Genomic DNA, 72,089 nt, shown 5'->3' on the forward strand with positions numbered 1-72,089 from the left:
AAGAATTTCAAGCTACATCAGACAGCACGGCAGTTAAGTCTTCTCTAATCACGTTCAAGTCTATATGTAGAAAAGAGTGAGAGAGGGAGGAGGAACTGAGAAGTCAAACAGTTAATGGGGGAGGGCAGATCGTTGAGGGACTCGCAGGCCATTTAAGGACCCAGTCTTCTTGGGAGATGAGAAGCCATTTCAGGGTTATTTTAATCCTTTTTATTTTGAAAAGTAATACATACATAGGAAATTGCATAGCATGTAAATGGACAGCTCATTAAATCATCACAAGGTGATCACCCACATAACCCTAACTAGGTCAGGAAACAGCATGACCGGTCCCGGGACAGGCCCACTTTTGCCCTCTCCCAATTATTATCCCCTTCCGCATTGTTAGTGGTACTTAGTCTTCTGAAATTTATGGTATTGCTTTCTTGCTTTTTCTTTTAATGGTTGTGCTATCAAACTTTGTGTCTCTAGAAACTAAAGATTAGGTTAGCTAGTTTTTACTTTTTTTTTTATTGTCTCATAAATGGAATCAAACAATATATACCTCTTATGTCTGATATTTTTGCCTCCTACTGTGTTTCTGAGATTCACTCATGCTGCTGCGTTTGTAAATTCAGCCAACCACAGGATCAGGCCTGGGTTTGGTTTTCGGAAATTTTAGGCCTGCGGCTATAGAAGATAGTTTTATGGAGTTTTGTTTTTATTTTAAGCAACATAGAAATTTTCTGAATATATACCCAGATTTGGAAACTATACTTTATTTATTTATTTTTTTTAAGATTTCATTTATTTATGGGGGTGGGGGGGAGAGCCTGAGCAGGGGTAGGGTTAGAGGAGAGGGAGAAGCCGACTCCTCCACTGAGCAGGGCACCTGATGCAGGGCTTGATCCTAGGACCCTGGGATCATGACCTGAGCCCAAGGCAGATGCCTGTGACTCCCTGTGAGATTAGAATTTAAAGTCCAGAGCTTAACTCTTCCTCTCTCCATACCCTCAGGGACACTTAGAAGCAATCAACTCAAGGCAAAGTCTTTATTCTTCATTCCCAGGACAGTGTTTTATGGCAGCAACTACTTGATCACTTAAAATGTTGTCTTCTCTAAACAACTAGCTAACTATTTAGTTCTGCAGGCCGAGGGCTACTCCTGTTTTATTGACTATGACAATGGGGTCAATGCTATCTTTAAATCTAGTCAGAAGAACACCACCAGATTCTTAACCGTAAAATCCTATTGCTTCTATTCAAATTCAATTCCATTCAAGGTTCAATCGGAAAATAGAATCATTAAAAGTATTATGAGCATCGGAAGTTTACTATAGAAATTAAAAGATACACAAATGTGGAGGACTCTGGAAAAGGGAAGAAAGGGAGAAGAGAGTTGAGAAATAATAGCAGGTCGCTAACAGGACAGTGGTGGGGGACAGGTAGGAGCATGCAGGAAAACTCCAGTTGTGTACGTCCAGCACAGAAGTGGAACCACAACGGGGGTATCTGGGGGTTTGTGGGGAGCTACCACTTCTGAGGAAACCGCAGGAAAGCACTTGGTGGTCAGCAGGGCCAGGAGCTGGACAGAGCTAGGAGCTGGGACCCACCTCTATGTCAACCATGTCTGAGCCCAGGGGTAACTCGAATCTACCTCTCCTTCACTTCCCCTCATCTAGTCTTGCAAAAATGTCCCCTTGATCACTTCTAATCCAGAACCTTGCAGGAGGGAGATCCTGGAAAATGTATTTCCTAGACTTAAATAGGAGTGATAGTACTAAGTTGGCAAGTTCGGAATAATCTGTTTATGTGATGAGCAATATTGATTGATTTTCACATATAAAACCAACTTCACATTCACGGGAAGGAACCCGGCTTGGTAGTGTTGTGTCCTTTTCTTTTTATTTGCTGAATTCATGTTGCCAATATACTTTGTGAGGAGTAGTAGTATTTTTATATCTATACTTATAAATGAGATTCACTTACAATTTTCCCTTTTTTGTAATGTCCTTGTGAGATTTTGGCATTGATTCTATGTCGGTCCCATAAAAGCAGAAATTCTCACATTGTTCCTTCTATTTTCTGGTAAAATCTGTGTAAGATTGCATATTTTTTTCCTATAATATTTAATAGGATTCACTAGTAAGGCTATCAGAGCCCAGAGTATTTTGTGTAGAAAGATTTTTTTCCATACTGATATTACTTAATAACCAAAGGATTATTCTTAATATTTTTTGTGTTCATTTTTAAAAGTTTATTTTTCTAGAAAAGTATCTATTTCATAGATACTTAAATATACCTAAGTATATTAGTATAAAGTTATTCACAATATCCTTTTGTTTATCTAATATTAGTATTATGGTTATTTTAACTACGTAAATATAATGTTCAAGGAGACTTCTTCATAATAACATAATATATTTCAAAAAGCAGAATCATGAGGACCAAGGGCTAGTGAAAGACTGTACATTTTACTAAATTACCTTTCATAAAGCTTAATACTATTGGTATATAGAACAATGCATAATTAATTGTAGCCTCAGCCACACTTAGAAACCGTGTTTCTTTTTATCTACTTTTTGCCAGTTTGATATACTATAAATAGGAATCTACTTAATTTTATTTGGATTTTTTTAAGTTTATTTAATGGCTGAGTATTTTCTTTCCAAATTTTTATTTTTGTATATATTTCTTTGTGAATTGACTGACCACATCCTATAAATTATACTTTGATTTAAAAGACTTGGGACGCCTGGGTGGCTCAGCGGTTGAGCGCCTGGAGTCCTGCATCAGGTTCCCTGCGAGGAGCCTGCTTCTCCCTCTGCCTGTGTCTCTGCCTCTTTCTCTCTGTCTCTCATGAATAAAAAAATAAATCTTTAAAAATAAGTAAGTAAATAAATAAATAAATAAAATCTACGAATAAGAAAAAATGTGTCAAACTCTCATCAATATAAGCACTGACCAAAGAATGTTACTAATAAGATATTTTCTTATTTAAAATATTGAAAGTTGTGTATTTTTTATGTGTATGATAAAATTTTGCAGTTAGCTATTTTATGTAACTTTTCTCTACCAACTTTATAGAGATTGATTTCTATGCATAATTTTTAAGGTAAACCAAAAAACTACATATAAACGTCTGTCAAATTATCATGTAAATTAAAATCATCATTATGATACCAAATTGCCTCTAATCACAAAATTGCTTCTATAGTAAACAAATAAAATGAAAGTGCAAGGGATGCACTGAATTCAACAGATCTTAGGAGTCTAAGTTGTTGCTAAAAATATTCAAAATAAATTCCTAAAACTGACATAATACAGCAACAGGTCTCATCAGTTTTTGATTGACATTTACAGTCAGATCTTAGTAAACTGAAAAACGTATACCAATTTTAAAAATAATCTATATTTCTACTAATTACATCAATTTTTAAAACAACTGATTTACAACTAATTTAAAAAGCAATTTACATTTCCAACTAATTACTTTAATAGGTACAGGAATGTTATGAAGTTTCAGCCCACCGTGTATACATGAATGAAATTCTTGGAAATATCGTACTTAATTATAAAAATGCTATAATATTCTTGTTATGGAATCTTGAGAGGAGTAAAATTATAAGTGGGTGAACAGAAAATTGTATCATTGAATCAATCCCGAGTTATTTTTGTTCAACTTTGTGTGCATAGGTGTGTGCATCTGTCTGACCTTATATCAAGGGTATATATATATATACTGATAATTTTCTAGCAGAATTTCTCAGCACTAATGTCCCCTTAAACATAAATTTAATAGTCTTATCTTCTTGGTTTTGTTGTAACCATTCTTTTTTCTGTTCCTCTAATTTTAACTTTTGAAAATCTTGCAGTTTATCATTACCTTATGAGGCAGCCTTGAATGGTGGTTACAAGCTCAGATCCCAGCATCAGACAGTGTGTTCAATATGGTTTCATTATTTCTACCTGTAAGAAACTGGATAAAGTCCTTGCTTTCTACAAGGCCTCCTTTTCCTTCTTTACAAAATTATAATAGTATTTCCTATCTCACAAAAAGATTAATAGATATAAACCATGCAAAATATATCCCTTTTCTCAAAGACTGACCATAGTCACTCCAACCGGAGCCTGAGAGTTGTTACAGAGGACTTCCCTTCTCAACCCCATTCCAAGTCCTATCGATTCACATTACTGATATTTCTATCATCCAAAATCACATCCCTATTTCAACCACTAGCAAGTCTTCATCATCACTCTCCCACACTGCTTTCATCAATAATTTCCCGATCTGCCTCCTTCCATTTTATCCCTGCAACTTGTTCTCCCAGTTAGTGGTATTTCCAAGTTATGGGGGAACAAAAAAAAAGTGTTACTAACCCAGGGTGAAACTATGGGGTGAGGGCTCTCCCTTACGGGTTAAGGCCCCCAAAGCTCTCAGTCATCTGGCCTTTAGTTCTTTCCCAGCTTCTGGGATTCGTTTCCTCCATTCCAGCCATTCCTCTGCATCCATCATACCTATCTGCCTGCCTGGATGCTAAACATGTTGACCTGTTTCACAGTTCCATAGTTTTTCTCAGGTTTATCCCTTATATTGTAAGAATCAGCTCCAGAATCATGTCCTCTGTAAATTGTTTCCTATTTTCTCCCTTTCCCCTTCCTACCCAAGGTGCAATTGACCTCTCTCACCTCTATGTTCCCACCATACTCTGTACAAACATATACTTGTGTGATAGCACCTGGCACCCTTCTTTGTGTATTTCCTACAATTGCACTCTAAGGGTTGTGACCCAGCATCAAATGGACGATCAATAGTAAGCACCAAACAAATGTCTATTAAATAAATGAGCAGTTGAAAGCTCAAAAGCTCTGTAACCCCAATTTCACTTGGGTGGTTAACCCAAAGAAATATTAACGGCAAATTATATGTACTTCCCTATCAGTTGTTACAAGAGAGTCACAGATTTCTTTCATATTTACAAATGAACCTAGTGCATGATCTCAAGTGGCTTTCTCATCCTGAAGCCATTTTACAAAGTAAACTTGGAAGGGAAAGCAAATCACTGCCAGAATACTAGCCTTCTCAATCTTTATTTTTAAATTCTCTGGAAACTTTATTATATATGCATACGCATATCATTCATTATTCTTTCCTATCTATAAGGTTAGCTCTCTGAAAGGTATCTTCCTGGATAGAGCAGCATGTGTATACAACCTTCTTGGATGACCAAAATAGAGATCAGCCCAAAAACCCTACAGTAAACTTATCATTTTTTAAAAAATTGTATTTATTTATTCATGAGACACACACACACACACAGAGACAGAGGCAGAGGGAGAAGCAGGCTCCAGGCAGGGAGCCTGACATGGGACCTAATCCCAGGTCTCCAGGATCACGCCCTGGGCTGCAGGCGGCGCTAAACCACTGAGCCACCGGGGCTGCCCAAACTTATCATTCTTAATAAAGAATTTGAGCCATATTTTGATATCATCTAAAGAATGAATTTTAAGCATTAGTATCTCGAGAAAAAAGATCATTAATTTTGCTTGTCAAAATGCTCCAATTTCCATATTAGTGTTGATAGGGTATTATAAGAACCAGTTCCGAAAACAAGTAAATCCATTTTCTACTGACCTTTCTGAGCCATTTTTGAGGCCCATCCGATGTGAAAATCTTTGCCAAAATAGATTTTCGATATCCTAAGAAATACTTTCAAGTTATTAAATGAAAAGAATCATCACTAATGCTGTGGCATTCAACTGGAATGAACACACATAAACCACTGTATTCTAGAAACACAAAGAAGAATCCCACAGGTTATGAATCAACAAGAAGCATCTGGCAACAAGGCTGCAATTCCTGTCTCTTGAATACCTTTTGCGTGTTCAGAGTACAGACGGATGTGATCACATCGCGCTGGTCCTCAAGGAAATTACCCTCCATATGGGAGATCAGTACAATCAGTTATAATAAAAGGTCATGCATATTATGACGATGTAAACACTCTATGAGAAATAAGCCTATATTTCATGTTGCGTTCACAAAAATGAAACTTTTTAGATGAACATTTTGAAAGGGATAATGCTGCTTGACCACAATGGGAACCGTCTCTAAATGCCCACTTAGGTCAGAGAGTTATATGTAAAAGTATCTCGATGTACTATTTTGACTAAAAATTTACGAAAACTAAAAAAGTCTATCAACTAGCATGACCGAACTTGCATTTCAATGAGCAATCTATACATTTTCCTTTTCTGTAACAAACATAATTTTTTTTTTTTTTTTTTTTACAAACATAAATGATACAACTATAAGAGATAGTTCATCTTCCACATCCTCTGTCCGGAGGAAATGGAGAGATGTCGAAATTGATTATGCCTGGATGGCCTCATCTTGGCTTAGTCTCCATTTCTCTCTCCAGAAATTTTTCTGGACCATTTTTTGTGTTCCATTTGGGTCCTTCCCTTTTCAGTCGTTCTTATGTATGGACATTTACAGTATTTGTAGAAGTGTCCTTAGACTTTGTCAATTTGGTCAAATTTCACCTCTGATCACAATATGGCTAGAACGAGCCCTGTAAAATGGAGACACTACTAAATTCGTCCAACTGAAGATACTACCCCCTTCTAGTAGTGTCAGAGTGGTTTCCTGTCTAGTCTAAATTATAAAGAAATCCCCCCATTGCGCAGAGACATAGAAGCTAGACATTTTCCAGACATCTAAGACTGTTAAATGTTTCCTCTATTTCTGGCTATGATCATTTCGAAGTTTTTCCTATACAGCCATTTGAAACCCAACATCACCTAAGAGAATTAAGTTGAGATCCACAGACATATTCTTGCAGGTATAAAAATTCTATAAGAAACTGAAAGGAGATTTGCATAGCATGAGATTTAGTTTCATAACTCAATGTTTCCTAAACTGTGGTCCTTGGATATGTTCTTGGGGATCCACAACACTCATTAATTAAATGACACGTGTGTGTCATCGAATCTGAGAAACATTTATGCTGCTCCAAAAGGAGAAAACCTTTTGAAAGACTCTCCATTCTCTTTCTCTTCAGATACTACTTTAAAAACAAGATGAAAGTCAAGGATCCTCTCTCCTAGAAAAACGTACATCTCACAGGTTTTTAGTGGATTCTAGAAGACCGGGGGACAAACTCCAGGTTAAGAACCATGAAGTCTATACTAAAGAACAGTATTTTCCTAATCTAATATAAAATATTTTAACAGTTCTTCTGGGCCCCATGACCTTCTCATAGATTGTCTTCTTAGCAAGACCAGAGCTATCTCTGAGAAATGTGCACCACCTTGATTTCTGCCAGTTGTCATCCATGACAAGTATTTCCCAAAATGTGTTCTGGAAAGTAAAGACATAGAGAAATGTTCTATGAAGAAAAATAAATATGAGAAATTATATATTTTATAGTCCATATATGACATTGAACCATTTGAAATGTCTACTATGTAGGGAATTTCATATGGTTCAAACTAACTGTATTTGAATGTGTTAATAAAGTTAAAGCCTCGTTTCTCTTCTGCCCTTAAATATCTTTCTACTCATAATCTTGCCAAACAATTCATTTGAGCGTATGTTGTTGCCAACAAATATACTAGCAATTATACTTGGTCAGAAACCAAACTAACACCAAAGAAAATTAATTATTTGCTTTGAATGAATCAGCTACTAACACAGCTTACATAAACGAGCCTGACAGTCTCAAATCCTGCTTAAGATGAAACACTGCATGACGCCTAGACAAACAGACATTTGCAAGAGTGATGAGATGGGGGAGAGAGCAAATGTTTTCCCAGCACTCCTGTATGTCATGGGAGCACACAATAAATAGTTTAAAAAGCTGCAATAGGGATCCCTGGGTGGCGCAGCGGTTTAGCGCCTGCCTTTGGCCCAGGGCGCGATCCTGGAGACCCAGGATCGAATCCCACGTCAGGCTCCCGGTGCATGAAGCCTGCTTCTCCCTCTGCCTATGTCTCTGCTTGTCTCTCTCACTGTGTGCCTATCATAAATAAATAAAATTAAAAAATAAATAAATAAATAAAAAGCTGCAATAACAGGTTCTGCAGTGTAGTAGCTACTGATACTGAGAACATTTGGGAAGTCCATCTTTATCATCCAAACACCACAGACCACCATCATCTATTTATCACATTTTAACAGGGATTCTATCCTAATAGATTCCATTCATTTGTATTTGCTGTATTTCATCACTATTTGGGTCATATCTCTTATTGGAAACAATGTTTAGCCCATATATCCTCAATATAAATAAAAAGCTTTTACCATGTAAGGTTAGTTTGTTCTGTTTGGGGATGGTGTAATGCAACTACCAAAAAAACCCAACGGAATATTTATTCCCATTTTATCAACCTTATAAGTAGAAACAAAAGGTATTAAAATATGCATAATAATCAGGCTTTTTGTGCTAGCCTTCAAATGTGTGTGTGTATACACACGTGTATATGTACATATATACATGTAAGTACATATATGTTTTTATTGAATGTGCAGAAGAATTTCTTCACTGGTTATTTTCATTATTTTAGTTTGATGTACAAATCCGTCCCTTGTTTCCAGGGCACTAAGTAACTGTACATGTCTAATACACCAAAAATAACAACTTAGGTACAAAGCCCACACAGTCAAAAATGAGATGCAGTTTCATTGCTGCAAGCAGCTCAAAACAAGTACTTTGGTCTGATAGAAGATATTAAGAAGATATTTCTCAAGTTTAATTTCAGGCACACTACAGTAATTGTTTCCTTGGTTTTCTGGAACATAATTGCCACATAAATCTAGGATCAGACTGGGTCTCAGAGTGAGAAGTAGAGAAAGGCTTTTGGAATTCTGGCAATTTATCTGCAGAGAAAGATACAAATGTGCAGGTTTTTTTTTTTTTACTCTAAATGCATTAAATTATAAATAGTATAAAAGGTATTAAATCATAAATAGTGTGGCTGCAACATTACCTGGCAATGAATTCTCATAATTTTTTTCCAGCTTGCATTCTATTAAAAATATCTTCTTTTTAGTTATACTGGTACCAAATTATCATTGGTTCCAAATATGCAACGCCAGAACAAAGATTTTATGAATATACAATGTGAACATACATTCTATAAAAATAATTTAAATTTGTAAATTTTTCTTAAAAGGATCTACTACTTAACAATAGACTGATTTATTTTCCCTAACACTTAATTATAGGAGTACATGACTATTTTCAAAAATTCTGAATACCCTGAACATGTGAAGGTAGCAGCCTAAGCAAAAAATTTTCTCAAGCCACTTCAGGTACCCTAGCGAAAGAGACGGGGAATGGGTGAGAACTATACAAATAAGGAATTATTGCTCTTCCAGTGGTTGACCTCCCTGACTTGTGTCACCCAGAGGGGAGGCAGGATTGCCTTTTTCTGCAACAACAAAAAATCTCAGTGATGGGACACCGTATAAGGTACTAGTAGAAAGCTCTGGAACTAGTTAAGATTTGAGATGTAAATTTTATACACTTGAAGGCAAACACTAACATTATTGTCCAAAAAGAACATATAAAAATGATGCATTATATAGGCGCGCCTGCATGGTTCAGCTGGTTAAACAACAGAGTCTTGGTATTGGCTCAGGTCATGGTCTGAGAGTCGCCAGATCCAGCCCTGCCTTGAGCTCCGCACTCAGTGGAGTCTGCTTGAGATTTTCTCTCCATCTCCATCTGCCCACCCCCACCATGCTTGCTTTGCTCTCTAAAATATTTTATTTAAAAAAATAAATAAATAAAATAAAATATTTTATTTTAATTTTTTTTTAAGATTTTATTTATTTACTCATTAGAGACACAGAGAGAGGCAGAGACCCAGGCAGAGGGAGAAGCAGGCTCCATGCAGGGAGCCCGACGTGGGACTCGATCCCGGGGTCTCCAGGATCAGGCCCTGGGCCAAAGGTGGCGCTGAACTGCTGAGCCACCTGGGCTGCCCTCTCTCTAAAATATTTTAGAAAAAAAAAAGATTTTCTCTCCCTTTGCCCCTCCCGCACCGCTTGTGCTCTTTCAAAAAAAAAAAAAAAAAAAAGTGCATTATGTCTGAGATTGTGTCTCCCTAAATCATGATTGTTATCTTAAGAAGTCTTGTCCTTCAAAAATACAAAGATTTTCAGCACCTGGGGATTTAAAATAGCACTTCTATTTATTAGTTTAAAATTATAGTAGACTAGAACTTAGGTTCTACTCATTCCTTATTCATCAAATGTTATGAATTTTTTAATGTACTTAGTGTTCACCAACTCTAAGCCAGCAACAAAATAATGTAGCACAAACAGTAGCCGAAGTGGAGGGCAGGGAAGAATACATCAGAATGTAGGTGGGAAGAGGGAAAAAGAAGGGAAAGCATTCTATATTCCTCATTGACCCAAAACAATGGAGACCTAGGCACACAGCCCCCCACCCCCGGCCATTGCTTATTCATCTCCCCTACTTCCAATTAGTATTGACAATCAGATCTAGTAATCATTTAGCTGCACAGAAGAGATGGATACATTTTAGTATTTAACTTTACAACTTAACTACATAGCTTTTGAGAGATGTTCTTCTGTAGTTCCTGAAACTACACGTTCTATTCCAGGTCTCCTCTAGACAGTCTCAACCCAGTTCTTTCAAAACCTATTTCTATTAAGTAGACAAGTCATCCAGTTATCACGAGCTTCACTATCTTTTATGGCGGGGGGTGGGGGGTGGCGAGGAAGGAGAGTTCTTCATCATTCATCTTAATAAATCATACATATTAGCTTAGGCAATCATTTTAATTTTGCAACCATTTGCAACAACGTGGTTAGATCTAGAGAGTGTGATGCTAAGTGAAATAATTTAGAGTGAGACAAGTGATCATATGATTCCATTCATATATGGAATTTAAGAAACAAAACAAAGGGAAAGAGAGACCAAGAAACAGACTCTTAACTGCAGAGAACAAACTGATCATTACCAGAGGGGAGATGGGTGGGGGAATATTAAAGACAGGGGATGGGGATTAAAGAGTACACTTATGAGGAGCACTGAGTCATGTAGAGAATTGTTGAATCACTGTATTGTACACCTGGAACGAATATAACACATGTTACCTATCCTGGAAGTGAAATTAAAAACTTAAGAAAATTTAAAAAATAAAGAACATTTGAAAAGTAGAAGACAAAAAAAATGTTTCCCAGGTCTCATCTTAGATCTACTGAATTGGAATCTGGGGATAAAGTCCAAGAATGTGCATTTTTAGAAAGCTTTCCAAACCTTAGGTGATCACTGTGGGTGATTTCTGGGCACCCTGAAGTTTCAAAATCCCTCAATCATGTATGAGGAGGAAGCAAATTGAATAGAAATGTTTAAGGCAGCAACTTAATTGAAGGCAGATACCAAATGGCATCATTCAGTCTTATGTTTTTTCCGATAATAAAAACCTACAGTCAGATAACAATACTTGAGGTACTGAGGTTCAGAGGCTTTTTAAGTGCCATGGTAATTATAATGGCTTATTGATATACTGTAATTGAATTTTTAACATCTTTCTGTTCTTACAGAAAAAAAATTTTTGGCGCTTCTAGATATAATCTCAATTTTAAGAATACTCTATCAACCAGAAAAAAAAGACTGCCATAATCTATGAAGGTTAACTCCTAAAGAGAAGCTACAAACTCATTTCAAGAAAGAATAAAGTACAAACATACGGTAAAGTCAATGTATACCCAAGCAAAAACTTCTCAGTTGGGCCCCAGGAATCTTGCAGTCTCCCCAGCCTACAGGGACGTGAAGGGCCTCTGGGTGCAACCAGAGTCCATGGGGCTGTGATGAATGATCTCCAGATTACCCCAATGATGTACTTACAAATATTATTTTCTAAAAATGTCAAGGAATAAAAGATGGGGAAGCAACAGTTTGGCATAAAGTGCTGATGTGAGAATCAAGAAAACTAGGTTCAACTCCTTGTCATCCCACTAAATAATCTTAATTATGTAACTTGGAACCCTTAGGTTCCTCATTATTTGTTAAATGAGGACTCATTTAAACTACGTCTAAGGCCTCTTGTTTCTAAAATTCCATTATTTTCTTTGCATTTACACTTCATGATGTCAAATAACATTTAGTGGTAATTAAAAGCTCTAAATTGAGTCAGTCATTCAATAAATACTTATTAAGCACCTAATCTGTGCCAGGCATGTGAGAATCTGGAAAATAGATATAGAAAACACAGTGTCCTAATATGGGGTTACATACACTTTATTGTGAATAAATAACATTTTATTATGAATAATTCCTATGTCCCTTTAATTAAATAGTAAAGTCTGCTGAACAATGACTAAGTTTTAGAACCTGCATAATGAAAAGCTTGCTTATGCATAATCACTGTTAACTTTAATTATAGCCAGAATTTCTACCAATATTGAAGACTTTTCTTCTCTGTACCCTTCATTTATTAAAAAAAAAAAGGAGGGGGGCACCTTGGTGGCACAGTCAGTTAGATGTCTGACTCTTGGTTTTAGCTTGGGTTGTGACCTGAGGGTCATGGGATCAAGCCCTGTGTCAGACTGTGCACTCAGTGCAGTGTGGGTGGGACTTCCTCTTCCTCCCCACCCCTCCCCTACCTCATTCACTCACTCTTATTTTCCCTAAAATAAATAAATATTTTTAAAAAATAGGATATTTGAATTTACTGGTAAATTTCACTAATAATCAAAACCACTTTTCAAGTTTACATTTGTAAAAATAGTTTATTTTAAAGACTCTCAACAGGACTTCTACCTCTTGTTTTCAGATATACCAAGAAGACATCAATGTGTTTAATATATTTGACTCATGATAAAAGTTGCTCCAGAGCTATTATTAGACCTATATACACTGTTTAATTGAGCAGGGATAGGGTAAACATGGATTGTTTTAATTAAATATTACATAGTTGGATTCTCTCTTCCACAAAAGTGGTATTTTCATAAGGATACAATTTCACAAAGGTTACAAATATACATCAACTTACAACTGAAGGATCATTTAGTATTTTACAATGTTAAAAATCTAGTTCCATAATTACTTTCTTTAAAAAAAAATCCCTTCCATATAAAAAGTCCAGATTTCTCCAGAAATTAGCATACTTTCACCTAGTAGTAGGATCCAAAATGAGAAGAACTGTTATCTCCAGAAGAGGGGGGTGGAGGCAGTGGTGGAGGGGGTGGGGGTATGGAGTATGGTAAGGGAATTAATGGATGAGGTGCCATGTTAGGTGCAGCCCAACCCAGGTTTACAGATGCAGGTGGTGGAGGTGGAGGAAGTGGTGGTAGAGGAGGAGGGAGTGAAAAATTGTGCACATCAAACACTGGAGGAGGAAAGGGATACTGTGGCATGATAGGATTATCTTGTCTCTGAGGTAGAAATCCTGAAGGCTCCTGAAACACCATATGCTCTGAGTTATAAAACCGTGGCGATGGAGGTGTGCCATGGCAAGGTCGAGGATATCTACCCCGGGAAAATCCTCGTGTGAATTCTCTGTTACGATATCCTTTTGAATGCTCTGTAACAGAAGTATGAACATTCCAATTCTGATGTACTTCTGAAAAATTTTCACCTTTGAGTGAGGAAAAAAGCATAAGAACAAAATTAAAATTAGTTTTAATACATCAAAAAACACTGCCTAAAATTTCAATGTCTTTTCTTTAACTTCCAATATTACCTTATGGTAGCCAAGAGAGCATAAGGCTTCAAATACCAATTTTAAATGACTATAAAAGGCCAGAGGATCAGGAAGGACCATAGATGTCTCATCAAAGACGACGAAAGACAGAAGTAGTGGCACAACATTTTCAAGTGCTGAAAGAAAACTCAATCTAGACTTCTAAACTAAATAAAAATATCCTCAGGAAAAAAGGGAAACTAAAGACATTCTACAATGAAGAAAAACTAGTAATTTATCTCCCACAGACCTACACTGATAGAACTACAAGTTCTCTAAAGAAACAAGAGAATAAATTTGAAACATAGCAAAAATTTGAGTAAATATAATCAAACGTCATTTGATTTTTCTAAATTACGTTTGATGGTTGAAGCAAATATTATAATAGGTAACAGTGATTCTAATTGTATATATGAACTATTTAAAGCAATTTATACTAGAAATTAGAGAAAGAAACATAAAGAGGTAAGGTTTCTAAGACATAAGGTTTCTACACTGCCCACAAACTGGCAAAACAATGACATCAGTAGATTTTGATAAGTAACGTACATATACTACCCAGAACAACCACTGAAAAAATTATACAAAGAGATACATTCAAAAACACTATAGACAAATCAAAATGGAATTCTAAAATATGTTACAGTACCCACGAGTAGGCAGAGAAATGAAAACCAGAGAGAACAAACAGAAAAAGATAGACTTAAGCCCTGACATATCAATAATTACATTAAATGTGAATGGTCTAAATATATCCATTAAAACAGGGAATGACTGGCAGAGTGGATTAAAAAACACACTACAACTGTATGTCGACAAAAAGCTCATTTCAAAGGATAAAGTCAGGTAGAAAGTAAAAGGATAGCAAAAGATACAACATGCAAACATTAAAAGAAAGGGATAGCTACATTAATATCCGGTAAAACATTAGGTTTCAGAACAGAGAAAATCATCAGAGAAAGACAGAGAAAAGAGAATTCAACAGTATACATAAAAAGAATTGTACCCTATGACCACTTCTGGTTTATTCCAGGGATGCAAAGGCTGGTTCAATATTCTAAAAACAGTGTAATCTCCCTCATTAACAGGCTGACAAAAAAAATCATGTCATCTTATCAGTACAGAAAAAAAAAATGGGTATGAAATATCAGAAAGGGAGACAGAACATAAAGACTCCTAACTCTGGGAAATGAACTAGGGGTGGTGGAAGGGGAGGAGGGCGGGGGGGTGGGGGTGAATGGGTGACGGGCACTGAGGAGGGCACTTGACAGGATGAGCACTGAGTGTTATTCTGTATGTTGGCAAATTGAACACCAATAAAAAATGAATTATTAAAAAAGAAAAGAAAAAATACTGTCAAAATTTAATGCTCAGCCATAATTTCTTAAAAGCCCCCCGAAATAGGAATAGACTGAAATTTCCTTAACAGGATAAAGAACAACTACAAAAACCCTATACCTAAATTATACCTAATGATGAAGAACAATGTTTCCCTCCTGTAATCAAGAACAAAGAACATTTATTCAACATAGTGCCAGGGGCTAGAGCTAGTAAAAGTAAAAAGGGAGACAAAAAAAAAAAAAAAAATACAATACAGTTTGAACAACAACAAAAAAGAATACCATCTCTACTTGCAATTGATGTTATTGGCTAAGTAGAAAAACTATTGAGTTCAGCAAGGTCACAAGATAGAAATTAAACATAATAAACATTAATTTTTATTTCTATATTCTGGCAACAAACACTTGGACACAGGAATTAAAAATGCAAAACCATTTACAACAATTTGAAAATGAAATACTTAAGTATATACTAACAACAAAAAGTACAGGATTCGTATTCTAAACATCATGTTGCTGGAAAAAAAAACCCAAAGATTTAAATTAGTAGAGATGTATACCATTATTATGCAATGGAAGATTCAAAAGAGTTAATATATCAATTCTTTCCAAACCAGTAAAGAGGTAACTGTTTTTCTCATTTAACACAATTCCCATTAAAATCCCAGCAATTAAAAAAAAACAAAATCTCAGCAAGACTTGCTGCCAATATAGAGATTATTACTATAAAATGCATATGGAAAAGCAAAGAAACTAGAGTAGCTAAAACAACTCAAAATTTTTAGGAAAAAAAAGAAGAAAAATTTTAGAATGTAGGTCTAGACAAGAAATTCTCAGACTCCACATAAGGAAAACAATAAATTGGGCTTCATCGAGTTTAAAAACTTTTTTTCTGCAAATGGCTCTCTTGAGGATAAAAATACAAGCTACAGGCTGTAACAAATTATGTACGAACTCTAATAACTCAAGAGCAAAAAGAGCAGAAATACAATTAGAAAATGGGCAAGAGGCATGAACAAATATACCACTGAAGAAAAATAAACAGATGGCAAATAAGGACATGGAAAGATGTTCAAAATCCTTAGTCGTTAGGAAAATGCAAGTTAAAATCACAATTAGAGGGACGCCTGGGTGGCTCAGTGCTTGAGTGTCTGCCTGTGGCTCAGGCAGGTCATGATCCCGGGACTGAGTCCTACATTGGGCTTCCTGCAGGAGCCTGCTTCTCCCTCTGCCCATGTCTTTGCCTCTGTATCTCTTATGAATAAATAAATAAAAAAACTTTAAAAAAATTACAATTAGATATCATTCATTACACACCTATTAGAATGACTAAAATAAAAAATAGTGGCAAAACCAAATGTTGGGGAGAATACAGAGAAACTGAGTCACTCATACACTAAGTGATGGGAATCTAACTACTGTATAATCCAGCAATTACTCGTAGACATTTATCCCAGAGAAATGAAAAGTTGTGTTCACACAAAAACCTGTACACAAATACATAAAAAACTTTATTCCTATAATCAAAAAATGTTAATGACCCAGATGTCCTTCAATGCATGACTGGTAAACAACTTACCATGGGAAACTACACTCCTAAATGAAAAGAAACAAACTTGAAACATAAAACAATCTGGATGAATTTCCGGGAAATTATGCTCAGCATCAAAAGCCAATCCCTAAAGGTAACAACATACTGTATGGCTCTATTTACGTAATCATTCTTGAGATGACAAAATATATTACAGAAATTGAGAACAGATTAGTAATTGCCAAGAGTTAAGGAGGTGGGAGGGAGGGAAGTGAGAGTGACTATAAAAAGGGAACATGAGGAATCTTTTTCTGTGGTGAAAATATTCTGGATCTTGATTGTCTGAATGTCAATATCCTGATTGTGTATTGTAATGTACAGTTTTACAAGATGTTACCATTTCTGGAAATTGGGTAATGGACCTGCAAGAAAATCTCAATTAGTTCTTACAACTGCATGTGACTCTACAAAAAGTTTAGTTTTAAAAAAGGAAAAATAGGAAAGTATAATAAAAGGAAATGCAGGTTATAAAATACTTTGATTTAGGTATTAAGTATACCGTATCATTGAATTCTAAACATGGAAGCAAAGAGGTTTCTTAAGAAAAAAGTTCCTATATGCACAAATGACTAACAAGGCTTATTAGTTTTACCCCAGAAGCCATTTTTATATCCTTATCTTGAAAAACAAACGTTGCTATTCCTCATATTCTCGTCCGCCACATCTTGCAGTGTGCAATGCCTCTAATGTTAGGTGGATGCCAGGAGGTAAAAAGAGATCCTAGATGTTTACTTCAATTTTATTAGTTATCGACTTATATAAATGTATATGAAGATAAAAAATTACTATATATTGTATTTACTCACTTGATTCATTAGATTCAGACTTGAATTTTTTCCGGCCTTGAATCTGAGATTTTTTCCTCTGCTTGGCTTCTTTTTCCTTTTCATCATCACTGAAATCTAAGGCCTTGCAGAAGAAAAATATATAAATTATGTCACATGGATTTACCAATTCATTGGTACATTCTTGGAAGTGAGAAGAATAAGCCTATTATTTAACATTGACCCTGAAAGAATATTACTTTTTTTGATACATAATATTTTTTAGTAATATCTGAGTTAACTACACATGGGACTCTGAATTAATACATGCCAGAGTATTCATGGCTTTTTTTTTCCCCTAAAAAGTATCAGGTAATTCTTTTTGTGCCCAGATAGGTAGTAACTTTAAAATGCCAATCTTTAACAACCTTCCCTAGCTAGAAGACTGACTTTAATTAAGCTTAAGGGTCAAGATTCATCATAGCATCAGCTATCAGTAAAGGAAAGGAATAGTTGCGAATAGGCAAATAACAAATTATTAGATCTAATATAAAATAGAAGAGTGTTTTATCTTTCACTCATTCAAAAACTTATACGTACCCATTATATGCCAGACACTTTATAGGTATTAATTCTTTTAATAATATAACGTCAAGTATATAGTAAGAGCTATAAATAATAAAGCAAAGTAAAGGAAGAAAAAAATCACCATGGATGCTATTTAGATTGGACTGCAGAGAAAGGCTTAGATATTATTTTCATCTTTATATCTTTAGAAGATAAACTTGAGATAAATCTTGAATGATGAATTAGCAGTAAAAATAAAGGAAAGGAAAATTTCAAGGAGCAAGAATATGTGCAAAGGCATGGTATAAAAGGGGCATGAAATTGGTTCTGAAAGGCAAAGCAAAAGCTTCTTATATAGCAAAGTCAGGGATGATGAATCGGAGAAGAAAGTCATCAGGCACGTTCTAAGAGCAGGATGGAAATATTAAAGGATTTTAATTGGCATTGGTTCATTTTAGAGACTGGTTTGGCAATATTTTGCTATCACCTCGTAAAGTCAGAAAAAAATTCACATATTTCTTGTAGACATATTAATTTAAATTTGCACTCAAACACATTTATTCAACTACAAATTACATATTCATGTACTAGAAATGAATACCAAAATGAAAAAGGCATATGCCTTATACATAATCAATGAGTAACGTCAGGCAATAATTATATACTACAAAATTTCACCATGATAAACTAAAATTTAAAATCTTGAGAGTTTTCCCTTACTACAGAAATAAGGGGCATTCAGTCAACTACAAAAAACAATACAAAAACAAAACACACCATGAAGCATGCCGGGATTTCATTTTGAAATTAACCTAATCACGTGGATTTTTACAAACAATTAACGTTACCATAATTTGCAACTGCAAAGCTTAGTACTAAAACAATAGGGATGTTTTCATTTCACAAGATACATGGTGTAAGACTTTGGTGAATTTTCTCAAATATTTTAAAAACATATCACTTCAGGAGTAAGATGACCTGAACATAATGAACAATGGTAAGTGAGCCTGATTCAGAGCCTTAACAGAAATCACAGCTGTACATAACATAAATTGAAAAGCATAATCCCACGGCAACGTGGATACTAAACTAGGACCACTCACTGGTTAAGTAACCCTCTAAGTTACCATCACATGATTCATGACATGCCCCAGCAAAATTAGAAATTAACATGAATCTTCAGAACTGCCTAAGAACACTTAAAATGAACAAAGTTAACTCTAGAAATCCAAGAAGGATTTAGAATACTAAGAAATATCATCAATCAATACTAAGAAACTGATTCATCAGGAATCAGAATTACTGAGTATGTTTAAAAACTCTCACTTATAGTAATTATATTTTTCTTTTAAATTGTATGAATTCATACTATTTTCAAAAGATATACTCATTGCTGCATTTTCTGTACTTTAATAACAAAAAAAAAAGAATATATGCTTAAACATCTCCATGTAAAGTTAAATAATCCTACAGATTATTCTGGACTATTCCACATCTCTAGAAAAACTGTGTATCAAGCTATTTGGGACATAAAACCAACACTGACATGGAATCAAGAAAGAAAATCAAGAATTCTCTTTTTAGGACTATCGTTATAAAAAAAAAGAAGTGGGTACATTCTAAGGATTTTGTACCTCCAAAAGAAAGGTAGCTTATTCTAAGCACCATTAAATGTATTCATGTCCCATATGGTTAATATCCTAAGTATAGAATAAAACTTTTAAAAATAATCACAATCCTGCCTTTACCAGTAGGGGAAAAAAAAAAAAAAACAGGAACAAGGAAAAACAAGAAAATGATAAACTGAAATATTACTGAAAATATTTTTTCCCCTAAAATGATCAATCAAAAACTCTTAGTGAGGGGTATAAAACAGTCACTGGGAAAGGGGGAGAATACAGGCTCCCACAGATGGCAGTATGACTGCCAGGTAGCATTAAGGACCTCCCTAAGGTCAAGATGAATTTAAAAAATTAAATCCTGGGGTGCCTGAGTGGATCAGTCAGTTTGGTGTTTGCCTTCAGCTCAGGTCATCATCTCAGGATCCTGGGATGGAGCCCCGTACCCAGCTCCCTGCTCAGTGGGGAGCCTGCTTCTCCCTTTCCCTCTGGCCCTCCCCTCTGGGCACATGCTCTTTCTCAAAAAAAATAAATAAATAATCTTAAAAATAAAAATTAAGGGACTACTGGGTGATTCAGCGGTTGAACGTCTGCCTTTGGCTCAGGGCATAGTCCTGTCCTGGGATCGAGTCCCACATTGGGCTCCCTGCATGGAGCCTGCTTCTCCCTCTGCCTGTGTCTCTGCCTCTTTCTCTGTGTCCCTCATGAATAAATAAATAACATCTTAAAAAAAAAAAATTAAGTCCTGCTTTATTTCCTAAAATACTGTGTAGAGACTTTTACTTACTTCCGGTGGTGGTTCTTGATCATTCTTCCATGATGCATCTGATCCCCTATCCCTAAAAGAGAAAACAGTGAGAAGAAAATAAGTACGGAACAGTCTGTGTTTATAACTTAATAGTACAGAAAATAATGAAGTAGAAGACGTGAGCTCAACCTTTAATTTTGTAATACACATGGAAGTAAGAGCAAAAAATAAAGGACCACGTATAATGTTCACCTTGTTTCAGAAGATGTGGGAAGCTCCTAAGAAAAACACAAGATCTGGACACATATAAGTATCAGCACCGGGGGAAATCAGAAGGAGAAGCCGAGGCGATGGTGTGCAGAGGAAAAGGGGCTCTGCAGTTCATAAGTATCTCCAGGTGCTACGACTTCGACTGTATAAAGCTCACTCCAACAAATGCTTATTCTACACGGATTATACGTCAGCCACTGTTCCAGGTGCTAAGGGTACAAGATGACCATGAGACATTCCCTTAAGATTTTGTAGATTTAAGGGTAGAGGTAACAACATGAAATTCTTCTTCCTCTACTTGCCTGCGGGATATCAACAATATTCCATGGGTAACCGGAGCTTAGTCCAACAGTAGTTCTCCGAGCAGAGTGGGCGGAATAACAGCTATCTCATTTGCTAATGAGAAAGAATTTTGAAGAGTCTGGAGGGCAGTAAAATCACATGCACTAACTACTTTTAGTGGGAAGTTTTATACTCTATGACCAACAAAAGTACATGTATTATCAAGTATGACTAGGATTTCTGAAGCTCATCTTGATCTCTTTAATCGTTTTGATTTTATAAGTTTGACAATACCTCTTATTCAATTAATTAAAATATTACAAAATATTAGACGTTGTCCTCTCTGCTTTAATACAGATCTCAAAAATGAGATTCTCGGGAACTAATTCATTAAAATCATTAATACACTAATCCACAATCCATAAAAATCAGTGTACAGATGTCAGTGGGCTGGCAAAATATGAAAATCATTAAGTCTGATCCAGAACTCTGACACCATATGAGGCATTACCAAAGATTTTTCTACCACTTAAAAAGAAAAAGCTTTTACTCACTAATTATCAGTTCACGCCTGTGCATGTAACATAGCCCCAGGACTCCCTTGTGCATAGACGTGCCACCCTCTGGCCTATGGTGTCCTTAGCAGGGGTGGGGTTTAAGGACGTAAAAAGAGGAAGTTCCCCATCAGTGCATTTACCAGAGAAAATCAAAACCTACTAAAGAAGAGATCAAGCCACATCTCAAAAAGCACTTTTAACAAGAGAGTAAGTGCATGGGAAGCTAGAGTTAACACAGGCTTACTGGGGTGGCTGAACTAGAGAGGAGGAAAACTTCTCTACCTCAAAGGCAAGGTCCTCCCCGAGTTCCCATGCAGATGTAAACTTGATCATCTTGTCGGGTGGGGAGTCTGCCAGGTGGACCTAATTTCCCAATTCTTCAGTTTATTGTTTCTGTCTAGGAAAAAATTCTTATTCTTGCAAATCAAGAAGACTTCTTTTGTTTAACATCTATTTAATAAATATCTTCAGAGAAGCTTTTTTAGGTTTATCTTTTTAAAGCTAAAATATTTTACTTGTTAAACGCCTAAAAAAGGGACATCCAGAGCAACATCAATGTCAAAAGCAGAAGGAAACGCTGTCTAAGGCATGATGATAAAACGTGACTTTTCTATATAAGCCACCTTTCTTTTCAGCAGCTGTTTGGAAAAATCAACCTTACCGACACAAAGAACGACTTAGGCAAAATGTTCCTCAGGAGTATGTGGATTCTTAAACATGGGTTTGATGAATTATGATAAATGACATTCAGAGACTGGATTTAATATGTGCTTTAGAGGCTTTACGCCATGCAACAGGGACTAGTACTGAGGCAGCACTAAGGCCACTCACGGACTCAAGTTCCCTTCTATGTTCTGCAAAAACCACATTCCTAACGCTTCAACTACACTTCAAGTTTCCCATCAAAGAGAGCTTAGACCTAAAAGGGACTTGTGTGCCAAACTGAGTACAAAGTCTTTTTGGATTTAAGATCCCCACCCCACCCCCAATCCTTTGCAGTGTTTCTTCCACTCCTAATTTTACAATATTTTTAGTGGCTCATACTCATTACATCTTTCCAAAACATTTAACTGTTTTTTCTTTCCTGAAAAAATTATTCTACTTGAACTAAATATTACTCATTTACTATAAATAAATTATATGATTATAATAACAAGTTCAACTGTTATATAAGCAGCTCTACAGCTAACACTTGGCAACACAAATAACACATGGAAAATGCACAATTAATGAGTTGCGTAAACATGGAGGAATGTTACTACCCACATGCCAAAGGCATCATTTAGCATCCACAAAAGGGAAAGCAGTAGTTTGTTGGTTAAATCAACCCTGTTTATCAACCTAATACACAATTTTTTAGGGACACATTTTTGCTGTCTCTTCTGTAAATCTACAATTGATAAGCAACCTGAGGGGATCCCTGGGTGGCTCAGTGGTTTAGCCCTTGCCTTCGCCCCAGGGAGTGATCCTGGAGTCCCAGGATTGAGTCCCGTATCAGGCTCCCCACATGGAGCCTGCTTCTCTCTCTGCCTCTCTCTGTGTGTCTCTCATGAATAAATAAATATTTAAAAAAAAAAGCCACCTGAAATTTACTCATTTTCTTTTTTTCTGGAGAATTATGAAGTCTTATTAAATAGGTAAGCCTATAATGTTCTAAGGAATAGTTTTATTTAAAATGGAAAAGAATTCTATTTAAGTGGTAATACTAATGCTGAAGTAGCATGTCTATTAAAAAAAAAGTATGTAATGGAAAAAAATATGAACTAGAATCAGAAACTTTATATGGCCCATATGTAGTCTTAGTAGTTGATTATTTCATTTTGGGTAAAAGATATAAATCATCTCTACGTGTAAAATCTAACAGATTGTTGCTTTCAGAGAGGTTATTAGGAAAATGAATGAACGCTTTGGAACACAGATATTTAACAAGAAACTACCTTCACTGAAATTTATTCCTAAAATATAAATATTAGATAAGCAGACAACAACTAGCATTATCAGTAATATACTTACTGTTTAAGTTTTTCTGTGAATATGTATTGGGTGAAGTCTTTCATTGATGGAGCAAAATACATAGTGTCCTTTATTTTAATACCTTTACTCTCAATGTGCTCTGAAGAATTAAACCGTAACACATAAAATGGATGTGCAACAGGTCCAAATATCTCAAATATCTATAAAATAGAAGAAACGTAAAGACCTCCTTAATATGTAAAATAATAACTCAAAAAATTAGTATTATTTCTTAAAACCAATAATTGTTACAAGGTAATTTTGACATGTCATAGCAATAAAACTGTATTTATATTTAAGTTACTTTTGCCTACTCACAAAGTCCTCATGTCTTGATTATACCAACTCATTCCAGATTTCCTTCCTTATGAATTTAAAACAAGTTAACAAGTTTGTTCCTTGCTAAATTCAAATCATCTTGGTGGTATACCAACTAGATACAAATAATGAATTTTTTTTTATTATTCCTCATTTAAGTTGTCAAGTATGAAGAAAAGAATTATAATGTGAGAAATAAAATGTTGTCACTTGGAATCTTATAACACAATTCAAAAGCAAGCTTCTGCTTTAATGGGTATTCAATCATTTCTGCTGTTTCCATACAGTGGTTAACATTTTGATAAAATTAAACTACAACTGTTTCTAATTCAAAACCTAGAAAAAGTAGATTTGAACTTGAAGTTGCTTATTTCTCCAAAACCAAAGAAGCTTATACAGCCTTTAACTTTTATGTAAAGGAACTGCTTTTAGTGTAAACGTATTTTATTTCTGAAAATGTTTTATGAATAATTAAAGGAAATCTCTTGTTTTCAAAATGTTCTCAAAATACCCAAATTTAAAAAAAAAATGTTTCTGATAATAGGTGTATGTCATAGAAACTAGACCATCACCAATGTCAGTGTCAACTTTTCTAGTCCTTTTTCTACTAATAATTTTTTTCTTTTGAGATCACACTGCAGTTTTGTATACTGTCCGCTTTTAAAACCGAAAGTTGCATTAAGTTTTTCCACATTATAAATATTATTTGCAGTGTAATTTCGGTAGCTATATTACACTCCTTTATAGATCTGGCATGATTTAACTAGTCTTAACAGGACACTTAGGGAGCTTACAATTTGTATAACATGATAAATGGTGCCATGAAGAACATCCTTCTAAATGTAAATTTCTGTACTTTAGGTTTTTCAAAAATTCATTTGTAAGGGGGCAGAATTATTGGAGCCAAGAGTATGATTATTAAAACTGGATATAAATTACTACATAACTTTCCAAATCGCGTGGACCACTTTAAACCAACTGCACTGAAAGTTTTAAACCAAAAGCACTGTTTTAGTACGTTCTCAGATCTTCATTTTTGAGAGTAAATATTCTCATTTTATTTTTTATACCATTTGACAGTTTACCAATTTTCAGGGAGGCAATAAAACAGCTCACCCATCAGGGTACCAATATTCTGAAGACATGAATACCCCCAAATAACTAGAGGTATTCAATACAATTAAAATGCCAACATATTCTGAAGTAACACTAATAGCATTAAAAATGTAACTTCTTTTTTAATTTTAAAGAAAATAGCAAATTTACTTTGAAAGGATTTAGATACAAAGAGTAGACCTCTTCCAACCAGAACAGCAAAGGACAGAGGGAAATACTGCAGCACAACTCTTACTGGCTCACATTACATACAGTAATAGACTGTCTTGTCATTTATTAAAAAGTGTTAAAAACCTTTCTTTTTTTTTGAACTCCTTTGATAAATATAGACAGATCTGATTCTTCAAGTTTGGACGAGGATAGGAAATATGTTTAGAAAAATTTCCCATAAAGGTATTATAATAGTCATTGTTTGCAACCTGATACATAAAGCTGTTTTTCCCTCGGATTGGTTTCATGGACAAAAGAATTCCATTTCCTGAGAAATGATTTCACTAAAGAAATGCCTGTACAGCTTCAGGTTTACACAGGGACTGGTTTGAACAAAAAAGCTAAGTGACATACAAAATGCTTGAATAAAATCAAAGTGTACTTATTAGTTAACTATTCTTAAGATCTCAAGTGTTTATGAGCCATACCTATGATAAAATCATTATAAGGTTTTAAGTAAAATAACACCAGGTAACAGGAAGCTACTTTAAAGAATGCATACGTAGCTTACATCAAAATGGTGAGGTATTTATGCTCCTACCTCCAAGAGCCATGGAATACTTGACCGAGTTGACATAAGCAATTTAGCTAATCCAGAGATATAGGAAAAAAAGGTTTAACAATATTCTAAACTACTATCAATTACGAAGTATAGATTTTAGACTGGCTAATACCTGAGAGTTAAATAAACTCTAAAGAGCAACCTCAAAGTAGGGCTCAGGCCAGCCCCTTTCATCTCCTAGTTTCCTCAAACCCTGCATCCCAGCTCACTCTTCAGGCCTGCCTCTGAGGATCCTGCAAGTTCCAAACTACCTGACAACAGATAAACGGAAAGGAAGGAGTGGCTGAGGACAGCAGTGTGAGAAACAAAACTTAGGATTATAATGTCTCTAAGATATTTACTTTAAGGTAGGCGAGAAGCTTTCCTTACACTTTAAATAAAAGTATATATTCCATAGAAATTATCATGAATACTTAATCCAACTTATGTTTTATACTTACCATACCACTACCATGTCATACAGATGTAGCATAAGGACTGTTAGGAAAAAAAACCTGACAAGAAGAGCAGTAAATTCATTCCCCCAAATTCTCATGCCACAGCATAGTCCAGGCTTAGATGTTCCGTAAGCTGCATGGCACAACTTGTAGTGGCTGGGGGCCTGCCACAGTCAGAGGGCTACACCTGCACAAAGCACTCCGAGAGAGAGAAGCTGCACACTCCCCTCGCCACACACACGTTACATATTTCTTGCTTAGCCTAAGAGGGATCAGGTAATCCTCATTTCTACAGGTAAAAGGAAACAGATCAAACAGGCCCAGGGATAATGCTGGAAAACTGCAAATGGAGAGCCGAGATCTGCATACTGCTGCTCTGAGAACAGCCTTCTAAGAATGCCACCTGCCAAAGGCCTTAGCTGGTTCCAGCTGGGCCAGCTTCTGGCTAAGGTACCAAAAGGGAAAAGGGGGAAATGAGCCCCCACAGCCATCCAGAATTCTCTCTTATCAATCGCTTTACACTAATCACTGTGTTACTACTACTTCATAAGTTGCTGAGGGAGGAAAAATAAACACTGTATCAAAATAATACAGAGACTTTCATAAATTCAGCACATACTACCAATCAAGATTGTAATATATTCTTTTAAAAAAATCAGTAAAAATTCCTTCCCAACTCTAACAAATAATGAAAAGTAAAGGCAAAACAAATAAGTAATTCATCTTGTACAGGGATAATAAATTGCACAGGTTGGTCAATTTTTAATCCCCTGATAAAGACCTAAATATTAAAAATAAAACTTCATTCATCATTTACCAAGAGTAACTAATCATTCCTAGGATTAAAGGGCAAAGGGTAGAACACAAATCCAAGGACACCTCCCTTAGATCAGTGGGGAAGGGGGAGGAAGGTGGAAGGAAAATGCATCAGGCAGACAGACTAGGTGGGAAACTCCATTTTATTCCCTTTTAAGATTTTATGATTTTTGAGTAAATGCGGAAAATTCCACTTGCTTAAGCATCAATGAATTAAGACATACAGAATATTTATCACTGTGTCTCTTTATGTTCAAGAGTAGAGGGAAAAGAAAAGGATGTGCAAAGGTTTGACATTGAAGATAAAACTAATTTAGTATACAGATAAGATCTAAAACAGATTCAATTTCATTTTCTGGTCACTGGTTCAACTAATAATCCCAACTCTACCCACCCCAGCCTATACCATTATTTTGGGGGAATCACATCAAGGCATTTAGATTTATAAGCAAACATTTTTTAAAGGCTTGTCACTTCTTGAATATACAAAGCTCTCTATGTAAAATGGAGAAATTGATTTAATTTTTTCTCTAGACTTATGTCACATAACTAAAGTTAGAGGCATAAATGTTACATTTTTATCTGACTAGTTTCAATGTCAAATGACAAAAGAGCTGAATATTAACATTAGCCACAATTATAGAACTAAAAATTCAAATGTATCTGATCAAGATATAAGAAATGTGAATTCAGAGGTTTTTAATTAGCAAAGTGTTGGGTACTTTGAAATTAAAATCGTCTAAGCTAGCTACTTAAAGAAAAAGGCAACTGTCATGAAAATCATAAATAAAAGGAATCATGGAAATAATCAGTTTCAACTCATCCAGAAAATCAAGAAAGAAGTTTCCATTCCCTCTTTTCCCTTCTCTTCTTCTACTACTTCCTGGAGGACAGTGAGAAATGCTTGGTCTTTGTACCACAGCAGAATACTGGTTTCTCCTAAAGAAGTACACATACCGATGGGCATGGAGAGCTACTCAAGGCAGTCACTGACTCGTTTACTATTCCTTTTCTCTCTCCACCTTCTCTGAGGTTAAGCCCCCAGTGAATCTCTAACCACTTAACACAGGCACCAGCAGAACCGATACTTGAAACAAAAGGACTGAGCCCTGGTATTTGAAAGGGAAAAAAGTACAGCATCATCCTTTAGGCATTAAAGTCTTTTTTTCCTCTCACCAACTTTCTCAAGAATTGCCAAGATGTATCAGCTCTGGGCTCCAACTAATTCTGTCACTGATTGCTTTGCAATCCTAAATCACTCATTTCTCTTTAATTAGCTTGTTGATCTAAAAAAAACAAAAAAAAAACAAAAAAAAAAAACAAAACCAAACATATGTAGGTAGTACAAGGTAGGCAGGACCCTGATAAAAACCTGATCTCTTTCTAATATGTGTGAATGGGACAGTAGGAAATAGCAGATAAAACGGAAAATATATAAATGACCCAATAATATAATTAAAAAGATATGTTTTTTTCTGATCAGGTGTAAATTAATTGTATCTCCTAGAACAAAAAGGAAGCCAACTGTTGGTAGATTATCTGGGAAAAACTAAACCCCAAAAGGGACTTCCCCAAAGATAACAGCTGGTTTCTTGTTTTCTTATTTTTATTTGTTTTCAACACAGTACACATTTACTTAGCATTTATAATTTACAAAGCACTGTACTTTCTAGAGTGGAGAATGCTGAGGTGAATAAACTACCCGTCTACCCAAAAAAAGGAACACTTGGTTAGTATTTATATTCTTGATCTTAGAGATTTTACATTCTCTGCTGACTCTCAGCATTGCCTATTTACTGGGTAAAATGTATAGTCTCCCATATTAAAGATGGACATGCAGAGTGTTCCATTTGAAAAATGTTATAAGGGATTTGACTTTATGGCAAGTGCTAAAGTACACAGACTCATAATTCCCTAGAATGTGCTTACAGAGACACTGTAGCTATTGCTGAAATCTTTTTCCCCTGTTTCTTCTTTCCACTCTTAATATTCTACCTGAGGAAGCCAAAGTTTAAAAAGTTTTAAGAGCCACCACTCAAAGGGACTCACAAACCAAAAGAGTTAAGAACTCTTACAGTAAGAACTCTTACTGTAGAAAGTTTCCTGCACTCAACTTTGGGTACCTGGAGGTATTCAATATGCAGACCCACCGCCTCACAGAGTACCTGACAAACAGGAAAAAATGGCATGAAGTATTGAAAAAAATCAAGAATAAAATAAAACTCAAAAAATAAAAATAAAAAAATAAAACTCAGAGCTCTATACTGCTCATCTACTAAAATTAACAAATTCTTTTTAAGACAGATAAAGTCAGAAAAACCAATCAACAAAGAAACAGAAATAATTGTAAGATTTGAATTTTTTTTACAAACCTTTCCTGCTGCCTGCCGATCACTTTTAAAAATTACAGTCTCCTCATTAACTGGAGGTAAGTTAGTCATAGATTCAATTATTACTGAAAAATGAAACAAAGGAGATTATTTCAAGATTTAATCACAAGATAATGTAAAATTTAAGTGAGAATTTAATTTAGCCTTTAACTTCAACAAAATGAAATTTAAGGTGAGCTAATATACCTCATAACTACTCTTAAAAGAACAGTCTATTATCAAGTGGCACACGGAAATAGATTCTACATATTTTAATTTAAAACAAAAAGCTACAATTCTAAGAAAAAAAAAACTAAAGTAAAAATTCTCACAGAAAATTGGTATCATCCACTAAGAAGTCAATAAAACAAGTTATGTACATTTTCCCAAGCAATTTTTACTCAAAGTATAATCACATTTAGTCACAAAACTCCTGTTTTAGGAAAAATTAGTCTTCTTTCTCACTCTAGAAATTCTTTCTACAAAGCACTGAGTACTCACTGATCAATGAAAAAGCTAAAGACTTCCCAAAAGCATCTTCCTCTGAACAGATGCAGAATAATGGAACTCACAGTAATTTTTATCATTCTCCTTCTCAAAAAGCAAAAGCATTATCCCACTAGTCTATCATAATCTCCAATTCCTGTAAGTGCCACAAATGTTAAACAACCAAGCTACCAGAGCAAAGAGAAAAAAAGCAAACAATAGGCTCTTAGAAAATTAGAGCAACATGTAAGCATACTTTGCCACATTATACAGATAATGGCATGTCCACTTGAGAAATGAAATACGTTCAGGTTATTAAAATTCATTTACAAAATTCCAACTGTATTCAATTATTTATAACAGTGCTTCTAAGTTCTAAACATATATGGAGTAAAAGAGCACAGATCAACAGTTTTTGCATTAGGTCTGTTTCTTGAATAGATGATGAGTAAGGACTGATGGTGACAGTGAGCACTCACAGCATTTTCAATCATTTCTCCACCTTAATCCCCTCCCCAAGAATCAAATTACATGAAAATAAAAGATCACCTAATCCAATACCCTCATTTCATAGAAAGATAAAACAAAAAAACAGGATTTAAGGGTTTAATATTATCACATGGCCAATTTCAGACGAAGGCATCCCCAGAACCTAGAGTAACCTGGATCCCTAGTTCCAATCCTCTTCCTTTAACAACATGACTTCTGACCGTGTTTCCTTCTAGGTGGCAGTTGCAGGTAGTTGGGTACAAATAAACCTAAAGTTTGTACCGTACGCTGATAAAAATCTCCAAGGCTATCAATAGCCAAAATATGTACCAGTATAAGATCCTTAATTTCCTGAAATCTCTCTACTTCTACCCAGGTGGATAAGATCTAAATAGCCTCTTGCATTTTCCAAAGTAAATAAAGGGAGAGAAAGAAAAACAAGCCAGCATTGTAGAATAACTGCAGAGTACAAAGCCAAATCCTGTCTTTTTCTCCTTAGGCTCTTATCTGAATTCACATATTTTTTGCTTCATGTACTAAAACTTATTATATTTTCTCTTTTGTAATTTGCTCCAAATCACGTTCAATATTTTCCGCTCTCAAAACAGGGTAGCATGTGCTGATTTTGAGTCAATCTTTATTCCCAACAGCTTGAGAATTTTGTTAGTCTATTAGGGCATGCTAGTGAAACCAGTATCTTTAAAAAGCATTATTCCTTGCACATCATATATTTCATATTTTTTTCTTGAGAAACATTACAACCTTTTTCTATATGCATCAAGTCTAATAAATGCTCAACTCACTATGTAATCAAGTTATTACTTATTTGACTTACTTATGCATATTATTAAATGCCATAAGATAACTCAAAAACCAGTAAATGTAATGACTCAAGAATTAGTTTTAATAATCATGATTTTTATTAAAAGAAAGTTTCACTTTAATCAAAATTTTGATTAATGAATTGCAGAAGTACAAAATTACGTAATTACAAACCTTTTAAAATATTGGAATGGACAATGTTAGAAAAAGGTCATAAGTCAATTTCTGGACTACCACTGACCCATTATACAACTGAGCATAAGGGCAAATGAGTTAGGCTTTTCTGGGTCCCTTAAGTCCTGTAAACTAAGGGGGCTGGTGGACAATCTAGGTCTTTTATCCAGTTCAAATATCCTTTGACTTTGTCAACTCTGAGTTCTACTTTCAGATGGATCTTGGTATGAGAGCTAATGGTAACTACATTAACTTCAAGGGCTTTAGTATACTTACCTCACATCCTGCGGCTAAAAGAAATCTATAATATCTAGTTCTTTTCTAACCAATAGCTTTATATTTCATGACATTAAATGACAGAACTTTCTAATTTACATGTTTCTAAAATAAAAATCAAGGACAGTAGGTAGAACAATGTCCCCCTTGCCCAAAACACCCAAAACTCTAAACCCTGAACGTATAAATATGTTATCTTACATTAAAAGGGGGGGGGGCATTTTGCAGATATGATTAAGAATAAGGACCTTGAGATGGGGAGATTATCCCAGATTACAACCCTCCTAAGGAGTCCTTAAAAGTAAATAATCTTTCCAGGCTTTGGTCAGGGAGAGATGTGATGAAGGGAGAAGGGTGGGAGAAGGTATATTACTGACTTTGAAGATGCAAGAAGGGGGCCATGAGCCAAGGAATACAGGCAGCCTCTAAAGCAGAAAAGGACAATGTTCTCATTCATTTGGGGAATATAAATAATAGTGAAAGGGAAAATAAGGGAAGGGGGAAGAAATGTGTGGGAAATATCAGAAAGGGAGACAGAACGTAAAGACTGCTAACTCTGGGAAACGAACTAGGGGTGGTAGAAGGGGAGGAGGGCGGGGGGTGGGAGTGAATGGGTGACGGGCACTGGGTGTTATTCTGTATGTTAGTACATTGAACACCAATTAAAAAAAAAAAAAAAAGAAAAAAAAAATAAAGCAGAAAAGGAGAAAATGAGTTCCTTTCTAGAGCCTTTAGAAAGGAACTCAGCCCTGATGGACCCCTTGATTTTAGCCCAGTGGGACCCACATCAGACTTCTGGCCTACAGAACTATAACACCATAAATTTGTGTTGTTTAAAGCCACTAAGTTTGAAGAAACTTAACAGCAATAAAAAACAAATACTCCAAATAAAAGAAAATTCTGGAGAAATGTCAGTAAAAGCAGACTTTATATTTTTTAAAGACAATGCATTTGTGAGTTACATATATAAAACGGAATTTATTCAAACTTAATTACTATAAAATGAAGTATTATTACATATGTCACAGAAAATGCACTTGTCATAAGCCTTTGATTTGATGAGTACAAACTTGGATATAAAGAATTTTATTTGTAAAATTATTTACATACCTAATTGCTCAATAATACTTGAAACCATCCCAAAAGGCTTTAATTCAATATCTTCAGGCAGAATAATAGTGAGTTCTTCAACAGAAGGTAGTTCCTATAATATAAAAAAGCATTAATTTTCCTCCAGCTTCAACGACTAAAAAAAATGGGACATCATTTCCATTTAAAGCACTATAAACATTCCTGAAGATGGGGTCTCTTAAGCACTTATTCCATCTCTGATGTTATCGTTTTTAGTGTCTGACAGTATTTCTTCCACCTCCAGTATCTCCCCACATGAGTGACGCAACAGCATCTATACCTTAATCCAGCTAGACTAAGAACATGGACAAAATACCTACATTTTTTCAATCATACTTGAGTGAGACAAAAAACAAAACAAAACAAGCTATTATTGTTAAGGAATCCAATGTTAAAAAAAAAAAAAAGGACATTTCACATAGTGATTCCCAGAGAAATAATTCTACTGACCACTACAATTTCTCCACAGAAGAAGAGTTCTCTCTCTTAGCTGTCTTAATTTGGTTACTTTGACAGAGATTAAGTAGTTGAAAACAGCAACAGCAATCTTTCCTGGGACTGTTTGAAAAAGAGTGTCTGGCCTCTTCAGGAAAAAAATCTAGAATTCTTGGGAAACAGAACACAGGCTCCCTCGAAAAGCTGTGAAATGTTGCCTAGTATCTTCTTTCTCTATGTAAAAAACTAAATATCTTTACATTTAAAAATTCTTTTCTGACCCAGCTACTATAGTAATCTCAGTTGCTATAGAAACTAGATGCTGAAGTAGAGATGAAGTTGAAGAGAAGTCTAAGAATAAAACTGACCTTAGGCTTTAAGCGAAATAAACAGAATTTTCTATTTTTGACCTTTGCCAAAAGACCACAACTAACTTTTAGAAGGCTTGAAAGTGTAAAGATCCTATTACTGGCATGTTCGGAGTTGGTTTGGAAGGAAAAGGTAACTTGAAGAAATGCTGAAAAATATGGGAAAACCCTAAACAGTACAGTGTATTACAGAGGACTATATCATGGGTAATCATTTTCCTCTTCAAGGATTCAACGTTTTTAACAAATCAAATAACCAGAGTTAAAGTATAATTCGCTTCTGGGAGATGCTATTTTCTGATTGAGAATTACTCATGAACAACCACACTGAAGGTCTCAACAAACTCCATTCAGAAGACTTAACTTCTACATGGTTAGTCTGAATGGTGCTGGAGGAAATGATTGTGTTTTATGCGTCAGAATTTTTTCTGAGTACTTTTAGGGAGAGGACAACCACCTGTCATTTTTGCATATTAAATATGGATAGTCTTTTCTTGGCAAGACCATGGTTTGAAATTGGTCCATGTGTGTATTAAAATAGAGAAGGGAGTACAGTTGTTAGAACTGGGAAAGAACATGTGACATGGAATAGCCTTGTTAAGAAGTTTTCAGCTAAAGAAATCCCACACCCAGTTGAAAACGAGAATGGAGAACTACGATGCTGGGAGATAGCAGACGTGGAGAGCAAATCACACTGACTTCTGCTTCTAGGGGTGGCACCCCTAATAAGTAGAGAATGGCATTTTCTAATGCCGAAGTATAGTGATGAAATCTGAAATCTGCCCCACTGACTAAGCAAATTACAGTTAAATCTAGAACAAAAACTTTCCCTACTTCTGGACTGCAATAAAGCCCACTAAAATAAAGTCAGGATCATGTAGGTAGAACAAAGGATAAGGAAATCTTCAAAGAGGAAGTGCTGTTAGATATTTTCGGAAAACCTCTGAACGGAGGAGGAGGGTAGGTATGTCATTAATGCTTAGAACACAAAATAATGTTATTTTCAAATAAATAAATGCTATTTGGCCACAGAATTAAAAGTTCTTGTTTTGTATTTTCTATTAAGAGGAATAAAGGCCATGCAATATATTATGATTTCATACAGATTATAACTCTGATACTGTTGATTTCTTCTAACTTTAAAATATAAAATACATGCTCCTGTTTTTTAAAAAAGGAAAAAATTAGTAGTACAGAGGGACTCAGAGTAAAAAGCAAAAATTCCCTATTTTACTACTTTCAACCTTCCAATTCCTCTCCATAGAGCTCTGTTAACAGTACCTTTCAAATACATTTACCATGCAGATATAAACTTTATTTCTAATTGTAAAATGTTTTACTTATATCCACATTATACTGCAAGCTATCTTTTCTATATTTTGTACATCTTTCTACACCAAAACATAAACATTTAATTTTTTTTTAGATTTTTTAAAAATGTATTTATTAGAGACGAGAGAGAGAGAGAGAGAGAGAGAGAGAGAGAGAGGCAGAGACACAGGCAGAGGGAGAAGCAGGCTCCCTGCAGGAGCCTGATGTGGGACTCCATGTGGGACTCCATGTGGGACTCAATCCCAGGTCTCCAGGATCGGGCCCTGGGCTGAAGGCGGCGCTAAACCGCTGAGTCACCGGGGCTGCCCAAACATCTGATTTTTTAGACATTCTTACAGTGTATCTCTGTAGACTATAACTTAACACATCACCTGATAAAACATCTGCCTCTTTTTAACTTTTATCATTACACACAATGATACAGTGAACTATCCCTTACATGCATCTTCAAGTCACTCCTGTGATAAATCCCCATAAGTCGAAATGCTAGACCCAAAGGTACAAATGCCTTTATAGTTTTGACAGATACTGCCAACTTTCTTTTCAAAAAGGTTGTCAATTAACAATTCCACAAACAATGAGAGATTTTCTCACACTCTTGCCATCACTGAGACGCAAACTTTCAATCTCTGCTAGGGTGACAGGTTGACAATATAAAACAGCATCTTGCTTTTATTTTAATTTCTTCATTAATCAGAAAGACTGAAAAAAAAAAAAAAAAGAAAGACTGTGCATTCTTGCATGTTTCCTGGCTTTCTAATTGTGTTTATGAATTGTTTGTATATTTTACACATTTTTCTTTCAGAAGGTTCTTTTTTTATTAACTTATAAGAGAACTTTGGGTTAAAGAACATTTGCCCTTCACCAAATATGAAAACATCCACTCCCTTTTCTCCCAGAATGGTTTTTAGCATTTAAGTTGCTTAATGAACTTTAGCATTTTAATTTTTATATAGTCAAATACATCTATATCTATATATCTATATATATTGGCTTTTGAGACTTATGTCACAGAGAGACTTTCCCTATACCAAAATCATTTTTAAATTCACTATTTTCATTGCTTCTCCAATTTCAATTTTAATATTTGTATATTTGGTCCATTTGTAATTTTATCCTTGTAAAAAGGCAAGGCACAGATTGGCTTTATCTTTACCCATATTACTAGCCAATTATTACCATATATTATAGAATAATCCATCTTTTTCCCTACTAATATGAAAAATAAATGTTAATACATACTAAATGTATTCATATATTTGGGTTTTTTACTGAAATCTCCATTCAGTTCTACTAATCTATTTCAGTGTCAGTAATAAACTATTTCAACAACTGTACCTTTCATTGTATGCTTTAATATTTGGGAATAAGGCTAGGTCCTCTATCCATTCCATCCATATTTTTCCCCTTGGAATTCTTCTAACTATTCTCATGCTTATTTCACTAAGCAAACTTTAGAACCATTTTGTCATATCATATAGTATTGATTAAAATCACATTTAATTAGATTGTCTCAAGTCCTAAATAGTCCATAGGTTTATCTGAACCCATCTTATACCTTATTTGCTATTGTATATTTATTTAATAGCTTTTATTGCCATTATAAATGTATCCTTTATAGAGTATCATTTGAACATAAGAAAGCATCATGCTGAAATTTTTGTCTAATGACTTTCTTGTGTATTTCCAAAAAAAGTAAGTCCTCCTCCTCATTTTCAATTATTACATCATATTTTTCATTTTTCAAATATTGATTGGTATGTCCAGAATATCAGGCATCAAGAAAGTGTAATGATAGTGGACATGATGTATGACTATTTATTAGGAATGTTTCAAATGTTGAGCATAACAATGCATCTTGACTGAAATTTCTTTTTAAAAATGTGAACAGGGATCCCTGGGTGGCGCAGCGGTTTGGCGCCTGCCTTTGGCCCAGGGCGCGATCCTGGAGACCCGGGATCGAATCCCACGTCGGGCTCCCGGTGCATGGAGCCTGCTTCTCCCTCTGCCTATGTCTCTGCCTCTCTCTCTCCCTGTGTGACTATCATAAATAAATAAAAAAAATTATAAAAATGTGAACAAAAAGTGACCATCTATTCCTACTGTGTTCTTATTTGTGTGTTTTTAAAACCAGACTGCTGAACTTTAATTCCTTTTCATCATCTTTTGAGATCATTATAAAACAAAATTTACTCTAAGTTGAGAAGAGCAGGTCAGCTCCAGGGTCTGATGAAATCTCGATGTTCTCTAAGGATGTCTATGAGACACATCTAGCAATGAGGAAGACAGGTGAAGATATACAAAGAATATTTGTTGTGAGGCAGGGATCCACTCCTGTGGCCAAAGGCAGAGTCTGCCAGGATTCCTTACTTCCTGTTATCCTGTTTCTTACCCATGTATTAACAGGATGAAATTGCCTACAAATGGGAAGGATCTGTCTCATATAGAACCAAACTTAGAGAAAAAAAAAACAGAGAAATACTGTTATCTGTGATCACCACCATACCTTTCATTCCAATTCAGTGATCCCACTATCTTATGACATAGGAATGTATATACAATTAGATTCCTAATATTACTAAAAAAAGACCAATGAAGGCATTAAATTGCCTCTTGATAGTTAACAGACCTACCTGAAAAAGTGATGTGCATGAAATCTCTATCCCAAATACTCTGCAGAACATAAAAGGTATATAAAGAACTAAATATTACACATAAAACCTATAATAAATGAAATCAGCCTAGTACAACTCCAGACCAAAGGCCTATTACCGAGTTTACCTTTGAAAGTCCAGTCAAGCCAAGCAATATAGTTGCTTTGAAAATGGCAGATATTTGGGGAATTGGATCAAAGAGTATGTGTATTTGTTCCTTTTAAACAAGCATGCTTTCCATAAAGATTTTTGTCAGGCTTCAAGAGGCAGAACTTTAGAAGGTTCGAAAGGAAAGTTCCTGGGACTATCGTGTCCGAATGGGCAGTACATGATCTTGTCTTGATATCTGTATGTCAAATGTTACTTTCTCGGCCCTAACCATGGAATCTGAAATACTGTACCTCCACCATGCCTAGTTACTCTTTATTAAATTATCCTGTTAATTTTCTTTTTTGTAAACACATTACTGTCTAACACCCTATGTGTTGTCTTGCTTAAAGCCATTTCAAGGTAATAAATCCAACAATAAGCAGAACTTGGCCAGCCTTGTTCATTGCTGTAACACCCAAGACAATGACCAGCATACAGTAGGTGCTTAGCATAAACTTACTAAATGAAATGACTTAGATCTCATCAGTCTAAGTTAAACAAAACTCTCAAAAGAAATCAGTCTTTTTCAATCAGAGCAAAATCAGATAATGAAAACATAATTCCCAGAATTCAACAGAATCCCCAAGGAATGAAAATTAAAAAGGCAGGTTTCTAAGGAAGCTTCACTGTCCAGAACTGATCCATAGATACCTCGGTTTGTAGCAGCAAACAGTATTACAATCATTAGATTAAAATCTGGCTCCCTGTTAACATAGCAGCTGTTCAGCAGCTGTTCCCAGTAAGATAATGAATAAATCTGCTCAGTTGCATAATATCCTTTTAAGAAATAAAAATCCATCACTTTACTTTTCCATGAGTAGGGGAAGAATGTGTTTGTATCACAGAAAAGAGGAAAAACACACAAATTCCAATAAAGAAAAAAAAAAAAAAAAACAGTAGCCAGAACACACATTGGACAGACACTACCACTCTTGATAGGACACACAGGATATGAAGAATTAAAAGTAAAAGGCATAGTGATAAAACTAAAAAACCAGGGACGCCTGGGTGGCTCAGTGGCTGAGCGTCTGTCTTCAGCTCAAGGCGTGATCCCGGGGTCCCCAAGTCCCCAATCGGGCTCCCTTTAGGGAGCCTGCTTCTGCCTCTGCCTATGTCTCTGCCTCTCTCCCTGCGTCTCTCATGAATAAGTAAGTAAAATCTTAAAAAAAAAAAAAAAAAAAAAAAACTAAAAAAACAAAGGTAGAGGTGATGAGGGAAACTTGGGATAGAAAGACCTTCTCCACCATTTAAGTAAAAGCTAGGTATACTGAAAATAAAAGAAGGCTGTTTACTTCAGGTAAGAAGATTAAAGTATGAGCCTGGATTACCCTACAACCCTCATGGAAAGATGGATAAGTGGGTAAGAAAGGCTCTTGTTATTCTGCTTATACCAGACACTAACTACATTTGGTTATTTAAATTTAATTAAAATTAAATAAAATTTAAAACTCAATATTTGGTTGGACTAGCCACATTTCAAATGCGCAACTGTTAAAGTATTAACACAGCATGGACATAGAACATCTCCACCACTGCAGGAAGCTCTACTGAACAGCACTGCTTTACATTGTCATACACACAAAAAGCCCACCATTACAAAACATACACCTAGGGATTAATAGCACCACTCTATTTTTGGCCATTAATACAGATACAACTTTAGGCCACATTTTAACAACATACAACATATTGCTATGTAGTCTTAATGATAACCTGAATACTTTGCCTGGGAAATGAAGATCTGTGATAAATCTCTATTTTTACCACTGTCATTTCCCTAAATTAAAAAAAAACTAAAACCTGTCTTAAGTGTACAATATCTACAACTAGAGATAAATATCCATGCTATCACTTAAATAAAGTTAATATTATGTATAAGGACTCAAAACAAATGTTATTTGTAAGAACAAAAAATAGGCAAGGAAACAAAGAAAAAGACTTCATTCACATTATTAGCAAAAGAAAAAGCCACATGGAAATTAAAATCCCGGGCAGCCCTAGTGGCTCAGCGGTTTAGCGCCGCCTTCAGCCCAGGGTGTGATCCTGGAGACCCGGGATCAAGTCCTGCATCAGGCTCCTTGCATGGAGCCTGCTTCTCCCTCTGCCTGTGTCTCTGCCTCTTCTCTCTGTGTGTCTCTCATGAATAAATAAATATAATATTAAAAAAAAAGGAAATTAAAATCCCCAGATACATAGTGCCATTTGGTAAATGAACTACTAAAATTCAACATACTAAATACACAGTTCCAAGTCAAAGGCTCTATTAAAAGATAATATGGTCCAAGCACATGCAATTTAAGAAAGCTTACATTATGATACAATCATCTATCACCAAGACAAAATATCCTACATTATTCAGAAACCAAATAACCAGGTAGCTCAAATGATCAAATTCTAATGTTGCTTTTTACGCAGGTCTACACAAGTACTAAAAACACAGCACACCGAAATCTACCTGTTACTAGTTGTGAATCTGCTCTCCCACTATCTTGGGCAAATCACTTTCTTTCTGGGAATCAGTTTTCTTCTCTCTGAACAGTGGGAAAACTGAGCAAAGTTCTGAATATTTCATGCAAATGGCCAATAATACAATTTAAAAAAATGTTTAACTGCATGTAATCAAAGAGACAGCACATTTAGATACAAATTATATTCCAGCCTCAAACACAATTACTGTAATTCTGGATAAAAGGTTCCCATAACTATGGCATTAAAGAAATGCATGGTCCTACCCACACTTCTGAAATATCCATGAAAGAGCAATTATTGTTTATGTTACAAGAATATTATTATATTCTGATTTCTGAACATCTGTATGGCCTACAAGGTTGTTCAGTTAAGCAAAACATTCAAATGTAACCTATTAAAACAAACTGTAGACACGTTAGTTAAAAAATGGATGTGAGACGTCCAGTGCAAAAATGGAAGGAGCTAATGGGTCAAAAATGGCCCTCTGAAATGGTGACATTTGTGCATTACAATGACCTTGCATTTTCCAGCTCTTAAGATTTACTATTGGGCAAGAAAAAAAATCAGTAAGGAAAAAAAAGTCAGTAATTTATAATTTTCTGAGGCAAAATTATCTGAAGAACCTTGATTGGGGTTTTTACTTATAAATCTAGAAAAAGGGCAGCAGGCAGTAATGGGAAAAAGAATTAAAGATTCCAAATGACAACTAATTCAATTGGCTAGACTGGGGAGACTTTTCTTAAAAGTGCGGAAAGTGGAATAAAATTATCTGACCACTTTCCTTATATTACCCAAAAATAGAGGACATGCATGTGGCAGCCAATTACCTGATGCTATTAGGTGAGCCTTCACTTTTCAGATATGGTTGGAAAGTAGGATCCAATCCCTGGAGTACTGAGAGCCATGATTGAAAACTTTTTTTTTTTTTTTTTTTTCCCCTATAGCTGGTAAAACATATTGGAAAAAAGAATGGATTAGATCTGTACACTGTGTGGTAGCTAAGACCACATATAACGTTTAGTCCAATATTTCAACTTTACAAAAGTCCTTTTATAATGTTCCATAGAGCTCAATACACATTAATTGCCCTCATTAATTACCCTATCGAGTATACTAAACTTAAGATTCAGACTAGCCCACAAATTTTTTCTTCTTTTTTTAAAGGTTTTATTTATTCATGAGACAGAGAGAGAAAGAGACAGAGAGAGAGAGGCAGAGACACAGGCAGAGGGAGAAGCAGGCTCTATGCAGGGAGTCTGACGTGGGACTTGATCTTGGGACTCAGATCACACCCTGGGCTGAAGGCAGGCGCTAAACCACTGAGCCACCCGGGCTTCCCTAAATATTTTCACCTAAAAAAATGAAACCTAAAAAAAAAAAAAGAAACCTGGGGATAAATCCTACTTGGTCATGGTGAATAATCTTCTTAATGTATTGTTGTATCCTATTGGCTAGTATCTTGTTGAGAATTTTTGCATCCATGTTCATCAGGGATATTGGTCTATAATTCTCCTTTTTTGTGGAGTCTTTCTCTGGTTTTGGAATTAAGGTGATGCTGGCTTCATAGAACAAGTTTGGAAGGACTCCATCTCTTTCTATCATTCCGAACAGCTTTAGTAGAATAGGTATGGTTTCTTTAAACGTTTGATAGAATTCCCCAGGGAAGCCATCTGGCCCTGGACTTTTGTGTCTTGGGAGGTTTTTGAACCAGGAGGCTTCAATTTCCTCCCTGGTTATTGGCCTGTTCAGGTTTTCTATTTCTTCCAGTTCCAATTTTGGTAGTTTGTGGCTTTCCAGAAATGAGTCCATTTCTTCTAGATTGCCTAATTTATTGGCATATAGCTGTTCATAATGGGTTTTTTAAATCGTTTGTATTTCCTTGGTGTTGGTAGTGATCTCTCCTTTCTCATTCATGATTTTATTTTTTTTTCATGATTTTATTAATTTGAGTCTTCTCTCTCTTCTTTTTAATAAGGCTGGCTAATGGTTTATCTATCTTATTAATTCTTTCAAAGAACCAACTCCTGGTTTTGTTGTTCTGTTCCACAGTTCTTTGGTCTCGATTTCATTGAGTTCTGCTCGAATCTTCATTAACTCTCTTCTTCTGCTGGGTGTAGGATCTATTTGCTGTTTTTTCTCTAGCTCCTTTAGCTGTTAAGGTTAGCTTTTATATTTGAGTTCTTTCCAGTTTTTGGAGGGATGCTTGTATTGCGATGTATTTCCCCCTCAGGACTGCTTTTGCTGTATCCCAAAGATTTTGAATGGTTGTATCTTCATTCTCATTAGTTTCCATGAATCTTTTTAATTCTTCCTTAATTTCCTGGTTGACCTTTTCAACACTTCTTTGCAGTGTCTTTGTATTTTTCTTTTAAAATGAATACAATGTTCTTACCCTGTTTTTCTCTAAAATTACTGCCAGAAACAAAGTTTCTAAGATTATCTTCAGGACAGCCTGGGTGGCTCAGCGGTTTAGTGCCGCCTTCAGCCCAGGGTGTGATCCTGGAGACCCCGGATTGGGTCCCGCGTCGGGCTCCCTGAGTGGAGCCTGCTTCCCCCTCTGCCCGTGTCTCTGACTCTCTCTCTCTCCCTGTGTCTTTCATGAATAAATAAATAAAATCTTAAAAAAAAAATTATCTTCAAAAGCTGACTCACATAAAAATATAATCTATCTAAATAAGAAACAACCTTCAACAATATAACTCTAAGCACTATTTATAAAAAAAAAAAAAAAAAAAAGATTTATTTATTTATTCATGAGAGAGACACAGAGATAGAGGCAGAGACACAGGCAGAGGGAGAAGCAGGCTCCATGCAGGGAGCCTGATGTGGGATTTGATCCCGGGTCTCCAGAACCATGCCCTGAGCCACCAAGTTAAGGCAGATGCTTAACCGCTGAGCTACCCAGGTGTCCCTAAGCAATATCTTTTTTTATGTTAACTGAGGAGTCCATGTTTCATCAAATCTAAGGCATTGACTTTATATATCACGAAGATATAAGCACTGCCAAATAACTGTAATGTCATCAACTTTTAGTCCCAAATTTCAAAATGAAAGAAATGCCCATTAATTAACAACATTAGGCATATGGATAATAAATCAATGAACAAGGAAACACTCCCTGAGCCCCTACTATGTAAGCAACACTGGAATACAAGTGCCATGCCACAGACTCTATCTAATGAGTGAGATAGTTCAAATTCTCTTCACCTGTCACCTTTCCATACCCATCTGATCTGTCTTACAATTCAGGATGACTTCCTTGACCCCTGCACTGCCAGTTATCTCCTCTTCCACTCAATCCTACTACTTTGTATGTCCAGTACCATTCATCCCGCATTCAATCATTAACTTTCTGGTGTCACTTTGCTTTTAGCAAAAGTATGTATGCTCACTCTCTAGCTAGATTCCCTTTTAACAGACATTTGTCTTTATCCTCTAAAGCAATCAGAACTTATTAAAATCTACTGAGGAATAGGGAAATCTAATAAAATGGAATACTTTTATATAATAGCCATAAATACATATATACACAGAACATACATGGTTACTTTACCGAATAAAACACTATCTTCATAAGAATATCTGAAAATATTCTTTTAGCTTAAGGGATCATTTCTGTTTGCTATAAGCTCTACTAAAATAATTTTGTATAATGAAGCACAAAATTTAAATTTTTTTAAAAATCTGAGCACTATTTTTAAAAAGCACCAAGCATTAATTTAAAAACACCTCAAGTATATGAGCCATTTCTTAAATATCAGACATTTGGAAAAGAATGTTAAGTTTTATCAGTATTCTATGATACATAATAACTTCAAATACATTTAGAGTCATAAAATGCTAAGTTGAAAGAGGCCTGTATTTAGGGCAAAGCTTACAAAGTAAGCTAGCCCTTAAAAACAACATACTCAACTCAATCATTATTAAGTGAAGACTATGGTACACTGCAAATACATGGATGATGAGATCAAAAATTAAGAAATAATCTGCTGTAACTTCTGACCACCTGAGGTGGCCCAGATACTTCTATATCCTGTAAGGATGTTTAAGGGTATCTGTCTGCGCTGCCAAAATCAGAAAGAAAATCTATGTACTCAACCTAACTACAAAATGCCTTCGTTTTACAATATAACATAGGCAATCTCCAAACTATGAAGGTTCCAAGAAATGCTATATTATGTGTATAAATATGCATTAATATGCCTACTGCAGTATTGTCAGTTTTTTATCACCATAAGCACGGTAACCATAACTTTGAAATGTTATGTAAAGCCTTCCAAGTTTTCAGAAAAGAAAATAATAGGCATTAATTTAAAAACTTAATTTCTTTTTTTTAAGATTTGTATTTATTTGAGAGAGCACGCAGGTGCATGCGCACATATGAGGGGGGGGTGAGGGGCAGAGGAGTGGGAGAAGCAGCCTCCCCGCTGAGCAGAGAGCCCCAGGGAGCTTGACGCAGGCTCCACCCCAAGACCCTGGAATCATGACCAGAGCCAAAGGCAGACACTCAACCCACTGACCCACCCAGGTGTCCCATAAAATTCATTTCTGATTAAGGTTCTGAAATGTCACAATCCCATAAATGTTTTTTTGATTTTAATTACACGTGATTTATTTAAATAAAGAGTTCAGGACATCAATTGCTGAGAAAATTTTTTGAAAAGGACCTAATTTTCCAGTTTACTGAAACACTGAATAAACCCTATGTGGTTTAAAACAGTTTCAAAGCTGTAATAGGTACGCTGCTATTTACTGTGTAGGTGTTATATAAATCTTCTCAGCATTAAAGAGGAGTTTATGATCAAAAGAATAATTCCACTTGGTTAAATTTAACAGCATATATTACATAACTATGACATTATAAAAAGAGCCAACTAAGACTACTTTCCTTTTCTATGCCTCTGTACCTAACCATTCCCTTTCTTTAAAATCAAGATACAACCATATCTTGTCATCCCAAGGGACTGTTACAACTCTCTAAGGTTTAATTCTAAAAGAACAATCTTGAGATTATTTCACTGTGGCTCCTATATACTTACAATTAAAGATCGGCGATAGTTAGTAGTTAGATCACCAGGATCTAACTTGCCAAGGATGGAAAAGATTTAAAAAGCTAGATCCACGGAGGTGACATTCCTGCTTGACAGACTAACTGGAGGTAAAAATTAAGGTCAGCATGCCTGAATGGCAATAGGAAACAACCTAGAATATGAGACATTTTATAAAGAGATGAACATAAAATTGGGTTAAATTGGGCAGGTCTATTCTAGAGATCTTCTAAAGATCCAGCACAAACTCTGAAATTGATAAAACTGTTTGGCCCATTTTAATTTATGTATACCTCTTAGCAAGTCCAACATGGTTACAATGTTTCCTTAATTTTCTTCAGCATTTCATTAGGAAACTAAATAAAATACATAGATCAAACCTCCATGCACAATCCCTGCTAAGAGGGTATACCAGTATGACCCGAACAAAATGGTATATTTGACATTGGCTAGAGCTGGTTTTAACAAGGGACAGTTCCCAGGAAAAGTGGATTGTCGGAAAGGGAAAGGGAAAGGGAAAGGGAAAGGGAAAGGGAAAGGGAAAGGGAAAGGGAAAGGGAAAGGGAAAGGGAAAGGGAAAGGGAAAGGGAAAGGGAAAGGGAAAGGGAAAGGGAAAGGGAAAGGGAAAGGGAAAGGGAAAGGGAAAGGAAAGGAAAGGAACAAAACACACACACAAAAAAAACAAATCCAATAGGATTGTCTCAAAAGTCGGCAAAGAAATCTGGCATTAATTGGTTGGTTCAAGGGGAAAATCGAAGTAGAAGCCAGGGTCACAGCAATCTACATGCAAACTAGAATTTAAAAAGATTAATCTTTTTTTTTAATTTTTTAATTTATTTATGATAGTCACAGAGAGAGAGAGAGAGGGGGGGGGCAGAGACACAGGCAGAGGGAGAAGCAGGCTCCATGCACCAGGAGCCCGACGTGGGATTCGATCCCGGGTTTCCAGGATCGCGCCCTGGGCCAAAGGCAGGTGCCAAACCGCTGCGCCACCCAGGGATCCCTAAAAAGATTAATCTATAGGTAAACAGAAATCAGTCAGTAAAGCAAGAAAAAGACACTCAAGATAACTATGAGAATATCCAAAGACTTGTAAAAGAAAGAGCCTGGCTATCTCCTCCTCAATAGCTGCCTTAGTTCCCATTGGCTTCCCCATCCAAGTCAGTTTACAATGCATCCCCCTTCTCTTGAGGTAAGTTGAGTCTTTTTTGGTTGGACAACCACAAGAGTCCAACACAAGTCACATGTTGGAAACTCTTATGTGATAAACTCTTCCAAGTATTTCCCTTTTACTCTCTAAATGGGATGACTATTACTGACTGAACAGCGTCCCTTTCTGAAGTGGAGAGAAGATGACTTCTTTCCTGCGACAGAGAACCAATTCCTTGTGGTTTGCAAGGGGCTGGTACCACCCACCCAAACCTCTCCTTCCTCAAAATACACACACATTTGGACTCCCTTCCTGTCAACGGGCTTTTACGTGTTCCCACCCTCACACCTGCCCATGTGTGTTCTCTAAAGCATTCACTTTCCTACATATCCTCCCACGCAAACAGGAGTGATTATGTGACTCATGCCCAAGCAACCTAAATACAATCCCACTAGCCTCAATGATGAGTTCAGGGCTGTGTACCAGGCCCCAGGTAAACCGGTACACATATCCCCCAAGACTTTCATATAGGACTATCATCAATGACCAAACTGCCAGCCCCGTGGAGAAAGCAGCAGAGTCCTAAAGACATTGAGTATACACGGCCATACCATTCTTGGTCTGCAGGGCCAAGTCATTCTCCTCCCGTGAACTTCAGAGTTGAAGTCCTGAAGGAGTCCTCATATATGCCCTAAGTCAAAGATCTGTGGCAATCCAGGGAACTCATTCCTCTACCTAACTCCAGTAGCAGTGGTCTAAAGGACTAGGAACTTCCAGTAAGTTGACTTCCTAATCATGTCAATATAAAATAAAGTGAACAGCTACTCAAGAATCCAAAGTTGAAAAATAAAGACTATAATTGCTTCTTCCATCCTTCCCAAAGATCCCTCGGAACTGGCACAAAAAAGGAACAGATTGGCTCACTGTTCAACTTTCAAAAGCTAACATACCTTTCCAGCAAAAATTTAATTTTCTGATTATGAGCCAAACATACACTCTCACAATTGAACAGCACTTCCAAAATTATATTTGTCTCTGCTTTATTTACTGTCTCTTTCCACCAGGCACTATGAGAACAGAACTGGAGGGTCTTGCTTACAGCACCTGTATATGAATGGTGTGCTGTAACAGTTTAAGAATGAATGAATGTAAGATGCCTGTCGTTTCCTCACTCATTCTATAATCATACATTACTGCTGACTGACAACCCACTATCTGTCAAGCATCCTATTGGACACTGGGAGCTAAAAAGAGCAGATATGAACCACCTTCAGCCCTCCAGAAGGTGGTTCCTGGCCTCTGTGTGAGGAACTTTTTTAGTTTTTAGTTTTCTAATGAAAATATGAGCACTGTAACCAAGAAAAATACTTAAATATATAGACTAAGATTTTGAATTAAATTTCAAGAGATTCACAAGGTAAAAATTCCAGGTCAAGTAAGAGACATAAGAAAATGACACATATAACAAGTACTGTGGGTCCTTTATTTGTTGATTTTTATACTCTAAGAAAACTTAAGTAGAGAGGTGATTAAGGTACAAGAGAAAGACCAAAGAAGTCTCCTAATGCTTTCAGAAAATAGTTGTAAGTTGGGAGAGCCTTTGCGTAAAAAGACCACGAAGGGATAGCAATGTCTGTAGTATGAAAACAAGAACCACCGATGAAACTGTATAAAAATCAAGGGGTTTTCAATACATAAAGCATGAGTGAGGTAGGAAATTTCTTATTACAAGTAGAGAAAAAGAAAAATATTGGCATGAAAAGAAAATTACCTTGAGACTCAAACTGTTTTCAAACCCTGCATTAAACTGTTTCGTAGATTTAAGTATTACATAATAATTGTAATTAGTGATCATTAAATTTTGAAAAAGCATCGGTAGTACCTGAAGTACATGTGGGTGTAGGGAGAATAAATAATGTGGCAATACAGCCTATATTTTGAAATTCTGAGGAGACATTCCTTTTGGATCATGAGGTTTCAACCAAACTACTATCCTTCATCCTTCTAGGGTGGAAAGAAGAGGAAAGAACCATGTAAGGATCAACTGTACAAACCAAACCTGTCAAGTGCCAATAAATACCAACCTATCATAAGTAAGTTTCCTCCATCTGTAACAAAAATGCTCCCAAAACTTCAAGCTAAGAGGAGTCTAAGAAACTCAACCCATCTAATTTCACTTTCTACATCTCTTAAATGCAATCAATTAAAAAGATTTCAATTATTACTGAGCAAAATTTTCTGACTTGTGGACAAAAACAAAAAAACAAAAGTGGTAAATATATATAAGAAATCTTTGTAGGAAAGATAAAAAAACAAAAAATAGCAAACTGAAGTTGATGCCCATCAAGAACAATAATCAAACATTAGATTTAGAAAAAACCTTAGCAAACAGATCAATCTTCTCTTTTATTTAAAAAAAAAAAAAAAAAAAAAAAAAAAGGCACAGCAAATGTATATGCCCAGTAAGAGGTTGAGAAGTCTTCAAATTTACAGAGCTGGATATAGGCCAAATGAGATCAGTATTAGTATCATAACGTATTTTTAACATTCAAATTAGGTTTAATAACAAATCTAAGTACTTACATTAAGGAGTAACTCATCTTTTGTTTTAAGAGGAAAATTCTTGTTTTCCTTCTCAGTTTGTAAATCATCTTCTCCATCTGACACCAGTGGAGGAAGTGATATACAAGAGGAAGACGATGAGGAAGATGAGGAGGAAGAGGAAGAGGAGGAGCTTGAACTATCTGAATCTGTGTCACTGTAGGGAAGAAAAAGTAAAAAAACCTAGTCGTAAAGTATAATTTTAATGGTATTAAATTACAATTTTTCAACTAGGAAATATCTACTACACAGTTACTGGTGCTGATATAATTCAAAACCTAGCATTTCGAGATTGGCTATGGTATTTGGAAAGTAGTCTTCAATCCACTGATAACATTTTCAAAATCCCTGCTGTGACCTAAATCCTATTATTACTATAGACTCACACATCACACATTTGTCTTAATATAATCAAGCATGTGATAAATAACTGACAAAAGAGAGCTCTGGACAAGGTACCCTTTATTAGTTATCAATGACCAGATCACTTAATAGCCAATAAAATGCTTTCAATCTTCATACAACTTGGAAACTCCTGAAAGCTTTCAACCATGTCAACTCTACTCTACAAACTCCCTTAGCCCATTTTATGTGCTGTTTTTAAAAGTTCAAGCTCATTTTCTCTTCTCTGTCCTCTTCGCATGGGTACTGTCATCCACTCAAATGATTTCAATGATCACTCATGTATAGATAACTCCTAAATCGTCAGCCTTGATACTGGTAACTCTAAGCTTCACCCCTAATCCCTAGCTACATACTGGCTACCTCTGTATGAGTAACGTAGACTTACTTCATTCTAGCAACAAGTTTAAAAAAAAAAAAAAAAAACATTCTCCTTACAGAACCTGCTCCTCTCCTGGAACCTCTTATTTTCATTGTTTAGTCTTCAATTCAGTCACTATAGGCAGAAACCTTGGAATCATTTTAAGCCATCTGGCACTTATGAACGCCATCTCACAGCCAATGATAAAATCCTACCTTCAGAAGGCAAACATCGTTCTCATTCAATTTCTCAATCCCATTTCCACTGTTACTATGACCTTGTTTGGTAAGGGGAGAGAGGGATTCCCCTCATTTCTCACCTATTTTCCTGTAGTATCACTGACATCAGTCTTCCCACAAAAATCAACCCTTCCTCCTACTATTATCTTCACCCTCTCATGACCTTCCATCTTAATCAGTTCACATACTTGCTTAAAAGGAAAAAAAAAAAAAAAACTATGGCTAGACATTATATATGTAGGAATTATCCATTCTGTTGTGTAACAACTGTGATTGTGTAAAAGAATGTCCCCTAGAGATGCATGCTGAAACACTTAACGACTTTAGAAGGTCGTAATAGCATACATATGTGAAACTAAGTTCTGAAATGTTAATAAGGATTAAATCAAGCTGATGGCTCTGTTTGTACCATTCTTTCCATTTTTCATTAAGAAAACATCAGACATAGAGAAAAGCTTTAGTAGTTTCTTCATAAACCTATATTGTGTACAAGACAAAGGCCATCTCAGAGCCCTTTACAGTCAGGTTCCTAGTTAACCTCCACAATCCATCTCCTCTCACAGCAATTTTTTAAACAATGCCTAGAGCACAGCCTGTCTCATACTCTCCAGCAAACATGAAAAACACGTCTTCTCGGATGGGTTATCAAGTTTTTGAAACAAAGGCATTAGTTCTGGCACCTACAGTCTTTCCTTGTTACAGGGGCAATGGGCAGCCCATTCACAAGCGAACTTTTTCCTGCTACTACTATATTCTACCCCAGATCATTCTCATCAGCATAGCAAAACCCTGTAGTACTTGTTCAATTCCTCCAGCTATGGCCTCATTTTCCCCTTAGTTTCTTGAGTGTCATTAACATGTGCTATCTCTTCCCTCACGTCCCATTCCGTCTTTACCCCAAAGTGGCTTCCGTCACCACTCCTTTACAAGGTCATCGACAACATCCAAGGTGTTCCGTCTAGTAGACATCTGTCACCTGAACTTTTGAGCAACATCTGACAGGATTCCCACTTACTTCCTCAAAAAACTTCCACATTTTGGCATTCACTAAGCTGCCGTGGGATTCCACCCTCAGGTGCCTTCCTGTGTCTTCATGGCTTTATTTATTTTTTTTATTTTTAAAAGATTTTATTTATTCATGAGATACAGAGAGAGGCAGAGACACAGGCAGAGGGAGAAGCAGGCTCCATGCAGGGAGCCCGCCGTGGGACTCGATCCTGGGGCTCAATCCTGGGACTCCAGGATCAGGCCCTGGGCTGAAGGCAGACGCTCAACTGCTGAGCCACCCAGGGATCCCCGTCTTCGTGGCTTTAAACATGACCTTCACTTAAAAGAGACTAAACGGACATCACATCCAAATGCCCTGAGAATCTTGTTTGAATTTCAATTCAAATAGACCAACTGTCAAAAGACAACTAGAGAAATATGAATACTATTAGGTGGTATTAAGGAATTAAGGTTAACTCTTCCTGTTTGATCAGGACATGGTGGTTACAGGACAAGTACTTTATCAGTCAGAAACGTATAGTAAAGGACGTGGACAAGGTGACATAGTGTTTGATATTTGCTCTAAAAATCTGAGGTTAAAAAAAAAATGTTTAGAAATACTAGATACAACATTAACAAAATACTGGAAACCGTGTAAGTGTGGTGATGAGTACATGTACGTTCATTATACTACTCTCTACCTTTAATAAATCTGAAAATATCTATAATAAAAAAAAAAAAAAAAAAAGCAAATCCTCTCCATAAACTGAGGTCTCCATTTACGTCTCCAGTCCAGAGCTGGCCTCTGAACTCTCAGGTCATTACCCGCTGCTTCAATGTCCCATCAGCTGCACAACAGACCTCGACTTCACCGTCCAAGTTAAACCTGCTGGTCTCCAGCCCCCGTCCCAGATGGGTTACTCCCCATCTTACCAACCACCGGCACCTCCACCCGGTTGATGCCTCCTTGTCTAGCCCACCGCCCCATCTGTTAGGACGACTTCCAGACACTTGACCCAGAGACCCACGGTCACATCTTGAACTCACGCAATGTCTTTCCGACTCTTTCCACACCAATCCCCGTCCCACTCATGCTTCTCTGCTTTCACTTTTTTTTTTTTTTTTAAGATTTTATTTATTCGTTCATGAGAGACACAGAGAGAGGCAGAGACCCAGGCCGAGGGAGAAGCAGGCTCCATGCAGGGAGCCCGACGCGGGCCTCGATCCGGGGTCTCCAGGGTCAGGCCCTGGGCTGCAGGCGGCCCTGCTTTCACCCTTGAACCCTGCTCAGCCCGGCTCTACAGAGCAAGGCTTACCACCCTGGTAACCGGGGCGCGCCCTTCCTCTGCATCCTCCGGGACGCAGGGCTACCGGGGCCCCAGAGCCGGGCTCTCCCTTGACCTCTCCGGGTGTCGGCCTTGTGGTTCCCGCCGCCTCTCATTCCGACACCAACGCTCGGAGTTCCGTCCTCCGTCCTTCTCCTGGGATGGAGGGCAGGGGCACACCTGTCCGTCCGCTCAGCGGCCCACGTGACACACTCGGATCCCGGGCGGCACCGTCCGTGTGACCCAGGGACACCCTACAGGCAGGTCCTCCCCCAGACCTCAAGGCGGAGGCGGCGTCCCCAGCCTCACCGCCTCTAGCCAAAGCGGGAACAAGCGTGCGGAATCCTCTAACTGGTCCCCAGTTCACTGGTTCAAACACCAAGGCCACGCTCTAGACCTTTGTTTTTTTTTTTTTTTAATAAAAAGGTGATCTGGGGGATCCCCGGGTGGCGCAGCGGTTTGGCACCTGCCTTTGGCCCAGGGCGCGATCCTGGAGCACGGGATCGAGTCCCACGTCGGGCTCCCTGCATGGAGCCTGCTTCTCCCTCCGCCTGTGTCTCTGCCTCTCTCTCTATCATAAATAAATAAATATTTAAAAAAAAAAAAAAAAAAGAAGATCTAACACAAAATCCCAAAGTTTAGGACCGTAAAGGGCCACGCCACGCCATACTGAGTGGTTGTCGAAATAATCCAATATCCTCAGGGTTTGTTTGGGTTTGGGGGGGTGGGGTTTTTTTTTGTTTTGTTTTGTTTTTGTTTTTTGTTTTTTTTTTTTTTTTTTGCGATGCTACGTTGGATCCTCCAGGACCAAGCTGAAGACGGCAGAGGCCGACGGCAGCGCGGGGCGCAGGGGCGAGGCGGGGCGGGGCGCAGGGGCGAGGCGGGGCGCAGGGGTCCCGCACGTGCGCGCTCGGCCGCCGGCTCCCTCCCGCCCTCCCCGCCCCCACGGCCCCGACCTCCCCAGGCCCCCCCCCCGGGTCCCCGGTCCCCCCCCCAGGCTCCCCCGCCCCCCGCGCCCCTACCTGTCCGAGTCCGAGTCCGAGTCCGACCCCGAGGCCCCCAGCGCGGCGCCCGGGCCGGTGACGCAGCTCCGTCCCGCTCCCGGCTCCGGCCTCGGGGCCGAGCGAGGCGGCTGCGCGGCGGCGGGCTGAGCGTCCGCCTCCCGCCGAGCGCCCGCCGCCGCCGCGTCCGACTGCAGGGCCGGGCCGTCCGCCAGGCCGGCGCCGTTGAACTTGAGCGTTTCCAGCTGCGCGGCGGCCTCCACCACCTCCATGGCTCCCGCGCGGGGCTCCGCCGCCGTCCCCGACCGCCACACGCGGGCCCCGCCGCCCGCCCGCGGCACTTCCGGGGGGCGGGGCTACCGGGCGGCCGCGCACGCGCTCGCGGGGGGAGGGCGGGGCCTCGGGGCGCCGGGCGCCGCGCGGTCCTAAGGCCGCCGGGTCCGCCGCGCCCTCGGAGCTGCCGCTGCGGCCCCGACTCCCCCACGGCGTGTGCGCGGATCCTCCCCGGAGCTCGGGGGTCGGGGGGGCGGCCCGCGGACCCGGGGAGCTCCAGCAGACGCTGCGGGTGCCCCACGCAGGGCCGGTGAAGGTGGCTCCCCGGGCGGCAGGCACGTGAACCCAGCGGGGCTACTGCTGCCCGCGGGGGGCGGGACCCGGGGTCCGGGAGGCTCAGCCGGGACGTGACCCGGGGTCAAGGACGTGACCCGTTCTCGTTGCAGGCAGAGGTCGGCACCCCGGGGCCTCCCTTGAGGACTTCAGGCCGGTGCGCCCGCCCCTCCAGCCAGGACAGCTAGAAGGGCCCTGCCCTGCCCTGCCCTGCCCTCCCCTTCCCTCCACGTGGGACTGGATCCCCTCCCCAGGATCGCGCCCTGGGCTGCAGGCGGCGCCGAACCGCTGGGCCCCCCGGGGATCCCCGGGTCCTTACCTTTCACGAGGCACGCGGTGCGCCAAGGGCCGTGCCCAAGGCCCCAGCCCCCCCCCCCCCCCCCCGGGGAGAAGGCCTCGCGCACCCCAGCAGCCCCCCTTCCTGGAGCCCCCAGTGACGCATGGCATCGCAGGGAGCTCACGGCTGCAGGAGAAAGGTCATGCACAGCACACACCTAGAGACACCTGTGACGGGGTCCTCACCCCCGGGGGGCTCAGCGATAGAGCATCGGCCTTCAGCCCAGGGCGTGACCCCGGGGTCCCGGGATCCAGTCCCGCATGGGGCTCCCTGCGTGGGGCCGGCTTCTCCCTCTGCCTGGGTCTCTGCCTCTGTCTCTCTGTCTCTCTCTCTCTCTCTCTGTGTCTTTCATGAATAAGATAAATAAATAAAAAAGAAATTTGAAATGTGGAATACAGCCTGCAAGTTCGGTAAGACATGCAGGCCTGCATCCTGGAAAGCCTCCAAAGAGAGGCAGGAATTTATTTATTTATTTATTTATTTATTTATTTATTTATTTATTTATTTATTTATTTTTAAGATTTTTATTTATTTAGGGCAGCCCAGGTGGCTCAGTGGTTTAGCGCCGCTTTCAGCCCAGGGTGTGATCCCGGAGACCCGGGGATCTAGTCCCATGTCAGGCTCCCTGCATGGAGCCTGCTTCTCCCTCTGCCTGTGTCTCTGCCTCTCTCTTTCTGTGTCTCTCTCATGAATAAATCTTTCAAAAAAAAGATTTTTATTTATTTATGCAATCATTAACTAAAGCTCCGTGTTCCTAGCTGAATAGGCCTGTGTTCAAATCGAAGCCCTACCGTCTCCCTGTTGGTGTCCTTGTAATTTTCCGCAGATGGCCTAACATACCTAACACTCCTTTTCCTTACCTATAAAATGGAGATAAAAATATTATCTCCCTTAGTTCATATGAGCACCAGTTAAGGTTTGCTACAAGAAGATGGCATGTTTCATACACAGTGTGAGAAATTATTAATAAAAAGAATAAGGAATACACTTATGAACAAAATGATGAACTTCAGCAGCAATGGTCTTGGAGAGCTATGCAGTATGAATGTGAAGAAAGAAGAAATTCAAGTCAGAATGTCTCTCCAAGGACAAACATCATATGGTCTCATTCATTTGGGGAATATAAAAATTAGTGAAAGGGAATAAAGGGCAAAGGAGAGAAAATGAGTGAAAATATCAGTGAGGGACACAGACCATGAGAGACTCCTAACTCTGGGAAACCAACAGGGGGTAATGGAAGGGGAGGTGGGCAGGGGGGTTGGGGTGAGGGACACTGAGGGGGGCACTTGGCGGGATGAGCACTGGGTGTTACGCTATATGTTGGCAAATTGAACTCCAATTAAAAAACAAAAATGAATGAACCGTTCCTATATATGTGATAGGACAGAAAGAAGAACTGACCAAAAAATATGGACCCTGCCTGCTAAACTCCCATGAAAATAAAGACATAGAATATTAAAAAAGAAAAAAAGAAAGAAAAGAAAAAGAATGTCTCTCCAGCCAGGTAAAAATCTGTTGTGTGCTTCCAGGAATTAAGTGATGAAAAGGCCGAACCAGGGTTAGAGTCAGTGTAATAGAGTAAAGGAAATCCCCAACGTCAGAAGAATCCTTTCTGACCTAGGAAACTAGAGAGAAGTTGGTATGGCCAATAAACGTGGAGACGTTGGAATGAGATGATGAGTTTGTGGTGTTGAGTTTGAGGGGAAAATTGGAGAGTTCATTGAAAATACCAGTAGGCATTTCAAAGTATCAGACTGGAATCCAAGAGAAAGATTACAACAGAAACATAGGTTTGGGAACAATTAAAATACCCAGGTATTCATTCGGAAATGTATTCTAGTAGAAGCACGTACTGAAGTGGGGGAATGTACGAATGGCAATGCTAAAGACAGAGAAACCATATGCAATGTTCGGTTTAAGACCCTAAATATTTGCAGTCACCCTAGAATAAAATCCAGACTCCCAGCCCCACTTGATCTGGCTGCTGCTCTCTCTCCTGTTTCCATCTCCTGCTTTCCGCTCCCTTGTGTCCCTCATCTCACTGGTCTTAATCTCCCTTCCACACACCAAGCTGATTCTTTAATATATGGCATTTTCACTCTGCTCTTCTTATTTCTCTTCGTATTAATATGGTTCACGCCCTCATTTTATTCCTCTCTCTGCTCAGACATTACTCCCTAAGTAGGGCTTTCCGGGTCATCCAGTCTAAGAATACCACCTGATACCTAATCACTCCGGTTCATTGCTCTTTTATTTTTATTTATTTTTTTTCATTTATTTATGATAGTCACACAGAGAGAGAGAGAGAGGCAGAGACATAGGCAGAGGGAGAAGCAGGCTCCATGCACCGGGAGCCCGACGTGGGATTCGATCCCGGGTCTCCAGGATCGCGCCCTGGGCCAAAGGCAGGCGCTAAACGGCTGCGCCAAACCTATCACATTTATTTACTTCGTGATTGTCTGTTTTCCTACAAAACCAAGTCTGATGACCTCGAGGTCTTTGTCTAACTCACAGCTGTCTCTCAGTGTCCAGAACCATAATATATCCTAAAAGGACTTTTGGAATGGAAGAATGAAAACAAATAATGAAATTTTATGAAACCTTCACAGTAAAAGAGAAATGACTTAGATAAAAGTACAGATGATACCTACGTCATTCATTCAATTTAAATGAATCTAATGATATCTAAGAAACCAGGCTACTGGTTGCGAATAAAAATCTCCTTTTGCTTTTTGCAGTGGGATGGTCTCCATGTTTCAGGATAAGAATAGCTGTACCTCTTGGGAGATGTAGCCCATGTTACTATTTTGCAATTGGTACTTTTTCTAAGCTCTTGATGTTTCAAAATGTCTTGACAGAGCCTACTTCTCTAGCTGCATTACTTCCAACAGCTGCTAAACTTAGCCTAAAATCTTTAGCCTGAAGCTAAAAGCTAAAAAAAACTCCTAGAAAGAATAAGTGGTTTATGGGATCGCCATTAAAATTAAGAAAGTTTGTCTTGAATTAATTTATGAAATAAAAGCCGTATTATATTTCGAAGTGAACTTGTAAAACACCTAAACATATTCTTTGAAGAGCCAAAACAAAGCTTAGGAGAAGAAATTCATTTGACAAACAAAACTTTGCAAGTCTACCCATCTCTACTTATTATAAAGATTGTGGAATGTCACAAAAACAAAAAAACTGATAACCAGCTCACTGCCATTTTCGCTGATTTGCAGGGTCTTGCTTCTCAAAAATGTAGATAAGCAGCTTTGACATTACATGGAAGCTTGTTAAAGACTGCCAAAGCTCAGACTCCACCTTCTGAGTCAGAATCTGCATTTTAACTAGATTCCACATGTGATTTTCGTGCACAATACAGTTTAGGAAACTCGGCCTTGGTGGCTATGTGAGGGCGGGAAACATCCCTGGACAAATGTCGAGCTTACAAGCAAAATGAAAGCCTTTTACAAGAAGAGCTGAAGTGCTAGACCATTGAGTCTAAGCTAAATAGACTGAGAGCAGGGGCGCCTGGACGGCTCAGTCCATTAAGCACCCAACTCTTGATTTGGGCTCAGGTCATGATCCCAGGTTCCTGAGATCAAGCCCCATGGCCACATTGGGCATGAAGCCTGCTTAGGATTCTCTTTCTCCTCTTCCCTCTGTGTAACCCCCCACCTCCGAAAGAAAGAAAGAAAGAAAGAAAGAAAGAAAGAAAGAAAGAAAGAAAGAAAGAAAGAAGCTGAGCAGTTTGTTGTTGTCTGTGGATGCCTCTACCTGGATGCCCCTGAAGCGCCTCAAAGTCTAATATCTAAAACTGAACTCAACATCCTTTTTCCTATATTTCTTCTATTTTATCTCCTATTCTGATAATGCCACCGATATCTACCCAGTCACTCCCCATGTATGAAGTCCCACCCTCATCAATTTTCTGGGTAATTTCATCCAAGTCACTTAATTTTCTCTGTCTAATATTTATTCACTCATTCGTTCAATAAATATTCACTAGACACCAACTTTGTGCCAGGTGCTGCACTGGGTATTGGGAATACAGTGGTAAACAAAACAAAAAAGCTCCCTACAGCTTATGGAACTCACAATATAACATTTCAGTTTTAAATGATGAATGGTCACAAGAACAGAGATCAACAGACCCTTCAGAATGCACCAGGAGTCAATGTGAGAGTTAGGGAATGGGAAGATAAGCATTCCAGATCACATATGCGTGTTGGGTTTCAGGTAAGATTTCATTTGAAGAAAAGATTGAGTGGCAAATGAAAAAACATAAGCACCAAAAATTGAAACCCAAGACCTTCTCTCGAATTATGATATCATATGGTCCTTGCTTTTCATTTTCAAGTTTTTTTTTTAATTCAGGAATTTCTATGGGTTTTCTTTTTCTTATTTTAGATTTTATTTATTTATTTGAGAGAGAGCACCAGAGAGACAGAGTAAGCATGAGTGGAGGCCAGGGGAAGTGGGAGACGCAGGCTCCCTGCTGGATCCCAAGACCCTGGGATCATGACCTGAGCCCAAGGTAGACGCTTAACTGACCAAGCCACCAAGGTGCCCCCATGTGCTCCTATGTTTAAAAAGACATGAATAGATACGTGTACAGTTAGGAGTGTGTAATGCCCTTGTTAAATAGAAATAAGATTTTCTAGGGCACCTGGGTGGCTCAGTGGTTGAGCATCTGCCTTCGGCTCAAGGCGTGATCCCAGGGTCCTGGGATCGGGTCCCGCATCAGGGTCCCCATGAGGAGCCTGCTTCTCCCTCTGCCTGTGTCTCTGCCTCTCTGTGTGTGTGTGTGTGTCTCTCATGAATAAATAAATAAAAGCTTAAGAAAAGAGAAATAACACTTTCTAATATATGTCATATACTGATTAGAAGCACTGTTTATCACTGCCTCCACTTGTGGCATTTGTGATACCATTCTTATACCCTTTCCACTTTCATTTTTTTTAGTTTTACTGTTGGCTTTTTCTCCATTTTCTCATAACTGTTGATGAACTGGTTAGTCTCACATGTCTCTAACCTATCCTCTACAATCTTGCCAGAATAAGATGTCTAAAAGGCAAGTATGATCATATAATTTTTCTGGTTTAAAATCTTTCAATAATTCACCATTGTTTTAAGATAAATGCAAGCTCCTAAATATGGCATGAACATATAAACTTTTAAATCAGCTACCCAAGAGGTGATGGGAATGAAGACAGTGTTGTCAGAGACTATTTTAAGCAAAGCATGGAGACAGGGAAATGTTGGGCTGGAAATTTTGTGATTTTTACATTTAATATATTACTCTCAGAGATGTCAAAATATACAGAATTTTATCTTCTAATGCTTGAGGGCCCTTGAGATTTGGAACCATAGGCTTTATTTTAGACTGCCTTGGAGAGACTCTCTCTCATATATATATATATATATATATATATATATATATATATATTCATATATACTTGTTTTGTTTTATTTCAGGAGTAGAATTTAGTGATTCATCACTCACATGTAACACCCAGTGCTCATCACCAGTGTACTCTTTAATACCCATCACCCATTTAGTGTATCCCCCTACCAACCTCCCCTGCAGCAACCCTCAGTTTGTTCCTCTTAACTATACAGTCTATTATGGTTTGCCTCCCCTTCTGTTTTTATCTTGTTCTTTTTTAAAAAAGATTTTATTTGTTTGACAGAGAGAGAGAGAACACAAGCAGGGGAAGCAGCAGAGGGAGAGGGAGAAGCAGACTCCCTGCTGAGCGGGGAGCCCAGTGTGGCGCTCAATCCTAGGACCCTGAGATCATGACCTGAGCCAAAGGCAGATGCGTAACCAACTGAGCCACCCAGGCACCCCTGTTTTTACCTTATTCTTGACTCTTAAAAATGATCATCTGCTGATTGCTTTAGATCATCTGCTGACCCTGTTTTTATGGCTATTATTTTCAAGTCCTCCAAACCACACTGCATCTAAGAATGCCAGTTGATGCCAGTCTTTCATACTCTTCAAAGCTCTCTTGAGACAAACATACATTCCCATTGCTCACTGCTACCAGCACAACCAGATGGACCATATAAATCAGGCCCTTGAAGAATGTCTCCAGGGAAACAAATCCTTTAGATGTGATTCTAGGATTACCTCTTTCCTTGGAGACAGAAATCATGTCAACCTTCTGCTGCTATAGACTAAAGGTTTGTGTGCCCCCAAAATTCTTATGTTGAAACCTAATCCCTGATGTGATAGTATTAGGAGGTGGAGACTTTGGGAGGTGATTAGGTCATAAGGTCAGAGCCCCCACGAGCTGGATTAAAGACCTGCAAGAATTCTTTTGCTTTTCTAGCCACGTGAGATTTCAAAAAAAAAAAAAAAAAAGCAGTGGGCATCCTGCAAACAGGAAGGGAGCTCTCATTAGAACCTGAGCATGCTGGCACCCCGATCTCACTTCAAGCCTCCAGAACTGTGAGAAAGGAATTTTTTTGTTGTTAATAAATCCACAATACTTCTTTTTAGCAGTCCAAACTAAGATACCAATACTCCACGGCACAGTTCTAACAGGATATTAAATTGGAACTTTTGAATAAAGCAGCAGAATATAGGTGGTGCTGCATTCAAGCAAGTGCTAGACTTCCTTGAAGGCAGGATTTCAAAGGAACCAGCCTACACTCATTTGTAACAACCTTAAATTTTCCTTATTCACAATAGAAATATGAAAAAGTAGAAGGATGGACAAAGAATTTTATCAAGTGGTTTTGAAGGAGACTGTTGATGGATTATTGTGATTCCCACCCCCATGCTCCATCCACCTTCCCTCTTCTCTCTGCCATTTCCCGTCAACACAGGAAGGACCAAAACATAATGACAACAAGCTGGAAAGGGGCGAAATAGTATGACAGGATAAAAGAGAAAAGGAACACCATGTCCCCCTTCCTACTGTCAGCAATCAGCTCAAAAAAGGCTTCAGCTCGAGGGAAGTGTGAAGATTTGATGTTGAAATCAAATTTAGAATTTTGATTATTATGTAAAAGACATTGTTATTTCTGTTTGCCATGTTGAAAGACCATAGGACTTTCTCTTGCAGCACAGTGATCAGAAAAGTCCGAGGGATTGAGTTTTCACCCAAACAGAAGGATTGCTCTCATTGGGCAGATTTAATGGGATAGTGGAAGAAGTAAAGGTTTTTTTGTTTTTTTGTTTTTTGGTTTTTTTTGGGGGGGGATTATATTGCCTGAGTCTGTTGTGTTCAAACTACCAGATATATAGTCTTAGCCCCAGACTTTCCTAACCATTTGCCTTTCCAAGTGTAGAAGAGCTCCCCCACACTGTACCGTACTCTTGTATAGCCAAGGTCAAACACCCCTCAAAATCTCCCAGAAAAAAACATGCTTTGCTGAGAGTGGAAGGGAATTCAAAGAGAGTCACAAAACTACCTCGAAGTGAATAACCAAGTTCTTGGCCCATACCAGAGAACCAGTGTTATTAATCTCATCACTTTCTTGCATAAAACTCCTCACTTTGTATATTAATTTCATTTTTCTTCATTCTTTATTATGCCTTCCATTTCCATATGGCCTTATTCCTCTGTCTCAAACAAGTCCTGACAGTCAGCTTTGGTCCATGGCTAGATTATGGGCCGTAGCTAGAGCCCCTAGCCTCCTCAAGCACACTCCAAACCAGGCACTTCTTTATGGTGGAGAAGGTAGAGGAGAAGAGGGAGTGATTGTGCCACTCCTGGCAAGCCAATTTCCACAGCAAGTTCAGGGCTTCGGGTTGAAAGGGGTCTCAGATTGTTAACATCTCACTATATATTATCAGTGTCACCTCATGTATATACATATGTGTCTGTTTGTGCATGTGTCTCTAAGATTACAGCCCATTTGAAAGTTAGTGGCAGCTCTGATGCCTCTTTACCCTTAAATATTTTCGTACATATTTCCTATAAAAAGGACATTTAATGTGTAAACACAATTATCAATTGTACACAATAATCAACGGTTTATTTAAAGAACAGGGCAGTTATTTTGAAGAATGTCCTGTAACTAGGGTTTCTCTGATGTCTTCTCATTATTTGGTTCATGTGATATATTTATTTTGCAAGGATATCACAAAGGCAACGCTGTGTTTCTGTCAGCAATTTACATCAGAAGACACAATTTTGAATTGTGCCATTATAGTGATGTTATTTTAGGTAGGCTGGATGAAGAGTCAATGCGAGTTCTTTGTATTATTCTTATAACTATTCTGAGATTATTCAAAAAAATTAAAACTCTAACTATGTATCAGTATAATTAAAAACAAAAATAAGAAATAAGCCTTAAAGAAGCTTTCCTAAAAAGGGAGTGGTGTGTGAGACACATTGAACTGCTCAAACAGTTCAATATAGTTGAGTACACTGTTGAGTATACTCAAACTCAACCTATACTCTAAATCTTCATTTAACTCTTTATTCTTCTGGTGAACTCTATATAATTTTTTGTAGCCATATCTCATCAGACTTAGCATTCATTATTATATACCTATTTACACTTTTGACCCTTTCAAATGTTGTGTCTTTATTCCACCAACACAGCTCAAAACCACTTGGGCTAATACTGCTTCAGAATCACTACTTAACCTCAAATAACTCAGAACCCAGGGACACATTGCTGTGAGCAGGGCTGCCACCAATTTGGCTCAAGGTGTTAAAAAGAAATAACAGGCCCAAAATGGCATCACTTGTGTTAAGCCCATGTCACCAAACCAAAGCTTAATATCTAACATAATTTTACTTTTAACCTTCTCCAGAAATGTAGTCTTAATCGGTTAGTCCAGGATTTTCTGGTCAGCGCTAATGAGATAATCTGCCACATAAACCCTTTCCATTCCCTAAAGGAAGGTGAATGAAATTGCCTTCTCCTTATTCCTTCTCCCTCTGCCTATAACAGCTTTCCATCTTGTACAGCTCCTCAGAGCTCTGCTTGCTAGATGTGATGATGCATGATCTATGAATCATTAAATAAAGCCAGTTAGATCTTCAAATCTACTTGGTTGAATTTTTGTTATTTAATGGATTTGGTGATGGCAGGTGGAGCTGAAGCAAACTTCATTTGGCATTCAGGGACAATGAAAAACATAGGCATAGTACTCTGTGAACCCATTTGAGTTCACATCTTCCTTGCTATATTTGAGGGCCATGGGCAAGTCCACTTGGTTCTGAGCTCCACTGTCTTACATTGAGCTCCTGGTCTAATTGGTTTTCCACTTTCAGTGCTTAGCAGACAACTTGAGGGGTCAGATGGTTCCATCTGGACCCTGAGTCTCTAGCCCTTGGTTCAGTCCAAAATCCCCCAATTGTTTGGATCCCTTTTCCAGTTCTAGTCCGTAGTCTCCATTTACTGAAGTCTGCTAGTTTAATCCATGCTGGGATTTACTGTTGGTATACACAGGCTATTCTCTTGGCCAGGAAATGGTAACATCTCTTGGTTTCTGCTAGTCTAATTAGTTTGTTTGCCTTGTTTTGTGTAGATAAAGGCTAGTTGCTAATGGGAATCTTGGGAGGAAAAAAGCCACAAAAATCGGCAGGCAAGAGTTGAATACTTAAAGCCTGTCTTAGAATGCTTGCCAGCTAACTCAGACTCCCATGTGGGGATTAGTTGGACACAGAATGGGTTAGATGGATAGGGGCCACCCACCAACTTCAAGATGATTTGTGTGGGATGAGGTGCACTGTGAAACACCACACAATCTCAATGACCTGGCATATCCTCTTAGGTAATAGTTTGGCTTGAGACATCCAAAGTCTTAGCTAAAATAACAACAACAATAATAGTATTATCAAAATTCAACAAGTTAAGCACACCACCTTCTAGCACACCTGCTTTTTTAGGTCTAAGTACCGTGTTCCTGGAAGCTATAAAAATTTAGACTAAAGACCATCTAGAATTACAATGGCCATTATGGGGAATGTTGCTATTAGATAAGATTGTTTACTTAAGAAGTACACTTAAAAGTAAGAGCTCCCATATCAAACAAATGGAATGGGATACCTATTTTTGTTGATATATAGATGCTTCCAAAGACTTCAAGATTCCAAAATAGTCCAATTAAGAAATTCATTGCAAAAAAAAAAAAAAAATTCATCGCAAAAGACTAAGGAAAAGTTAAAGACACAAAATCATCAACAAAAGTCTGTCAAATTATCAGCTTTACAGCTACAACAGTGCCAGGCCAGACTCCTAAAATAAAATAACATCTGCCCCTCCACCCCTCACATCACAGTCTCCTAGAGGTCCATCGTTAAAATCTTGGCCCGGGATCCAGATCTCAGTTGTGGTTAGCTAGAACACTAGGAAAAAGATTGCGCTCCAAAGACCTATGCAAATTTTTCAACATCAACTCAATGCCTTCAAATATATCCTTAAAGCTGGGCCCCTATATGGGTCCTTTCTAAAGTTGACCTGACTCAGGGATTTTCTGATAAGTTGCTGCGTTATTCTCTCAGCAAAAGGAAAACTAAAACTAAAAATAATGAAAAACCTTGCCAAATTCTGGTAAATACTGGAGCTACAGATGGGATCCTAGGAAAACTGGCAGAAGCGGATTAAGAGTAAGAGTCCTTACCGAGTCACCTCTCCTGGATCTCTGCTGCGTACCTCGTAGAAAGAGGAAAATAAAATATTTCTGCACCCTCTTTGAGAACACCTCTTCAGTCAAAGGGGGTTGTTCAATACTGTCAGAAATGTTTATTATTTGTTCTGGCTAAAAACTACAAAGTAGCTCTGTGTTCAGAAAATTGGTCAAATTACAGAGCCTGATAGAAAAATTTCTTTTTGAGGCCTTCCTTCCAAGCTAAAATAAAAGTAGATACTCAGAGAAAAAAAAAAAAAAAAAAAAAAACTTTCTAAAGCCCTTGTAAAAAGATTTGTAGATGGATCAACTTATGAGGTCATTTAAGTTGCAACCCCATTCCTTGAGGAAATGAGAGCAATCGCCTTCATCTTACAGATCTTTATAACACTAGACATGCAACTCTAGAGGCAGTTTGGAATTTATCTTTTGTTTCTTTCTTTTTTTAAATCATTCTCCAAACTTGCCCTAGTTATTTTAAAAGACTTATTCTCCCTGATGCCTTTAAGATGTAAATGCTAAAATACAAACTCCAGGGATATAATTCTTATCAAAAAAAAAAAAAAAGAGAGAGAGAGAGAAAAAAAAAGGGAAAAGTCACTTGGAATTTGGACAAATGGGAAATCTTAAGTGTATGGAAGCGGTTAAGGTCTCTGGGTATCTATGTATGTTCGTATGTATCGTGTGTGTGTTGTAGATGTGTGGTATTTCCTACCTCTGAATGGTATTGCCAAAATTAATTTATAAAAGAGCTCTATTAGTTTATATGTATTTCTTAAAGATTTATTTATTTAGTTGAGAGAGAGAGAAAGAGTGTGAATGGGGGGGGGGGTTGTAGAGGGAGAGAACCTCCAGCAGACTCTGTGATGAAGATACTCAGCTCAGTCTCCAACCCATGAGATCATGACCTGAGCCAAAACAAAGAGTTGGACACTCAGCCCACTGAGCCACCCAGGCTCTCCTCTATTTAATTAGTCTAAAGAAAATCAAACCCTCATATAAATTAAGTATTCATAAAAATCTTCAAAAACAGTAAAAGCTGGGATGCCTGGGTGGCTCAGCGGTTGAGCATCTGCCTTCGGCTCAGGGTGTGATCCCAGGATCCAGGATCCAGTCCCACATTGGGCTCCCTATGGGAAGCCTGCTTCTCCCTCTGCCTGTCTCTCTCTCTCTCTCTGACTTTCATGAATAAATAAAATCTTAAAAAAAAACAAACAGTAAAACTGAATCCAACTATTTCTCATGTTCACATGATCTGGAATAGTCTTGAGCAAAATAAAAGCTAGTTTAAGCTTGATTGAATTAAAATAAGCATGTCTTCCGAAGCTACCAGCATTAGACATAATGCAGACCTACAACTTTCAATGTAGGTTTGCTAGTCCAGTAAGTTCAAGAAGATATCTGTTACAAATTTTGTCAGAAAGAAAAAAAAAAAGAATAGGTTGAGATGATGGTTGGCCTTTGTCTAATGTCTCATAAAGACTTTGTAGTGTAAAGAGCGTAACGCAGTCCCTGCCTGTCAAGCAGGAGCCTGTGTCAAGCAGTGAAGGTACTGCGGTGGGGATAGAGCACCAGGACCAGCGTCAGCTGACATCCCAGAGGGGATAACGAGGGACCAGAGGAGGTCTCTGAGGGCCCCAAACTGATTAAATCCCTTTAAAAAGAGGAGGATTTTGGCAGCAAACCGTCAGACTCTCTCGACCTGACCCCTCTACGTCTGACCCCTTAAGAAAGGCAACTGCTGCTGAAGGCTCTGCCCAACTGATCTCTGAACAGAAGCGAGATCCTTCAGGGCTTGAACATAGTAAACGGTGCCAAGGGGCCGACCTGGACCAGGCCGAGGCCTTACCTCAACTGTGCACCCACAGGCTGACTTCACGTTTGGTTCCTTCACTTCCATACTTTTCTGTTATCTTATTTGTCGTGTGGTTTGTCTTGTGTCCTGCTCTGTGTGCCGCGTAAGAAGCCAAGTCTAATCACACGGTGAGATGTCAGTGAGTTTGGAATCCTGAACCTGCTTTATAAATGTAATTTCATTTTGCTCTATGACTGAATAAAGCTGACATTGTAGAGAGAGACAACTCATGTGTGTGCCTTCATAGCGTGCTCTTGACAGTACGTGATCTAAACACCATTGTTAAGAAGCAGTACATTAAATGGATGTGAGTATGACAAAAATGTTTTAGATGAACTCCCCAAATATTTTTGATAAACTGAAACCTTTAAGTTTTGCTAAGATAAATTAAATGATAGATGACATTTAACATCTAGATAATTTCCGAATAAGATAAAACATTAGAACATTAATTACTAAACATAAGCTTCCTTTTACAGAGAAACTAAAGATATTTGGGCCCATTAATCAACATGCCCTGTGCCAAACTAAAAAATTTTACATAAAAAAAGGTTTCTGGAAATCATAAAAATATTTATGAATTAGCCAAGCTACAGAATGCTAATGCAAAAAAAAAAAAAAAAACAGTTCATAATTGTTTACCTCTTTAGTGTCACTAGAAACCAAGGATTTTAGGTTAAAGATTCTAATATATAACTAAAGCCACTAAAAAGTAATAATCTTTAGAAACATCTCCATATCCAAGAAAAATAGGGTGCATGTTTTTGGGGGAAAAAAAAAGGTATGAGAAATGGAAATGCAATTTATGTTGAGAGAAAAAGGTTGTAGAAGGTTTAGGGAACTGGAATCTTCGAAAAGGGATATTATGAGTGTGGTCAGGGCTGGCTAAGACTGGAATGAATTTCATTAAGTTAAATAAATTTTAATATCAAAAGTAAGCTGACACAAATTAGAATTTGGTTTTCCCTCTGTTCTAAAAGGACAAAGTTTTCTTGGACTATTGGTCTGCCTTTGATAAGAGATTATCAAAAGTTTTCTTTACCATTTAAGTAATCTGCTTAACAAAGAAAGATTTTGTGTATTATCCAAATAATTTCCTCTGTCTTTATCAAATCTTAGATTATTTATTTATTTATTTTTATTTATTTATTTTTTATTTTTTACAAATCTTAGATTATTTAACCAAGCTGAGAGTCTTCTCTATTAAAAGAGCTAAGGTTGTTTTGTTTTTTATAAGTTTTCAATTTTCTGTATTTGCCTGTGAAGTGTTTATTTTTTATTTTATTTTTTTAAAGAGTTTATTTACTTGACAGAGAGAGAGACAGTGGGCATGAAGGGGAGTAGGGGGAGAGGCAGAGGGAGAAGCAGACTCCTCATCGAGTAGGGAGCCTGATGTGCGGCTCTGCATGGGGTTCCATGTAGGGCTCATTCCCAGGACCCTGAGATTCATTACCTGAGCCAAAGGCAGATGCTTAACTGACTGAATCACCTAGGTGTCCCTGCCTGTGAATTGCCACTATGATTAAATGGATAACTAAATATTGTCTCACAATGATCTATAATCCTATTTGACCAAGTGTTTTAAAACATTTGCCTATTTTCTACAAACTTCCCCCAGATCACTTTAAAAAAAAAAAAAAAAGATTTTATTTTCTTATTCATGGGAGATACAGAGAGAGAGGCAGAGACACCGGCCAAGGGAGAAGCAGATTCCCCACAGGGAACCCGACGTGGGACTCGATCCTGAGACTCCAGAATCACACCCTGAACGGAAGGCAGATGCTCAACCACTGGGCCACCCTGGCGTGCCTCCCCCAAATCACTTCTAAAGTCTTTTTGACCTCAAACAACTTTAGGGATTTTCCAAAGGGTCCTTGGAACACCTCAAAAGATTTGTTCTCTATCTTTATAAAAAACCAAGTATTACACTAATCAGATTTATTTGGTATCTTAAATGACACGAGAAGCATTGTCAAATAAGTGGTGCTAAACCCTCTTTAATTATATTTGTGTGGATACATGTTATTTACTTAAATATTGCAGAAATTGTATGAAACAAATATGTCCTGGCATGTTATCACTTGTAATTCTAGTGGTCATCTTGACATGTCATGTGTCAAAGAAATAACCAAATTTGTCAATTGCATTACAATGAATTCTCACCAGATTTTTAACCACAGCTATTTTTAAGTCTTTGTCATTTACAGAGTTATTGTTTTACCTTGATGCTTTTGAAGCGTTCCAACCAATTGCTTCATCTTCAAGAAGACTCATGGAAAGGGACCCTGATAAATTTTCCACGACCCATGAGATCATGATCTGAGCTGAAACCCAGAGTTGGACGCTTAATAGACTGAGCCACCCCAGTGCCCCTAGGTTGATTTTATATGAAGCCAATAAAGCCTCATGGAAAAATTGACCTGGTACCTTGCTTTTTAGTTTTCAGCAAAGCAGTCTTTAGAAGAACTTATATGGTTAATCAGTATTCTTGCTGCACTCAAATAAATAATTAGGCCAAATTGTATGCAAACAAATTAGTTGTGCTGTTACCATCTTTGGTAAAAAATGGGGGCAGTTGTAGACAGAAAAATTAAGTTTGAACCTTTTTTGATATTAAATTCTAGTCCTATTAATTGTCTTTGGTGATTTACTGTATATCTGTAAATTGGACTGGATCCTGAATACTTCTAGTTTCCTCAAATACTTGGTTATGAGTCTCCAAACTAACATTTCCAATTCTCTCTCACCCTTCTGATTTGGAATCACTAAGAGCAGGACCACCCTTGATTCTCCCTGGAAAGGACTATATCAGGTCCTCCTTACTACCCAGATGACAGCCAAACTTTAGGAACTCAAACGTTACACAATTTACAGCCCAAATTGACAAGGAAGAGAAGTCACCCACCTGAGTAGAGACTGCTTCCTCCCAAGACATTGGTTCAAGACTTCAAAATTCAACTAAACATGAAACCCTTTCTTCTTCTCTTTCTTTCCTTTACACTGGCCTGGAAAGATAATGTAGATAATGGAATCTACAATTCCCAGGCTATTGTTGAGGGGGATAATCTTTCAGACTGCTGAACTGTCATTAAAAAATACTGATCTGTCCATGGTGCCAGAGATGTCCCTGGTCCATTTAACAACCCCAAAGTTGGGGAACTTTGCCCCCAGGCTCTGTGCAAAAAAAGGGCACAGGCAAGGGTAACCACAATGAAACTGCTTGTGTGGTCTACAGACCCTTGAAATTTTTATTGGCCTACATGGCTATCACCTCCAGTCTTGAGACAAATCCAGATAAGAATTACCAGGAGGCATTCATGATTCAGGATTCACTTCCTTGAGCAGGATTCTACTTCCCTGTTTAGAAATAAATGTAAATGACCTTATGATTAAAAACCTCTTCTTGGGTGCCTGGGTGGCTCAGTAGGTTAAGCGTCTGCCTTCAGCTCAGGTCATGATCCTAGAGTCCTGGGATCCAGCTCCATATGGGCTCCCTGTTGAGCAGGGAGTCTGCTTTACCCTACCTATCCCTCTGCTCCTCCTCACCACTCTTGCTCTCTCTCTCAAACAAATAAATAAAATATTTTTTAAAAAGGGAGAAAGAAACCTCTCCTTAACTCTTAAAAGTATTGTGGGATCCACTGCTAAGGTGATAGCTGCCTAACAAATAGATTCTCTGGCCAAAGTTTGTTTGTTGTCTGTTTTTTTAAAGCAGATGTTAACATTTTATTTTATCTTATTTTTATTTGGGTGTAGTTAACGCACAATGTTACTCTAGTTTCAAGCGTACAACTTTAGAATTCAACAACCCTATATGATATGCTATGCTCATCACAAATGTAGCTATCGTCTATCGCCATATAATGCTATTACAATGGCACTGACTATATTCCCTATACTATACCTTTTATTCCCATAACTTTTCATTCCATAACTGGAAGCTTTTACCACCCATTCCCCTTCACCTATTTTACTCGTTACCCCACCCCCTCACCACTGGCAATTATTAGTTTGCTCTCTGTATTTATAGGCCTGATTCTGCTTTCCAATGTTGTTCTTGACAACAGAATATCCCTTGGATATCTTTTAGCTGAGCAAAGAAGTGTCTGTGCTGTGGGCAACTCCACCTGCTACATCTGGATTAATACTTCCGGGGAAGTCGAAACTCAGTTACATATATCACTGACCAAGCGTCTTGGCTTAAAAGGATAACTCCTCCAACAGGTCTTTCTTTGACTTACTTGATTTTTATTGGTTTGGGTCTTGGGGACCATGGCCTGGAGTACTCTTCAAATAATTGGGAATTATCCCGCTTAGAATAATCATAATGTCTCTGGTGTGTTGTATCCTCTCAAAAGCTGACCTCACGGATCAATGTATTAACAAGACTAACCATGATGGATGGACTGCTCCAGTCCCTTGCCCTGCACAAATATGGGGGTCAGAGGGCCCCCCCAGACTGGCCCAGACACTTGGGGGGATGTAGTGGCCCGTGTGGCCTCAGCCTTGTCCCCACCCACTGCCAAGTACAATGACCCTTCCTCTGAAACATCAGTGTTCGCCTCCTCCCTGTCCCCAGCATGTGACTGGTCACTCCTGGGGGAGAAGCTGCCTCACCCACAAGCTCTGCAATGTGCTCCTCATCCTGTGGGCAGGGTGGGGGTGCCCCACCCCTGCCCTGGCCCCCACCCTGCCCCTGCTGTTGTTTGTGCTTTTGAAGAGTGTTAAATTATGGAAGCCCCTCGGGGCCCTCCCTGTCCCCCAGGACCTCTTATTTATACTAAAAAAAAAAAAAAAAAAAAAGGCATGTTTGCAGCCACTAACCAGAAAGCAAATGATCTCTTTAAGACTGGAATATCAGAAAAGGAAAGAAAAGAATGATTGACTTAAAGATTGTGAACCTTCTGTGAACTGTGAACTTTACACGGATTAAGCAAAAATATAATGACCTATGGTTAGCATAAAAAGAACCAACAAAAGCTTCAAGTAATAGCTGAGGGTGGTGCTAATGCCTCAGATTTTGATCACATCTCTCGGTTAAACTGAGAGTCTGGTGGGGGGGGGGGGTTGTTAAAAAGAAAAAACTGGCCTAAAATAGAGTCACTCATTCTAAGCCCTTACCACCAAATCTTGACTAAATACCTAGCTTAATTGCAATTTCAGCTTTCTCCAGGACTGTAGTCTTAACTGGTCAGTCTGGAATATTCTGGTCGGTACTAATAATGTAATCTGCCACATAGACTATTTTCATCCCCAAAAGGATGACAAGCAATCTCTTCTTTCCTTCCTCATTCCCCCTTCCACCTGTAACAGTCTTATATCTTGTACAGCTTTATGTAACTCCTTTCTACTTGCTAGAGGGGATGCTGCTTGATTCTTGAATCATTGAATAAAGCCAATTAGATCTTCAAATTTATTCAGTTGAATTTTTGTTGGTTAACAAAGGACAGGATCTAAATCAAGTCAGGCAGAAATAGCAGGCATGGGGGTACAAGACAAGAAGATGGCATCAATAAGCTTGAGTCAATTTTA

The 72,089-nt window shown here is 37.9% G+C and overlaps 1 protein-coding gene across 1 annotated transcript; it reads right to left on the bottom strand.

The window, feature by feature from the left end:
* Positions 1-12,720: 12,720 nt before the first annotated feature.
* NAF1 (nuclear assembly factor 1 ribonucleoprotein) lies at positions 12,721-53,467 on the bottom strand. The gene is made up of 8 exons (XM_038559138.1): positions 53,202-53,467; positions 48,848-49,022; positions 32,638-32,731; positions 29,284-29,366; positions 23,453-23,613; positions 20,370-20,421; positions 17,439-17,541; positions 12,721-13,596 (listed from the first exon to the last, which is right to left on the bottom strand). The coding sequence occupies exons 1-8, from the start codon at positions 53,450-53,452 to the stop codon at positions 13,133-13,135; spliced, it is 1,383 nt and encodes a 460-aa protein (XP_038415066.1). The 5' UTR covers positions 53,453-53,467; the 3' UTR covers positions 12,721-13,132.
* Between the last annotated feature and the right edge of the window lie 18,622 nt (positions 53,468-72,089).

The sequence above is a fragment of the Canis lupus genome, chromosome 15, assembly GCF_011100685.1.
Source record: "Canis lupus familiaris isolate Mischka breed German Shepherd chromosome 15, alternate assembly UU_Cfam_GSD_1.0, whole genome shotgun sequence".
Taxonomy (NCBI): Eukaryota; Metazoa; Chordata; class Mammalia; order Carnivora; family Canidae; genus Canis; species Canis lupus.

Coding starts and splice junctions, on each gene's coding strand:
- NAF1 (XM_038559138.1), bottom strand. CDS start 53,452: ATGGAGGTGGTGGAGGCCGCCGCGCAGCTGGAAACGCTCAAGTTCAAC. Junction 29,367..32,637: donor AAGTATTATTGAGCAATTAG/GTATGTAAATAA, acceptor TTCATTTTTCAG/TAATAATTGAATCTATGACT. Junction 20,422..23,452: donor TTCACAGAAAAACTTAAACA/GTAAGTATATTA, acceptor TTTCTCTTTTAG/GGATAGGGGATCAGATGCAT.